At 40.9% G+C, this 60,948-nt stretch overlaps 1 protein-coding gene across 1 annotated transcript; it reads left to right on the top strand.

Moving 5' to 3' along the window:
* Positions 1-1,560: 1,560 nt before the first annotated feature.
* On the top strand, positions 1,561-30,101 carry SH2D6 (SH2 domain containing 6). Its single transcript, XM_063445559.1, has 8 exons — positions 1,561-1,685; positions 6,484-6,542; positions 19,175-19,205; positions 21,610-21,747; positions 22,123-22,151; positions 26,415-26,498; positions 26,807-26,962; positions 29,963-30,101. The coding sequence occupies exons 3-8, from the start codon at positions 19,193-19,195 to the stop codon at positions 30,077-30,079; spliced, it is 537 nt and encodes a 178-aa protein (XP_063301629.1). The 5' UTR covers positions 1,561-1,685; positions 6,484-6,542; positions 19,175-19,192; the 3' UTR covers positions 30,080-30,101.
* The last annotated feature ends 30,847 nt before the right edge of the window (positions 30,102-60,948 follow it).

Below are 60,948 nucleotides of genomic sequence, written 5' to 3'. Positions count from 1 at the left end.
ACCATTGTGTGCCCCTCTTTGTCACCTCTCGCCTGGTGGACTTTTTGAATTGATTAGGTCCCGTTTTTGTGGCTGGAATCCGCTTAATTTGTGCTGCAGAGCAGGAGCTGTACAGGTTAGCGTCCTCTCGTCTCATCGGTCAGGCCCTGCCCACCCTATTTTGCTATTTATGACTCACTCTAACCACCTATTTCCTCTGATCTTTTGCCAAGTGAATATCACAACATCCATGACTCATTTCGTCCTTAATCCCCTAAAGGAAACTGTCAGAAAAAATGTTTTAATATCTTAATATAACCTTTAAGTTATAATATACCATCTCATATATAATATTCATTCTTTAATGCAAGTATGCTCACATTTGTGAAGAAATCTCTTGTCTGTCTTTCCCATTCCCCTTTTTATTGACAGCACCTTAGGTCGGACTGTCAGTTATCCCAGCCAATGCTCACTATTTCTCAGTAGTTCATTGCTTATCAAGGTCCCCTGACAGAAAATGCTGCAGGCACAAAGAGCACACACTTTTGGAAAGCAACAGTTAAAATATAGTGAGCATTCGTTCTGATGACTTTATGACTCAAGGTGCACAAAGCTGGCTGTCAGAAAGCGGGAGTGGGAAAGGTAGGCAAGGGGTTTCTTCAGAAATCTCAATATACATAATTAAAAAAGTAAGCAATAGTAATTATAACCTAAATAATATATGAAATATTACATTTTTAAAACTTCATATATCCTTTAAAGGAACACTATAGTCACCTAAATTACTTTAGCTAAATAAAGCAGTTTTAGTAGATCATTCCCCTGCAATTTCACTGCTCAATTCACTGTCATTTAGGAATTAAATCACTTTGTTTCTGTTTATACAGCCCTAGCCACACCTACCCTGGCTATGATTGACAGAGCCTGCATGAAAAAAAACTGGTTTCACTTTCAAACAGATGTAATTTACCTTAAATAATTGTATCTCAATCTCTAAATTGAACTTTAATCACATACAGGAGGCTCTTGCAGGGTCTAGCAAGCTATTAACATAGCAGGGGATAAGAAAATCTTAATTTAACAGAACTTGCAATAAAGAAAGCCTAAATAGGGCTCTCTTTACAGGAAGTGTTTATGGAATGCTGTGCAAGTCACATGCAAGGAGGTGTGACTAGGGTTCATAAACAAAGGGATTTAACTCAAATGGCAGAGGATTGAGCAGTGAGGCTGCAGGGGCATGTTCTATACACCAAAACTGCTTCATTAAGCTAAAGTTGCTCAGGTGACTATAGTGTCCCTTTAAGAACTAATGAGAACCCATGTCATCACCATAGACTGTTCTTTGAATGCTCAATACCACCATTTTTTAATGCTCCGTTGACATTAGTAGGAACTGAACACGCAACATAGTCCTATCCACTGAGCATCTTGCCAGCTATTGTTATACAATTTGATGAAAACTAATACACTTTATTTTTGCTTTTTTTTCACAGAAAATGACATTGTAGCGGTAAGTTATAAACTAGGGAGAGTAAATTACTTTTCCCGTCTGCACTTACACCTACTTTATTCATCTGCCTGACGTTTCTTTTAGGCCGAAGAGGAAGAAGAGGAGGATGACTTGTATGAACCACCTCCTTGTGATCTGAAGAGCTGGTTTCCACCCCCTGTAAGGACAAAGCAAAACAGCACAAGTCTGTATTCAGGTATAAAGTGAAGAGAAACATTATTGTGGAATTGAAATACATAGAATATGGTGACAGGGGTATTTTCCTACCTATAACGGACAGCACGTAAGATTTTTTTAGAGAAAAGGCAGTGTTTACATTACTGCCTAGGGACACCTTCACTGGCCACTCCTTAGATGGCTACTAGAGGTGCTTTCTGGGTGCAGTACTAACATTCAGCGTCTATACGCTCTGCATGGAGACCCTGAACTTTCCCCATAGAGATGCATTGATTTAATGCATCTCTATGAGGAGATGCTGATTTTTTCACCGCAGTGTTTTGCTGCCGTGTGCATTAGACTCCCAATGGTTTCCAATTCTGATGATCACAGAGGCGGAGCGGGGGCAGAGCTAGTGCCAGCTGACCTGCGCAGCCCTGGAAAACAGGTAAGTTTTTACCTTATTTAATGCGATCAAGGGCATGTAAATTGTATTTTTAATACTATAGGGTCAGGAATACATATTTGTCTTCATGACCATATAGTTTTCCTTTAAGTTAACTAGCATGCCATGTGATAATTTAATTTGTTGGCACAACTCCAAAACAAATTGAAACATATCCAGACTGTGGAGTTCTTTATTAGTGCATCCTTCCTCTCAAATTAAATGGCAGCATAGTTATTTATAATGCAAACATTCTAACTTCATAGAGTCATATTGTCACTATTTAATGATTACACAAGGAGCCACTATGTCAAACCTTTTGTTTGCACTGTTTCTGGTCACAATAGATATGGAGATTGAAAGAATAGTGATTTTTTGGAGCGCTCTTTAACCCCTTAAGGACCAAACTTCTGGAATAAAAGGGAATCATGACATGTCACACATGTCATGTGTCCTTAAGGGGTTAAAGGGACTCTCCAGTGCCAGGAAAACAATCCGTTTTCCTGGCACTGCAGGTCCCCTCTCCCTCCCACCTCCCATCCCCGGTTGCTGAAGCGGTCAAAACCCGTTCAGTGACTTACCAGAGGCAGCGAAGATGTGCCTCGGCGCTGCTTCTTGGTCCGCCCACGCTCCTCCCCGTCACCACGTCAGCCGGCCAGTGAGACAGATCACACCCGCCGGTGGGAGAGACCTAATGCGCATGCACGGCAATGCGACCCTGGAGGTCACATAGCATGAGGACGTCCAGCGACGCTATAGCACAGAAAATCTATTCTATAATCCCGGAAGTGCCCTCTAGTGGCTGTCTTGTAGACAGCCAGTAGAGGAGTTAACCCTGCAAGGTAATTATTGCAGTTTATAAAAAGTTTAAAAAAAAGTTCAAATGATGCTTAATGATAAGTAGATGGCCTCAAGTTGACAATTTCTCAGCACATATGAGAAAAAAAATACATAAAAAAACACATAATAGTGTAGCTAGAACAATATACTCAAAATATAGGGCTAAGGAAATCCAATTACAAAGTGCGTAAGCTCAATTGGCCAAAAAGTGCAAAGTATTTATTACAACAACATGGAAATTTAAAACATAAAAATCATCACACACTAAAATAACTGACTCTTACAAGAAGAAATGGTGAGTTGTCACAGCATACGCCGCTACTCACTGCCCAGCTTTTCAAATGTTAGAGCAGGAGACACTGGCTTTGGTACGCTGTGCAAAAGCAGAAGTGTATCAGTACGGCTTCAAGTGCTGTGCAGTAGATAGCAGCTTGGTTTTCCGAGTCGCTGCAGTCTCCGCCCCCTTAATGACATTGATGCGTTTATGTGGTCTGCCCGGCCTCCTCAGGACGTGAGTAGATAGCAACATGGTTTTCCGAGCCGCTGTAGTCTCCGCCTCCTTAATGACGTTGACTCGTTTCTCCGGTCTTCCCGGCTTCCTCAGGAAATAGTGCTACACTATAAAATATATGTGTATCTAATGTCAGTTCTAAGGTAATTGAAATATACAAATTAAAATTAACATCTGGACACAGGTAATATTTTTAAGCTTAATTGAAAATAATTACACTGTGACCCTATTTGGATTGCCTTACTAAGAAGTTAAACACTCAACATAATCTCCATATCTTAGGCCATTTCATATTTTTGGACAAGCTTTTCAAATTATTTAATAGTTTGGGATCAACTTTAACAATTATTAAATGTTTTGAAAAATATTTTGATATTTTTTATGATATATCTTTGATATTTTAATATTTAAAAAAAATTAGTTTTAAAAATGTATCCACAAATAGTAAAGGGACACTATAGTATTAGGAATGCAAAACTGTATTCCTAATGCTATAGAATCCCTCTGCAGTTAAATATAGGTGTGCACCCCCTCTCCCCCCACCTCCAGTGGTGAATAAGTTAAAAAAGCCCTTTTTTTCACTTACCTGATTTCATTGCTTAGGTTCCTTGATGCTGGCTCCATCTTCTCCTCTTCCGACATCAGTGCAATAGGGGAAGTTAATGCGCATGTGTAATGAGCTCTGTGTGCACATTAGGCCTACCCATAGGAATACATTGAATCAATGCTTTCCTAAAGGGATTTAGAATACGCTGGACATCTTTATGTCAATCGTCAGGATGTCCAGCTTCATTTCATAGTTAAACTCCATGAAAGGCTCGGAAGTGCTTCTAGTGGCTGTCTGGTAGACAGCCAGTAGAGGCAATCTTAATCCTGCAATGTAAACATTACAGCTTTTCTGAATGAGAATGAAGTGGTCTGTGTTCTTAAATTGTCCCTTTTAGTCATTGAAAAGCTTATCTAAAATATTACATTGAGGTCCATATATGAAAGGAGAAATGTAATTTTTCTTATCACCACTAGAGGACTCCCATACATTGCATCTCAGGGTAATTTACAAACAGAAAAAAATATTTAAAAGTATAATTTAAAAAACCTATATGTCTTAAAGGTTGCACGAGCAAGTTTTTCCCTAATGCCTCTTTTTACAATAATCTCAGAAAAGGTTAGTCTGGTCCCTATATATTTTCCAAACTGTTATTCACCAAAATGACTGGGAGGATACATGGCACCTGTAACGGCACCCCCAGGCATAAAAGGGGCTAACAGCCATTTAGTAGATCTTCCCCTTCCAGAGACACAGGCACAGCTACTGCAGAACCCCAAACACCCGAACAGGATACCAAGTAGCACTCCAAACTCCCGAACTGGAACCTCACGAATAGCTGCTAGCAGCTGAACAGGAAAAGCACCCAAGCGACTTACACTCCTGGCAATCAGTCTCTAACAGCATACAGTAAATCGCCCCAAGAACGAGACAAAGCTTCGTGTTGAGGGTCAAGCAGTGAACAGACAGAGCTGTGGGTTTATTGTTCTTCTATACACAATAGTACCACCCACAGGGTTTTGGAAAACAACCAATAAACACGTACAATACACTCAGACACTCCCACACAAAATCCTCCCCTCTGCCTGTGATACAAATACCTTACACAGTGGGTAATGTAATTATCACAGACAGAGAAAAACAGTTTTTCCACATTATACATAACTTTAAAAGTATGCATCACATTCACATAAAACATTTTCGGAATCAGCATATTCCAAATACAAACATACGTCAAAATCATACAAATTGGTCCAGTGATTCAAAAGATAGATCGTAGTCCTTTGTGACCAAATGAAGCATGGCTTTTCTGCCCAAAACCACTTCCACAGAGTCTTCTATCCTGGAGATAATTGGGAAGTAATCCAATTATCTCCAAGGACAGAGGCAAAACTCCATTAAGCACATGGCAGTAAAAAGACAGTAAAATACAATAAAATACACAAGGTTACATTTATTACATAAAATACAAATATGCAACATATCCCCAGATAGCTTAGGTCTGAGCACACATTATTACTGAATGACGCTCAGACCACACACATACAGTTCAATTGCCATGGAGCCAAAGTCTTTCCCATAGTCTTTCATTATACGAATGGGCTCCATGGCATAGCTATCTGGGGTATCACCGCTCAAACAGGGCAAGCACCGAATGACTCGGCTTTCATGTCTTTGCAGGGGAAAATTAAGCGTTTCAACATGGGGCCATAGTCTAAAGGCAGCACGGGGGCAACCAGGCTCCTCCAATGCACAGTGGCGAGATTGGTCTCGTCACAGCACCCATGGTTAAACTGAGTGTTTTTGCCACGACTATGCAAATACGGTCACAGTAGAATTATTTTAACTCAAGATTGACCATATTACCTGTGCGAAACACTAATTCTTAATTATTAAAACAAAGAAAAAATGTAATTTGGATAGTGCAAATAGCTTAGAACTGGTGTTAAATGCAGATACATATGTTTCAGAGTATGGGAATATTTACCTATGGTTATATAGCTAATAAAGGTTTAAACATTTTTTTTTACTATTTCTTTGGGCAGCCACCATCTTGGTCCCTATGTTTTTTGGCCAGTTTCTAGTTATTAGTCTTTAAGTCAGTGCTAAATAGTATTTATTTAAATACAATCAAAACGAACGGGCACACTTTGTCCACTGGTACATGACAAGAGATGTAGATAAACAAGTTACACAATATTCACAGAATTAACTCTTTTAAGATTTGCATTAACGATTCTCAGAGTTCCTTCAAATCTCCCACTTAACTGTTTTAACCTGCAAGTGAAAATAAACATGAACAACTCTCACATTGATTTCTGAGTCAATGTGTGGCTAGGAAACAAAGGAGTGGTAGAGTTGCCTTTTAAAGATAATTGAGATGTAGCCCTATCTTGGTGCAAGTGGTTTGATGGTGCATTTCCATTAAAGTGTAATAGACAATATAAATATATAAGAATGTTACCATCTTTGCTATTATCTCTTTTTCTCTTTAGATCGTTCAGTAGAAGCACCCTCACCACAAACACGTCCCGCAAGGGAGGTAGGCAATCAGGTAAGAATTCTTATTGTTAGTTCACTCAGCATAGACATCAGTAAAATCTTTTTTGGGGGTAGGTGGAGAGGGATGGGAGGGAGGGATGGGGCAGGAAGCAGGGGGGAGAGATATATGTATGTGTGGGTAATATTACATTTTGTATGAAATGCCTTGTTTTACTCCACCTTATCTACCTGCATTTTCCATCAAAGCCAAGTTGACACAACTTTTATCTATGTCTCTGTGCCTTGTTTGCCACCTTCATTTTACACGGTTGTGCTGTTTAAACATAACCACTAGGTGCCAGTGTCATTAAAGACTCAAAGTGTAATTTACATATCAACATTTTTTGTTTTAAAATTGGGCATTACATGTTGTCCAATAGGAAATTTATAACATTACATGCCATGTAATAGAAGACTCAGAGCATTGTGATATTGGATGATTCAGACAGTTAGATCATGCACCGTAGACCTTTCTGCAAGTCAAAGACGCCCTTTCATTATCACCTAAATGACAAAAGGAGTGTGCATAAATTTAGGGTGCCTATTATAACTTTCTCATTACCCATCTAACGTCTTGTGTGACATGAGCACGATTAGGCCATGCAGTAAGTAGCTCACATTGCTGAGGTATAAGATCATTTAGATCAGGGGTTCTCAACCTTGTCCTCAAGGACCCCCTACCAGTCCAGGGTTTAGGGATTACCTGGGTGTGTCTAAGGTGTTTTTCTAAACACCTTAGACACACCCAGGTAATCCCCAAACCCTGGACTGGTAGGGGGGTCCTGAGGACTGGGTTGAGAACCCCTGATTTAGATGATTTAGCCATTTCAAATTTTACATGTCCTTCCAACACCACTGAATTGAAGATGACCAAGGAGCCTGCACCAGTTCAATAAACAAATTGATTTTAGCCCAAATCTCTCTGGCTTTTAATGCACAGCATGAACACAATATGTGATAAAACAACCTTTTTTGGGGCAGACAATTCCAAATATTTCTTGTTCTTATTTTGAAGAACCCTTTTTTTGCTGTAGGAAAATTGCCTCTCTTTAAGTCTGTATGGACCACCTTCTGTATATTGCATATTTCTGTTGATGAACAGGCTAGCTGTTTGTACTGGCCCTGAATATGTTTATATATAGTATTATCATATTCCTTCTGAGACATCTTTTTTTTTCTAAAGAAAGCAAATTCAGTTTTGCTAGCTTTTTTTCATAACTATACTTTTCCCTTACCTATATTCATTTTGTAGCCTGCCTGTGCACCATTTTCAGTTTTGATAATATCCTTCTTTAAAACTGGTGCCCAAAACTTCCTGCAACGTTCAGGCCTCACTTCACTCATACTGAATCTCCTTATTACTCCTCTCCCTGCAACTTTCAGGTACTGACTGAAGCTTTGAAGATACTCTACCTCATCTATTCTATCCTTTTCACCATATTATTATTTGTTACCATAACAATTACCATTTATATCTGTAGTTTGCCATTGTAATTTTCTGTGCATGCAGTGTTTCACCAATATTTCATGTACACATAGTTAAATAATATTTGTGGTAACAGAATTTGGTTTGTAAACTTTTCAATTGTATACAACAAATGTTTGCTCTACCCACCCCCCCTCTCTCTCCATCATTTGCCCCTCCTGGCTTTAAATATCTTCATATAACTGTATTGTATCTCCATCCTTGTTCACTAGGCATCACTTCACACACTCAAACATACAAAATCTCTCAAATTTCTCTAAGCACTTCACACCCAGGTTCCTACTATATTTATAGCATGCTCCTCCTGGTGTTTGGGATATTACTCAATTATTTCCTCATTCCCTTGCATTTTACCAGAAGCTGCAAATCTACTTAATCCCTGGCGGAAATATTCCGTCATAATTCCTTTTTATTTCTGAAGTTGTGTCCTTAAGGGGTAAAATTTAGTCTGACCATCACTTCCAAATCTCCACTTGTCTCAAATCCCCATTATATCCTTTAGATTGTAAGCTCACAGGCTATCTAACTAGGCACTTTGCATAAAAGAGCTTTAATGGCTAGATCTATCAAATACCTTAGCCAAACTTTTTCATATAATGCAATTAGGTTAGTCTGATATGATAAAACATTATAATAACCACTAAAGACACTGTTATTCAAAATTAATTTATGAATATTATCCATTGAGGAGTCTTCAAATTATTTTCCAACCACGGATAGTAAACTCATAGGTGTAACGGATTCATCCGCACATAGAAATGTTTATGATGGTATTTACCGTCCTGACAGGAATAGTTGTGCCCATCTGCAACCATGCGCCCGGATACCTGATAAACCCAGCATGTCTAGGGATGCAGGCCGCTGCAGATCTATGTCATTTATAGCCCCACGGCCGCCCACGTTGATGACAATGTCGGCGTGCGTGTGACGTCACGCGTGCGCACTTTTTGGGGTCAAAGATCGGTTACAACCAATTGGATAAACAGGGGGGTTATTTAAATACATTTTTACATTCCTTCATTGCCCTGTCGTGGTTTCTGCCTGATGGTAATCCGAGAGTGCGTTCCTGATCTTGATATTTTGGTATTTGACTTTGGCTTCGGTCTGACTTCCCTGATTTCTGGTATCCTTGACTTTTGGCTTTCCCTCGTCGTTGTGTCCCATTCTGTGTCCCTGACCTCAGCAAGTATCCTGACTATTCTTTAGTACATTAAGTCCGGCCATTCTAAGGCCCGGTAACACGTTACCTTTTAGTCCTAGGTGTGATACAATTCTGTGTGCTGGATCAATTAGTAATCCTGACAATAGGTCTATAATTTGTACTTGATATTGTGAACCTTTTTAAATATAAGCACTACATCTGCCCTTCTCTAGTCCTCTGGTACAATTCCTGAAAGGCAAGAATTACAGCTGTTTGACTATTTACACACTAAACTCCTTAAGTAAATATCAGGTGATTACCATCTGGTCCTGCAGCTTTGTTTATATTAACTTTATTTAACTTAGTGACTCTGTTTCAGTTTGCTTGCTTTGTGCTTAACCCCTTCCCAACATTAGGAGACACCTTTAAGCTCATCTTGTGAACTTTCCTCACAACATAACATATAAACATATAAATAAATAAAAAATGTGTATGTTTTTGTATATATTTATATATATATATTAAAAAAATAGCGTAAAGATAGCACTCCCAGGACTCGAAAAACTTAACTTTTAATGTCCACAGTTAAGAGATCGATGTTTCAGTTTGCAACCCAAACTTTCATCAGGATAACAATCTTATATACCCATATCACCAAAGTACACTTACCCAATAAAGGAGAGGGTGCTAACTGTAACCGCCATTCCCAGAGCCTACCCGGGTTACTGCTTGACCCCGATGACGTCATCATGACCAGCGTCATGACGTCACTATGGGTCATTTTCATGGTAACCGGACGCCATGTCCGTAATGTCTATACCAATTACAGGGAGCTCAGACTACAAGGCAACGAGCGATCCAACAAAGGGGCTTACTATTTGCCATCTAACAACAAATCACAGATATCTTAAATCCTGGTCAATAAAGCTCTCAGCTGCGCCAGAATCTAACAATGCCAAGGAATTAACCCTCTTATTGTCTCAAGTTAAGGCAATGTGAACTAGAAGTCGATGCTCCATATGAGCATTAATAGAGGACACAAAAGAATCACCCAAGACCTGTCCCCCTTGTGGACTTAGGTGTGAGAGTTTTCTGACTTATTAGGGCAGGGCTGCCCAACATGTAGATCCCCAGATGTTGTAGAACTACAACTCCCATGATGCTTTGTCTTCTAAATGCATTTTAAAGGCATACAAAGCACCATGGGAGTTGTACTTTTACAACATCTGGGGATCTACCTGTTGGGCAGCCCTGTATTAGGGCAATTAAGGCGAATATTACCCCTTTGTCCACAATAAAGACACAGGCCTTCCCTTCTTCTGTATTGTCTCCCTGCTTCACTTATTCTTGTCACCCCTACTTGCATAGGTTCTGGTAAAGCAAGTGCCATAGAGTTAGGATTATTAAATACAGGTGCCATACAAATAGAATTTCTTCTAGGTCTATCTCTAGTATTCTGTCTGTATCTCATTCGTTTGTCTATACGTGATATACCGTATTTATCGGCGTATAACACGCACTTTTTCTCCCTGAAAATAGGGGGAAAATGATGGGTGTGTGTTATACGCCGATATACCATATTTACTTACCTGTCTTGAAGCGTGGGCCGGTGTTCAGCGTGCACCACGGTACTGGAACTTCAATTTCAGGTTCCGGTTTCCGGCGGGACTGAAAGGAAGTGTGCACACTTCCTTTCAGTCCCGCCGGAAACCGGAACTTGAAATTGAAGTTCCTGTACCGCGGTGCTCGCTGTGAAGCCGGCCCACGCTTCAAGACAGGTAAGTAATTATGGGACAAGGGAAAGTGCACTATGGGACAAGGGGAGGGGGGACACTATGGGATAAGGGGGGGAACATTATGGGAGGGGGTGGAGAATACTATGGAAAGGGGGGGGACACTATGGGATGAGGGGGGACACTATGGGATGGGGGGACACTATGGGAGGGGGTGGAGAATACTATGCGGGGGAGGAGAATACTATGGGAGGGGGGAGAATACTATGGAAAGGGGGGAGAATACTATGGAAAGGGGGGTCACTATGGGATGAGGGGGGACACTATGGGATGAGGGGGGACACTATGGGATGAGGGGGACACTATGGGATGAGGGGGGGGACACTATGGGAGGGGGTGGAGAATACTATGGGGGGGAGAATACTATGGGGGGTAGAATACTATGGAAAGGGGGGGTAACACTATGGGATGAGGGGGGAACACTATGGGATGAGGGGGGAACACTATGGGAGGGGGTGGAGAATACTATGGGAGGGGGGGAGAATACTATGGAAAGGGGGGGACACTATGGGTTGAGGGGGGGAACACTATGGGATGAGGGGGGAACACTATGGGAGGGGGTGGAGAATACTATGGGAGGGGTGGAGAATACTATGGGATGAGGGGGGGGGAATACTATGGGAGGGGGGGAATTTCCTTCTTAAAATGAGGTGCGTGTTATACGCCGGTGCGTGTTATACGCCGATAAATACGGTATATGTTATCATTTCCTTAAGGTTCTCAAGAATATCTCTAGTAGCTATTTTGTCTAATATAGCATCAGAGAGACTATCAAGGAACACATCAACAAATTCCTGATTGTTCCATTTCTAATGCTAGAGACCAAAATTCTCGAGCATAATCTATCAAGGTTCTGGTTCCTTGCTTATGTCTGAGCAGAGACTCTATCGGTAGGATAGGAATGTGGCTGGAACTCAAAGTGAATGCTTATTTGGTTTAAAAAAAACATCAAGCTTCTGGTGCTCCACCATAGCGTAGAGGTGGTTTGACATGGGACGAGGCCCCTACAGTAGCTACCTCAAGTCCCCCATATTGAGAAGTCACGGAGGGAGTACTGCTTTCATCTACTACAGGGTTAGACCTGTTAATTAAGGTTCGTAAAGCAATAGCTATCTGATCCATACGATGATCCATTTCTTGGAAACAGTTGTCGTATGGGCCTACCTGAGTATTTACATCTGCCAGATCCATGAGGCCCTGTTGTAATGTCAGGAACATTTAGGGATCCTATGCGCAGAATACAAATACTAGTAATGTATACCGGACCTTAGGATAGCCGGACTAACACTATACACACAAAGAATAGTCAATAGCGAGCCGAGATCAGGGGTACCAGAAATCAGGATCAACGATAATGCAATAGCCGAGGTAAGGGACACAGAAGGGGGAACAGTCAAACAAAGCCAAAGTCAGAATACAATAATACCAATACGAGATACGCGCTCTTGGGTCTATCAAGCACCACAACAGGGCAATTAGTCTCTCCTTGGGTTCTTTTTAAATACCGTGTATTTAGCGTCATGATGTTGGCGCTCATTAGCCTCGTCAAAAAAAGGAGGCAGGGTTATCGCGTCTGGCGTGAGAATCACTGGAGACAATCTGAGAATTGGTAGGAGTGGCCCCAATACCCTGTAATGTGATGCCAGCCTGTGACATGCCCCTGACTGATACACAAGGTAACCTGACAATCACATAGACGAATGACGTTTGGGAGATATGAACTACCGACTGGGGGAGCATTCGCTCCCTAAAAGCAAGGTATACGCACAGGAACCCCCAAAAGCCGACTGGCCGCAACCCTCAATTCTTTGAACTATTTTGGGCCATTGCCTCATGGACAGTCGTTCAGAACTTTACCCGAATGGCGATTCCGTTCTACCGAATGAATCTGAGCGCTATTTGGACAACTTGGGCGCTCAGATGCGGGCTATTTGGAGATATAAGACTTGTGTGGTGCCTGTAAAATATTACTATGTTTTTGGGGTGTTTTATGAATGTTCATGTATTTTCCTGTAACTAAGAGATAATTGGGTTACTCAGTTTTTGACTGAATTATCTCTCAGACAATGGGACGCCTGGGAGGGGCTTGTGTACTTTTGAATGGAGACCCCATGCTGGGGTCTGTGCATAAAAGGCTGTTTTGGAGCTGAATAAATCAGTTGTATTCCCAGAACTGTGTGTCATCCAGTTACTGGGAAGGGATAGAGCTATTCACATTTCAGCGCCTTCATGTCGTCATGGATCCAGCTCTGCTACAATGTGGAGAAGAGCTTTAACATTGCTCTTAGTTGCCAAGCAGGGTATTAGCTTCCTAATCCATTGGGGTGTGATAAAGTCCACCCGTGCAGGGGATATCATCCAGAGTGTCTAGGGATGAATCCAAGGTGGCGGGCCTGCCACAAAAGTTGGTGAGTCCTCCCGAATTACATGTGAATGCATGTTAGTCCAGCCCACTGAGGGCAGACCCTACGAGGAGCAGTGTTTCAGTGCTCCCTGCAGTGTCCTAGTGCGCCGAATATAGCGCAATCACATTGAATGATGTACTTGCGCTATGCGTGTTGGGGACAGTTTCTGGTATCCCCAAAAGTAGGACACCAGGGAACTAAGTCGCAACGGTGGGCTAGGACTCAAAAATCTGGACTGTCCCACCAAAATCAGGACAGTTGAAATGCCTGTATAAGAGACCTGACCATTTCAGTTTTTTACAGTTAGAACAGCTAGATGGATTTGATGTCTCATTTTGAGGCATTATAGCAGTGTGACAGTAAATATTACCTCATAAATGCCGACCATTTGCAAAAGTAGAGAACATGGTATATTTTAGCCTTATTGTACAGCTGTTGTTGCACTACTTTTTATCAAATTTTACGGCACCATTTTAATTTCACATTTTTTAATAACCAGCACATTGAAATTTTGCAGTTTATTTTGTAAACTTGACATGTTACTGTTGTATAAATCACTAATTATGATTCCCTTCGCATATCCTTGTCAAGCTTTTCTGAAAATACAAGGCTGACATTAAATAATCTGCCGCCTTTTCAGTTTTCAAACAATTGCTCTATAAATGCGTACCTACAATTTGCCATTTTTTCACCATTTTTTTTCAAGTATGTTGTATAAATTTTTTTGTAAAACATTTTTTACGTACACATATTTTTGCTGTTTGTTTTTAAAATCTCATGTGTGTGACTATAATAATACATTCCCTACTCAGTATTCAGCAACATCTCCTTAGTACAACAATACATTTTATTTATACCTTTGTAAAGTATCAATTTACTAATCTCTGAGCCCTCTGCACTTTACAAGTGCAGCGTGAGATGGATTATTTTCCCTCTCACATGCTAAATCATTTTGTGACAAACTGTCATTTAAATCCCCCTGCAAACGCGATCCCTCTCTGCAGGTAGTAATAGAGCTGCATGGGCTTGCTGTGAGACACGGTCAGGTTCTCTTCAGAACCCGGACGTCTGCCAAATCCCCAGAGAAGTCAGAAATTATGTCACCAGGCCTGTGGCTGAACTCCATTTACAGTAGTGCTCACTTTAGGCTACAATTCATCAGTCAGTCTGTGGCCACTAAATATGGCTTCCGCTGACAGAGGGAAGCCCTTGGTATCATTTGGTTAAATTCCTGCACTCACCAAGTTCCAGCCACGTGGATTTAAAGCAGCTGATGTGCTTTATAGGTGAGAAGTATCTAATTAAAAAAGGCACTTTATTATTAAAGGCACTTTATTTCTATAAGAAATCTGAGCTTTATTTATTAAAAATTAGAACACTTCTTTGTCTTCAATCATTCAGCAAGGGAGGTTTACATTCTGCTTCTGTTTTCTCCCTCAAATTTTCTTCAGGGGAAAAAGGGGAGTGCTTGCAAAGACTGCAGTTCTGATGAAATGCAGCCTTTGCAAGCTCTTTTAAGATATACCCTCAATGAATACATGCATTAAAATGCATACATGTATGCATTGGGTGTATATCTACTAAATATGTATTCTCTCAAGCAGGGGAGGGCTGTCAGCCTTTGGCCTGGAGGGCAAATCCAGTCAAGTGGCCCATTGCACCAAGAGGAGAGTAAAAACACCTTTCCCATGTGATTGAAAGGGGGGGGGGGGGGGCGGGGGGAGCAGTCACCTAAACAGACACTCAATGAAAAGCACACACACACTTGCTGATTTGGCGCACACTAAAAAACACACTCACTGGCAGGCACACGCACACACTCACTGACAGGCACAGACACACACAGAAAGACACACTGTTACAGGCATACTGACTCAGACAGACATACTGACACACACGCATACTGGCTGACATACACACAAACTGGCACACACAGAGACATACTTGCACGCACACACAGACATACTGGCGCACACACACACACACACACACAGACAGACATATTGACACACACATACACCCAAGCTTTACACTTTTAAAATCAGTAGACAGTGGCTGAGTAAAGGGACAGGGCTGTAGTGGGGGGACAGGGGCTGTAGTAGAGGGTATAAACTGTAATTGGGGGGTTTAGGAAATGTAGGGGGGATAGGGGCTTAAGTAGGTTAATGGCTACAATTTGGGAAAGGGGTTGTGGTGTGGGTGATATGGGTTGCAATTGGGGGAAGAGGAGCTGTAGTGGGGATGTTATGGGGTTGTAGTGGGAGGCATGGGGCTGAGAAAGGGGGCAGGAGCTGAGAGGGGGAAAAAAACGAGCAGGGAAAGGGTGGGACAGAGCCTTACTAAGGGACCAGAGCCTGACTAAGGGACAGGGGATGGCTGAGGAGGGGGACAGGGATTGAGGAGGGGGGGCAGGGCTGAGGAGGGGACAGGGGCGAGGAGGGGGGGGCAGGGCTGAGGAGGTGACAGGGCTGAGGAGGGGAAAGGGGCTGAGGAGGGGGGGCAAGGCTGAGGAGGGGACAGGGGCTGAGGAGGGGGGACAGGGGCTGAGGAGGGGGGACAGGGGCTGAGGAGGGGGGACAGGGGGTGAGGAGGGGGGGCAGGGCTGAGGAGGGGGGAAGAGAGGGGATAGGGCTGAGGAGGGGGGAAGAGAGGGGGCAGGGCTGAGGAGGGGAATAAAAAAAAAACGAAAGTGTATTTCCCCCTCCCTGAGTCTTACCTGACGCCAGTGGCGTACACATGACCCATGGGGCCCCGGTGCGAAAATTGATCCGTGGCCCCCCCCCCCAACCCCCCGCGCTTACTCTGGCGGACCGGGGCCGGCGGGCACCTGGTCGCAGGGGTTGCAGGGCTGCGAACCCTGCGACCGCGGTATGTACGCCAGTGCATACAGATGCACACACTTAAAGGACCACTACAGACACCCAGATCACATCAGCTCAATGAAGTGGTCTGGGTGTCAGGTCCCTCTGGTTTTAACCCTGCAGCTGAAAACATAGCAGTTTCAGAGAAACTGCTATGTTTCACTGAGGGTTAATCCAGCCTCTAGTGGCTGTCTCACTGACAGCCGCTAGAGGCGCTTTCGCGATTCTAAGACACTGAACGTCCATAGAAAAGCATTGAGTAATGCTTTCCTATGGGCGGTTTGAATGCGTGCGCGGCTCTTGCCGCGCATGCGCATTCGGAGCTGAGAGGCGGAGGGTTCCCCTGCGCCAAGGGAGTCCGGCGCTGGAGAAAGGTAAGTGCTGAAGACACACACACACTCTCACGAACAGACGCATACACACTAGCTAACAGGCACACACATTTACTGACAGAGACACACTCAGCGACAGACATACATACACACTCACTTACAAAACATACACTCTCACTGACAAACACACACTCACTAACAGACATCAAACAGACTCACTAACACACACAAACACACTCAGTAACAGACACACACAGTAACACACTCACTGACACTCACTAGCAGACACAAACACTAACACACACACTCACACTAACACACACTAACACTCACACACACACACACACACTAACACTCACACTCACACACTAACACTCACACTAACACACACTAACACTAACACACACTAACACTCACACTAACACTCACACACTAACACACACACACACTAACGTTTTTTTGTATTTAATCCCCCCAGCCTCCTTACCTTTTGGAGTGCTGAGGGGATTCCCTGGGGTCCAGTGTTGCTGCTGGGCTCCTGGGGGTGCGGTCACCCGGCGGGCAGTCAGGCTGGCGGGCGCGCGAGGGAGCACTCTCCCCTGAGTGCTTCCTCTTCAGCTCCCTCGCGCGCCGCGTACGGATACCGGCGCCGGAAGATGACGTCATCTTCCGGCGCCGGCATCCCTACGCGGTGCGCGAGGGAGCTGAAGAGGAAGCACTCAGGGGAAAGTGCTCCCTCGCGCGCCCGCAGGACCGGCCAGCCGGGTGGCAGCAGGGCCAGCCTCGGGGGGGCCCGGAGGTGGCCGGCTCTAGGGCCCCCCAGGAGAAGAGGCTGGCCCAGTGGCTACATACCGGGTCGCAGGGGCGGCCGGGCCCCCTGGTGGGCCGGGCCCGGTCGCAGCCGCGACCCCTGCGACCCTGGTATGTACGCCACTGCCTGACGCCAGGGAGGGGTGGGCAGCAGCCAGCATACAGCAACAGTCAGTGAAGTCTGGAGCCTGCAGTCAGTGGAGTCGGACGGCCTCTCCTGATGATGTCAGGAGGAGGGGGCGTGGCTTCCTCTGCTCTTCTCCCAGACTCCCCAGCGGTCCTGGGAGAAGAGCAGTGAAAGTCACGCCCCCTCCTCCTGACATAATCAGGAGAGGCCGGCCGACTCCACTGACTGCAGACTGCAGGAAGAGTGAGGTAAGTTGAAAAATCTGAGTCCTCAGCCAGAGGCAGGGGATTCAGATTTTCCTTTTTTTGCTGGATGTGGGCAGCCCTGGCCCCTGGGTTTAGGGCGGCCTGGGGGGCAATTGCCTCCCTGCCCCCCTTCCCAGCCCGCCCCTGCTCTCAAGCAACAGAGGAACTGCCCTGTCAGAAAGACAGCCACTATAGGTGTGTTTAGCCCTGCAATATCAACATTTAAGTTTCTCAATAATCTAAGACAGGGAGGTGAGATGGCAGTGCGGAGTCCAGAGCTTTGAGGGAGAAAAGGTAAGTAAACTACCTTTTTTACTCCTTACAGGTGGGAGCCAGTGACCCAAACATCTACCAAAGCTCTAGACATTAGGAATACACATCTGTATTCTTAACGCTATAGTCTTCCTTTAAACAAATTAGTTTAATTGTGCATCATAGGATAAAACATTGTTAGCAAATATTGCCACTATTAAGCTAGAGCTCTGGAACTGTCCCTGGTCACTAAATGGTACACAGTTGAGACTAGTTGTATACTGGGTCTTCAGGAAGGAAAAGTTCTGCTTTTAGTAGTGGTCATGGTGGTAGGAATCTGTATGTGCAGCATTTCTTCATTTCTTGTGTGCTGGGGGCTAGTTACACCCCAGCACATGTGATTTTGACAGCCCACAACTCCGGTTCCGGACTGCCAAATGTCAATTCTGTCCAAAATATATGTCAGTCGTCAGCCCACACAGCATGCTGGCAACAGACATATTGACAATCCCCAAGTAGAGTCTACAAAGTATAGCCTGGATGTCCCCTCCCTTCTTTTCTGCAGCCCTCCCGTTTCCCAATCAACTCAATTATTATTTTTACATTTCCCACTCTCTCTCTCCCTCCTTAGTCCCTCTCTCCCCAGTCCCTCTCTCCCCTTCCTTTCCTTTGGTAAATGGTCCAATGAAAGGCTTCTCTATAAGAAGACTTTGACTGGACATGGCGCGGTTGCCGTAGCATCATGAGGGGCATGGAAAGCAGCGTCAGGAGCTTCACCCAGCGCTGAATTCCATGTAAGTAAAAAAAATGCTTTTATAGTTCTATAGTTATGGGGGGACCTAAAGAATAATGTCCAACAGGGCAAAGGGTTTGAATAACCCTCCATAAAAAGGCCCCATCTTTCAGATATACAGGACAGAGAATGAAAGACTGATAGTCAAATGATGAAGGAACCTTCTTATAGAGCTTTGTTCTTTTTTATGTCAAATCACCAGTTAGTGGGTAGAGCTAATTTAATCATATATGCTGCCATAGTTAGCCATGAGTAAGTGTTCCATATTATGTTAGCATTTGTAAACTTCTTTTCAGAGGCCCATGTATATTCAACATAGTTGGTTAAGCTAATGTTTTTATATAGATGTTTGATTTTATTTTTTATTTATATTCAGCTTTGACTCTCTGTCTCCCCTCAGGTTGCCCAGACTCACGGAATGCGATATGTTGGTATGTTCTGAAAGCTCTATTGTAATTTATAATCACCTTTTTTTTGTACATATTTAAGCAAGGCAAGGACATTTCACAGTACTTGCTCAGTTGTGAATTTAATTCAGTAATAATTTGTTTAAATATATAGAAACTTGGTTTCTAGCATGTATGCTTGAGGTAAAAAGGCAGCTGAAACACCCAAACCAGAGTCTCTCAATTCCGGTACAATAGAAAGTACATACAGTAAGTAGAGGGTGTAGGGCCTTGATAAATTTCTTGAGCTAGGTGTAGTCTCAGAGGTAGTGGAATATGTAAAAACAGAAGAATACAGCAGAATATAGTGTAGTATATCTTACATAAAGTAAGAACATAACAAATAGAATTGCACTTAGTTTGTAGAGCAAAGGTAGCTCTGTCTAAATGTACTGTGTCTTCTTTAAAGTGCTTTCATGCAGAGGAACTCCACCTAGACTCAGGATGGTGTTCACCCCACCTTGGGGTCTCACAGGTTTGTTGGTAGGTTGGTAATTAATATATAAAAACAAGAATAAAAAAAGTATATAGTGCTCACTGTTGTTGTACATAAAATAATAAAATTAGGAGAGGTATTTACAAATAGAGAGCAAAAATTATGTTTTGCTCAATCCACATCACGCATGTAGTATTTTCCTCAGTAAAGGAATATGTGGTCCCTAGCTCCACGGAAGGTCAGTGTAAGGTCTTCAGAGGTTAGCAAATAGCTGCTTTATGTAATACAAAGAAACAGACCTTGTGGGTCTGGTAGGAGTTGGTCGCCCTCTGGTGGGTATGTATATATTGGTTAATTTAAAACTTAGCTTTTAATAGCATAGAACATAAAATAGAACAAATATTGAAAAAAACCTTCAAAACAAAATAATAATAATAAACAAGGAGTAGGACGAGATAGACTGTATGCTCATAAAAGGGACATGTATATATCTAGAAGATGTCGTAAAATCAACACAAAAAAAATCTTCAAATAGAGATAAGTCCCATATAAGTGCTAAAATCGTTATAGATGGGCTAATAGTAGCTGCTGGATACGATATTGCCCTATAAGTACTTGAAACACCCTGCCTAGAAATCTCTATATACAGACTTGTGAGGTCTAATGGAGTAGCAAGGTGTTACAATATGTCACATTGAAGGTAGAGCTTGCTAGAGTTAGATTGAGTTATGTGGATAAAGAGGAGTAGATACACTGTTGCTGCAGCTTGTAGCTAGTAGCCTGTATAAAGTAAGCAGCTCAAGAATACCAGATAACTGCAGCTTGAATTAGTATAGGAGATGTATTAGAGGTTATTGTTAGGGATTAAGAGAGAAACACAAACTCTGAGTCTTCCCTAGAGTATTCCCTTACACTCAATGCTATATCCCCAGACAAATCCCCTTAGTCGAAATTATTGAAACTCTTAATAACTTCTAACTATCCAGCTTGTGGAAATAACGATCGCACTGAGGCTTCTATCCGTCCTGACTGCCTGCTGCCTTCGCCTAGGGTGTTTCAAGTACTTATAGGGCAATATCGTATCCAGCAGCTACTATTAGCACATCTATAACGATTTTAGCACTTATATGGGACTTATCTCTATTTGAAGATTTTTTTGTGTTGATTTTACGACATCTTCTAGATATATACATGTCCCTTTTATGAGCATACAGTCTATCTCGTCCTACTCCTTGTTTATTATTATTATCTTGTTTTGAAGGTTTTTTTCAATATTTGTTCTATTTTAAGTTCTATGCTATTAAAAGCTAAGTTTTAAATTAACCAATATATACGTACCCACCAGGGGGCGACCAACTCCTACCAGACCCACAAGGTCTGTTTCTTTATATTTCACTTGTGTGAGGGTTATCCCCTAATCTGGCCGCCCCAGACACACACTAAGCTGATTCCCTTCGGGGCATCTAGCTTATATCTTCTTTATTTAATACACTAGTACATAAAATAATAAAAGCAATACAAAGTAGTAAAAATAACACTTTACGTATTTCGCCAGAGCAAAGAGGCTTTTTCAGAAGTAACTTTTATTGATTTTATTATTTTATGTACTAGTGTAAGTGCAATTCTATTTGTTATGTTCTTACTTTACGTAAGATATACTACACTATATTTTGCTGTATTTTTTGGTTTTACATATCCCACTACTTCTGAGACTACAACTATCTCAGGAAATTCATCAAGGTGCTACACCCTCTACTTATTTTAAGCAATTATTTGTTTGATATGTGGTTACAATACATGAACTTTACCTAATGAGTTAAAGACCTAAGCTAAGCCTAAACTGAGACTTGCATATTGGCATATTCATTTAATCTCTCTGGTAGAATAAGTCATTTCTATATTTTTAATATCTCCCCTGGATGGAAAGGGTCACTCTTGCATCTTCTCTTATAGCCCAGAGGCCTGTCAAATTGTTAACATCAGGTAAAAATGCTCAACCCCACTCTGCTGCAGACCGTAGGATGTCTCTCCCTAGTTCTGCTCTTCGCACACTACCAGAACATGCCAGCGATCGACACAGAGGGTTAGATGGTAAACATAAACATCTTGTGTTTTGAATGCCTATTGCTCAATACTTGCTGGGTGACCTTCATTTCAGGAGGACAAGGTTTCATCATTCCATATCTGAAGGAATATAGAGAATAGCCAATGAATCCTCCCTCCGCTGTTAAATAGTACATATCTAGTGAATCTGAGAGTGAATTGCATATATTTTACTCCAGTGCTCCTCGATCCAAACTTTGGCAGTCCATGTTTTACCAGGAAATCTGGAACAAATCTAGGTTCTGTTAATATGTGAGCGTTAAAGAAACACAATGTTTAGCTAACTTCACACACGTTTGTACATTTTCACAGCTTGTTTAGACAAACTTATCTTGTTTTTTTCTCTCTCTCCTTATTTTTCAGACATGTATGTGACCTTTGGGAGTAGTCAGGTAATAATAATAATAATGTAATTTATTTGGGTTTTAATAATGTACAATAAAAATCCAATATCAGGGCATGATATTAAAGTTGGTTACATTTGTAAACATGTTACAGGTTCATTGTAAGAGAAACAATAAACTACTGAAATGGTTGTATGAAATTCTTTTTTTTTTTTTATGTCATGAAATGGATCAATTATACATGTTAATGCAATACAGTTTCAGCATATTTGATTTCCTATAGTCTTGAGAATCATGACAAGTGATTTCTTTGAGTTTACTGGAGAATCCAAATAGTCATTTGACTTCCACTGAAACACAACCTGCAAAAACAATTTGACAATCAATAAATTGATATATAGTGTCACATGATTTAAAAAAAATGTATAGTATAATTGTAGAAAGTAATCCAGGCACTCCAAATGTTCCAAAAGATAGGCAATTTTATTTGACCCAAGAACCAAAAAAAACAACGTTTCGACCCCTTAGGACCTTTGTCAAGCTAAGGGGTCGAAACTTTGTTTTTTGGTTCTTGGGTCCAATAAAATGGCCTATCTTTTGGAACATTTGGAGTGCCTGGATTACTTTCTACAATTATACAATACATTTGGTCTCTTTGATACTGGGACTGATCAAAGAGCACCCTAGGATTCCAGAGAGAAATGCTGAGTAAAGTTCCACTACCTGTATATTGATGTTAAAAAAAATAGACTGATCCTCAATTCCTGCTGACAATTAGGCTGTCTCATTCCGGCCACAAAAATGCATTGGGGTTTTAACATGATCATTTCTCTTATTTGAACATCTGCTATTGTTATATCCTCCTTGGACCCAGTGGTCTTTATATATCTTAAAATTTAACTATAGTCCAATATTTCATGTTTCTTTTTTCACTCTTCTTTATCTACATGTAGGTAAAGCAGAATGAAAGAAAGAAACATGAAATATATGTTTCAGATGTCTTTCTACTTAATTACAAAAAGTGCAGCTATCCTAACATTTTCAGATACTTACTACTGTTGTTTATGTCATTTGAGAAGTGCCTATGTAACCTTGCTTTGTTATTCGATGCACTACAAAAATAAAGAATACATTTAAAAAAATGTATAGCATATAGAAACAAATGGACCAAGACTTTGCACTGGAATACACGGTGGCAGGCTGGCAGCTTTGTAAATCTTTCCCCAACTTACAAATAACTAGCACACAAATAAATACATAATCAAAAAGAGATTTGGAATCTAGATTGTACATTATATTGGTCTATATTTTAGCACATCAAATTTTGTTAGGATATGCTATTGCATCTCATTAAAAGTATTAAATTATATTTTCACCAAATAACTCATTTTATAAACTAAGTATCTTTGTTGAATACAGTGCTTCCTATATTAATATTAGTAGTAATATTTACACAGTGTTTCCATATTCTGCAGCACTTTACATTAGAAGGGGTGAAAAGGGTCCTACTCAATGCACACGATCTAATTTATGAATAGTCTAATGGTGGCAATTATTGCTACATATATTGGAAATTGCTTTTTGAGTCTGTTTAAGAGAAATTAATTGCTGGGAAAATTAGCACTGAAATATTAGATAAAATATTCATTATAGAAAGACTGCAGAGAATTAAACATTTTATTTTATATTTTAGCTAACACTGAATTTACTGTGTTATAAATGCATGGAAATTTTTTTTGTGTTGGGCATTATTACAGCGGCTCTGTCACCAGATGGTAAATATAATATATAAGCTTTATGAAATACTCACATTGACTGTGTTTGAATTTACTAGATCCTCCATATACCAAAATCTGCAATCCACAAGAAGTCTGCAGTGGGTTTGGAATTCAGTCCACCTATTGAAGATTGCATGACTTGGTCTATGGAGGATCCCGGATTTTATGGGTTCTTCCATAGATATACTAAAAAACAATAAATATAAAGTTATGAAAAAAAAATTTTTTTTAATGCTAACCTGACAGAATTTTGTAAATGATATTTTTCTGGATGCTATACCTATACAGATATTACCACAATTGCTATTGTCTCAGATCCTGCTATTTTATGAGAATCTGTGAATGTGTCACTGCACAACAAAAACTAAAATGTAAAAAATAAAATTTGGAAAAAACACTCATATTTCAAGTTGTTGAATTTGCTACAGATTCTGCAGTGAGTTCACATCAAGTAAGTAAATTGCTTGATTCCCTTAAAGCATCTCTATCCCCCCTAAAACCAAATTTAGTTATTTCCATAACAATATCATAAGACAAAGGACAACTTTGTCATATTGCAAATATCTACCTGGACAAAACGTCACAAAAGGCAACGTCACTGCCATCAAGTTTCGTCACTTGCCACAGCTGTTGCTAGCAGTTGGCTTACAAACCAGCCAATTTCTGCCCTCTGACTAAAGTTGAATAAAGGCTTTTCCTACCACGCAAGCTCAGTCTGCATGACACATGGCTGAAATTCTGACGAACTAAAGCAGAGCATGAAGAAAATTGGGTTAATCAGAATTAGTTTTTAGAACTGATTCTCACAAACCGAATTTTCCATCCGTGCGCAAGTATAAATAACATTACAATCTACTTCGGTACAGGCACAGCAAGGACACTGTAACTCAGCTTCAGGATATTGTAAATATAGCCGTTTAGTGGAATATGGTGTTTGAAGTGTTCATTTAATTTTATTTTCTGACATTCACAATCATATATTTCCTAAAATGGATTTGTCACTTCCCAGGATTTGTTTAACAAATATGTATTTTGTTGTCCCAACAATTATTCCTACATTGTGAGATGTGGAAAGTGAAAAGTAAAATTAAATGTAGATATGTGCACATATTTATCCTGCATTTGGGCACTTTCATTGCTATAACCTCTATCCATTGCATCTGAAAGACAGCATAGCAAGCACACAGAGAAATTAAACAATATTTTCCAATTCACTTGCAATGTTTGCCCTGCCTTTGTCTTGTCTCAGCTAGATTATGATGGAAAAGAAAACTGACCATCTCATGTAAACATTTTAAACAAGTTATAGGTGATATTTCAGTGTATTTATTAATGGTGTAAATTCCAGAGAAGTTACAGTTCCATTTTAACTATAGAGGATAACTAAACATCACATAAAAAAATCTAAAAAGTCCCAGTCCCACTTTAATTTTCTATAGCACTGCTCATCTTACCCATACACAGTGCTTCATGGGCACAGTATGTGTTTTAGAGAATTATCGTTTCTGCTGTAGAAAGCTAACCGCTGAACTACCAGAAACTCAACTCACTGCTCATGTACAGCAGTACTTTTGGCACAAAAAGGGAAACATACAAAAAGGCCATATTACCCTACCATATGTTCACTTGAGCTCCAACTCTAATGAATGGTGTAGACTTTAGCACAATCTTGGTTAAAGGACCACTCTAGGCACCCAGACCACTTCAGCTTAATGAAGTGGTCTGGGTGCCAGGTCCCTCTAGGATTAACCCTTTTTTTTTATAAACATAGCAGTTTCATAGAAACTGCTATGTTTATACTGAGGGTTAATCCAGCCTCCAAATCCTCTAGTGGCTGTCTCATTGACAGCCGCTAGAGGCGCTCGCGTGCTTCTCACTGTGAAAATCACAGTGAGAGCACGCAAGCGTCCATAGGAAAGCATTGTAAATGCTTTCCTATGCGACCGGCTGAATGCGAGTGCGGCTCCTGCTTTCAGCCGATGACGTCGCAAGGAAGAAGGAGAGGAGGAGGAAAGCTCCCCGCCCGGCGCTGGAGAAAGAGGTAAGTTTAACCCCTTCCTCCCCCCAGAGCCTGGCGGGAGTGGGTCCCTGAGGGTGGGGGCACCCTCAGGGCACTCTAGTGCCAGGAAAACGAGTATGTTTTCCTGGCACTAGAGTGGTCCTTTAAGCGCTGAGATTCCCTCTTTGAAGATGGTGTTGCTTAACATTAAGAACAACTATACAATGGATACGTTTACTGCTCATGTCATAAATAATCTCCCATGACTTCCATGGGAGGTTCTTCAATGACACTAGTGTCTTTATCCCTTGGTGGATTTCCACTCTGACGCTCATATCCACTGCTATCTTCTTTCTCTCCCTCTCTATAGTTATGTGCTTTCTATTTCTGTTTACTGCTTTAGTTTTTTTACAGTTGAGGTTCATTACTGTATGTTCCTATTATGAAAAAATACTGGATTCCGATAAAATGTGTAACTGTGTAAACTTCTATTGCTTACAAATGTTTTCAATTATATATTCTGCTATTTCACAGGATCCAGGTGTCGTGGGGAAACCTTGGTATGTTGGAGGTCTGGAGCGCAATGAAGCAGAGAAAGCACTGCGCAGAATGAACAAGGTTAGGATTCAATCACAATATGTGTAATCGTGTTTCGGGTCTTGTCCTGCTGTCCCTACTTTGTACCTTGGTGTCCAGATTTGGGCACTGTACCCAAAAAGGGGCGGGTGGCAGAGGGACACTATAGTGTTCTTGATACAGCTTTGTATTCCTAACATTATAGTGTTCCATTAAAGGTTCATATGAGTTTGTCAGCAGCAATCCTGGGCTGTTACTTTCCAGTATATTATAGGATGGCAGTTATGGGGTTTTAGGCACCCTTTTAGTAAATATATGTAAGTGTAATTATGATTTTCATTCATGTTTAGAATGGCAGTTTTCTTGTGCGCCTGAGCTCTGTGCATAACCATCTGCAGCCATATACTCTTGTTGTGCTGTACAATGGGCACATTTACAACATTCCCATACGAGCGCTTGGTGCCCGCGGATACTCACTAGGCAAGGAGGGGAAACAACATGAGGAGGTGAGTGGTGTTTGCATGGAGAGAATTGGATAAAATTTCATTCCAAGAACTGTCGTCATAACTGTTTTATTATAATTTTTTTTTTAATTGCCAAAATATTCAATGGCACTGTTGCAAGCGCATTAAAATACTCTACTCACACAATCTTCCAATCTTGTAGTATACAAGTTATTTATGTATGGGACTATGAGGCCTTTATATGAGGGGATAGTGATATAAGCAATAAAATATGTGAAAACAGATTTAAACACTTTTATCACTTCCTACACTATTTCTTCAATCACTCTTATTTTATTATTGCGTTATACCTTGGGTGATAAATTTCTCCATGAAAAACATCCGTTTCACATGGAAAATACACATATCATTAAGTGCAAAATAAATGGAGTCTCCAAGGACGGACCTGCAATTAAATTAATATAGGATGTGATCAATATGATCCTCATATATGCGCAGAGATAATCTTGTTCTCCCCTACCCCCTACTCAGTATATAATGGGTGGGGGTTACAACTAAACAGTGAAGCAGCAATAGAAATTCTAAATTAAAGAGAGGACTAGCCTGTGGTCCCTTGTTTTCCTGTCACCTAAATCAGCGGGTGGGCAGCTGCCTACCAGTTTCTACTCTATCCCCTTAGCAGTGGGATGGGGTCTACAAATTTAGAGAAAAGTATGTTATTTATCATTGCTTAATCCCTCAGCAGCGCTTAGGTGGTGGTGGAGTTAACAGCTAAACTGGAGGACAGCTGCCCACAAGTTTATTCCCCAATCCACTTAGCGCTAGTATATACGTTCTATATAAAACAAATACGAGAAGGACAATTCATTTGTATTAGACCAGCAAATATTAATATTAACCTCCCACCTAGTGCACACTGGGAGGGAAATGACAAGACAGCAAGTGATGTCTTCCCCTTTTTTGTAGTTTACCACTAACTACATTGATTAATATAACCCCTTCCTCTGGTCCCTTGCTTTTTTATTCATAACTCCTTTCTCACATCTAAGCTGATGGGTTTAATAATGGGCAGATCATCCTATTTAAATCTGCCCCCATTTACCCTCACACATCTGCATGTTTTGTGAGGGTAGAGGAGGGACCCATATTGCTGGGTTGCTCTAAATGATGGCCTTGATTTAATATTTTTTTATAAAAAAATTTTAACAGGTTGTGATCATTTTTAAAGCTTATCTCAAAAGATTAAATCAAAGTCATTGCTGGCATCAGAGTAACACAATCAATTACATGCTAAAAATTAAATAAGTTGTAGAGACTAGTTATTTCATATTTTTGCAAAGGTAATAGCATAGTAAAACAGACAAAATGTTATCACTTGGGGGCAGGGTCTGACTGCAGAGCTGAGTGGAAGCAAACGCCAGCAGCTCCCACTGCATACAGCGAACAAAGCAGACTTTCACTGCCCAAACGGCAATAAATCGGTGTGTGAGGCCACCAAACAAAAGGTGACATCAAGCTGAGCGAGATGACACCACCCAAGCAACATTTGGTGCAATATTCACCCGACAAGAGTTTGAGGCCTACAAGCATGGAGAGACGGTCGCTTTCCCGCTGCCGCGACAGACCGCAGTATCAGCACATGGCCTCTGGACTAGTGGGGGTCATCCCGGTCTACCTCCACATAGAGAGCACTCACCACCAAATAGCTCCAGGGCGCAAATCTGAAAGAAGGGAGACGTGAGGCCTGACCAAGATGGCCAGCGGCTCCACTACACGCACAGGGCGACTGACATAGAATGGGGAGCATCCTTCCAGAAAAGATTTGACGACATCTGCAGGCAATTCTGGGAACGCTTGGAGAATAGGCAACAGCCACTAGCACCAGCACCGGCCAGTAACATGGTCAGAACACCCAAAGCACGACTGCCAGCCAGAGCTCAGCTGCCTGAAAGGCGCAAGACCGAAGTGCAGCTGGAGAGGCCCCATCTGGGCAAAACATTCACCGAAACCGCATACTATAATCCTGTTTGCCCACCTGGGGAAAGAGCCACACGGGGTGTGACCCCTACACACCACCCACGTCTGCGGAGGAGAGTAAAACACCTGCGAAAGCAACGGAATGCAGCCCTGTGTAAGGACTTGGCCCCAGGACTGGGGCGATTCTGTGAGATAGTGGTACTGGCTCCTAGAAGGTCCCAGGGCAGAAGGGGCGCTTCATCTGGACTGCGCTGTGTGACTGATGTGGACGCAAGGGGTACAGAGGAGCAGCTGGTGAGGCTCAACAACATCCATCCCAGGCATGTAGCCAAAGCCTCCAGACTGGGCATCGGCTGAACTTGTGGGGACTGATTTGATACCCTACCCCTGGTTTTCGCTAGTGAGAACTCTCTCTTTCAATAACTGATGTCTTACCTGCTTGCTAATTTAACGTATGTAGCCATATCAGTTTCCTTAATCCTATGATCAGTATGAACAGCCTGTTAAATATCATGATGTTGAACATGGGATGACTCCCATCATCCTGATCATCCTGGACAATCCTGCAGTCAGCTTGCATATCCCGCTTATCTCCCTGCTTATTGCAGTTACCCGCTGACAATGTACCTCATGTTTATATTACAAAAATGTGCATGCCCTAGCCATTACTCCAACTGTACTACTTCGTTATGCTTAGGATTGCTTTTGGGGTAACTCGAGCCTATATGTACTACCTTTATGCACTGCAAAAATACAAAATAAAAAAAATGTAAAATATTTTTTATCACTTATACTGTTTTATAGCATTTAGTGCAGTACTGCACACTTGAATACAAGTACAAGCCCTTAGTGGACAAGGCTATATATAGCTTTTTCTTCACCAGCAAACAGATGTTTCTCTTCTTCCTACTAAGTTTTAGCTCTTCTCTTGACTACTTTCCAATATATTAACTTTCATTGGTAATCTGATATTTTGTTTGAGTTTGTATTCTTATCTTTCATCTTCTCTTTCTTTTATTCCCAGCATTTCAATTTTTAAAATGTGTTTCTCTATTCATTATCCAGACATTCTTATCTGTTGTCCATCTGATTGAACATTACCAGAACGATTACTTGCACCTGATCAACCGACAAACTCATTGTCGTGAGTCTACCATCTTGATATACCCAGCTCTTCAATAAGAAACAAATTCCTCTCCATGAAGCAAAACCTCGTGCAACATAAACCAATATTTTTCTTATTATTATTTGTATATAATGTGTTTTGTGTTGGGCAAATACAACTTAGAAGTAGCAGTATTTACATTATTAACATATTCGCACAAAAATTGTGCTTGCTGTAGATTATGATAGCAGAACATGTCCTAACAGTAATTACAGTCCATGTGTTATTTACTATGCTGATGAAGTATATGTATCCAGATATAGAAGCATCATTCAGGAAGACTTTGGTGTGCTACATAATTTGACACACTAATTTCAGTAATCTCATCAGAAACACACAAAAGACATCCTGGAATTTAACTAGTTTGAATGCTTTATATCAGGGGTGACCTAAAGGTAGTTCCCCAGATGTTTTAAAACTACAGCTTCCATGATGTTTTGTCATTCTAGATGCTTTTTAAAAGCATGCAAAGCACCATGTAAGTTGCAGTTCTACACATTTTAGGGATAATCATTTTGGGCACCCTTGCTTTATATTGTGTATTGTATTGTATATTGTACAATATTTCTAGAAAAACGAAACACAGCCTTACTTGGTTAGCAATAGTTTTTTTCCCATTTCCTTATTCAAGTGTCAGTTCTGCATGTTTTCAGTAAACCATGTGGTGGCAGTCTTTTCCTTCTATCATATTCGCACAACGAGGTGACTAGCTATTCCTTTGTTAAAGACTAGGCCTTAAATGTACTGGCAGCCATATTTGTTTTCTCGGGATCAGTTTGAATATGCACACTCATTGTAATAAATCACACTCGGAAGGGAAGAGGTGATAGTGACTGTAGCAGAGTTTTTTTCTTTGAGTGTTAAGGAGTGAACGTTTCATGAAAGTGATTATAATAATACAACCTGGAAGAATTATTACATTAACAAAACAAATTAAATATCCAAAGTACGTATTGTTCAGCTGAACTGTCATCTTAATTTATATTATATAATATCTAGTTTCAATTGTAAATATAATTGATGCTTATTATTACTATATTATATTACACTACTAAAAACCTCCTGAAATAGACCATGGTAATATTCCCTTTGTCGGTACTGACTCCACTGACAAACAGGCTGGCATGTTTTTATATGCTTGGGTTCAGTCATCATAGGTAACGCATTAACAGTTTCATTTGTGTGTTGTTTTGCATTTGGTTAATTCAATTAACCTGGAATGTCATATGGAGCCAGGCAAAGGAATGCTCAGGTAGTGATTCCATGAGAATATCAGCACAGAATGCTTCGGCAGCAGTTTGATTATCTGAACCCCTAAATGACGTTTACTAATAATTAAAATGAACTGCACCTAGGAATTTTTGCCTCTATGGAAAATATTCGATAATCTAGAGCCACAGTTCCAGGTCCAATACTTCAGAATAGAGAGTAGGATTGCTGAGGATGAAGGAGAAATAAAGGTTTGGGTGTACACAAGTGAGATCAACTCTTGGAAAATAACATGACTCAAAATTGTGTGTTATTTTTTAATTATTTCTTTATTTAATTTGTTTACAACCAATGATGTCCAAACTATGTTGTGGTGCACTAGGATCAAAAGAACTCTGAGACTGCGGATTTAGCATGATCAGGAAGACTGGATTGTTATTTCTTCTCATTTGTAACTTGTGCCTGGGCCATGTCTGGGATAAACTGGGTTGTGATGTAATTTACTAAACCTTTAACCCCTTAAGGACACATGACGTGTGTGACACGTCATGATTCCCTTTTATTCCAGAAGTTTGGTCCTTAAGGGGTTAAAAACATACTTGAACTGGTCAAGTGAGAAAGGGCGCCCCCTAGTGCATAACTATATACATATGTACAATGAAGTTATAAAACATAACCTTTAATATTTGCTGTGATAAAAAACTCCGATAGGGAGTAAGAACAAGAAAACAAAAGTAAACTTAAAAAATGGGGGGGACAAATGTCCAAATGGGGATTGGTAAACTAAAGGTTACACCTAAAGGATATATAAAGCTGGATAGAGCTATAAATCCCCCCAACCAGTATAGTGCGTCTCATCTGGGCAATCCCAGCTGGAATTGCAAAAAATGAAATTCAATATCAAATTAGAGTAGCCATTCCTGTAACCGCTCCACATAAAACCTGTTAATATAGAGAGTGCTTGCTTATGGCAAGAATAGTATATGGTACACACTTGTAACAGGAGGTAACGATAGGAAGGCTTTCACAGAGCCAGTAGCTAGTAAAAACACAGATACATTGTTGCAAATTGCAAAGTATCCATAGTGGTGCTGTCACCAGGGGACGGACAAACAGAGTGAGGAAAAAACAGGTGAATATATACAGGGTCTAGTTGATAGCCAAAAAAGGCCGACTAACAAAGTAGATAGCACAATCTGACCAACGATAGGAACCCCCGTAGTCACCTCTGCCCCTACTAGCCCCCGATCCCCTATTGAACTGTACAGGATCCTATGATTGCTAAACTAGCTTGCTGAAGAAACGAGATTCTAAACTGGTCGGTGTCTGGACAAAGCTTGTCCCCCCTTACTGCTACCTAACACGTGTTTCGGCGCTACAAAACGCGCCTTCGTCTGAGGCTTAAACAGTGAGTCATGGCATCGCGGGCTCCTTAAGTAGCCCCTTCAGTTTGATTCATACTGGGAGTGTGTATATCGCGATCACGCCGGGATTGGCTGATCGCGGATGAGGCCCCGCCCCTACTGACAACTCCTCCTCCTACTGGTGTACGTCTGGTGGATCGGCTGCAGTGTGTCAATTAACCATGTGTGTGCCGGTATCGCACAGACATGGAAAAAGTAAATGAAGCATTTCACATTGTATCCACGCATAGAGACTCCAGCTACTTAGTGGTTGTAAAATAGCAAACTGCCCCCGAGAAATGACATAACAGTTTCGGTAGAGTCCCCCATTTAAAGGGGTTTTACTCAATCTGAGTCATGACACGGGCATGGATCTTTGCACATTTCAGCTATAGATTATATCAATGGAAATAACACCATAGTATCGATGTTATATTAGTCCCATATTGGAGGAACTGTAGATATAAGCCATTGGATGGATATAAATCCTTGTAATGTTGCTCCATCTGGGTAATAGGGGTACAAAATGACCAACGATGCTTAGACTGATATTAAGTGAACAAAATAAAGTATGTACAGACTAGGTAAATGATATATACATATGTACAAAAAATAAAGAATATATATGGTTTCCCTGTGTTATTTTTAATCGATGAAGGGGGTAAAGGTGAACCCTTCATTTAATCCATTAGGGGCCAATGATTTGAATCTAAAGATCCAATAACACTCTCTTTTTAGGAGAGTGTGATCCAGGTCCCCACCTCTGCGACCAATGGTCACTTTTTCAATCCCAGCGAACCTGACCCCACCTGGATCTCCACAGTGTCGGTCTCTTATATGTCTTGCTATAGGGGTGTCCCTTTGGTTTCTAGTTGAGTGTACATGCTCCATGATACGTCTTTTAAAGGGCCGAATCGTTTTGCCCACGTATCTGAGGCCACATGTACACACTAGAAGGTAGACCACCCCCTTGGTGCTGCAGTTGAAAAACTGTTTGACATCACAGACCACCCTGTCACTAGAGTCCGTGAGGTGCTTAGAATCCTTTAGTATGTACCTACATGCTACGCATCTGCCACATTTGTACGTGCCTTGTACAGATAGCCAATTCCGGCCAGGTTTTGTGGTGGAGAAGTGACTTGGTACTAGTGATTCTTTTAAATTTTTACCTCTACGGGCTGTGAGGGACACATATGGGGTTACAGTCCCTTTAAGGTGGGGGTCCTGAGAAAGGAGTGGCCAAAACCTACTCATTATCCTTTTTGCTTGGTCCCATCCTGAGTCATAGTTCACTATGCATCTAGTAGGGGCTTGTTCGTTGGGAATAGGTTTATCCCTGAGTAGTTCCGTTCTGTCGCTGTATAGCGCTCTTTGGTATGCTTGTTTTAGACAGCGATTAGGGTATCCTCTTTCTTTAAACCTCATTCTCAATGACTTGGCTTGGAAAATAAAGTCATCTTCACTTGAGCAGTTCCTCCTCAGGCGGAGGTACTGGCCAATGGGGATGCCCCTTTTTAAGGGAGTCGGGTGGTGAAACTCCACGTCCAGTGACGTCAGAAGAGGCAGAGCCATGACCCAGCGCCGAGGGACCAGGGCTGGGATCAGGTAAGTAAATAAAGGATTTTTATCCCTTTAATCACCATGGTGGGGGAAAGGTGCCACGGAGGAGGAAGGCAAAGGGAGCTATAGTGCCAGGAATACAGCTTTGTATTCCTGCCACTATAGTATCTATTTAACACAAGTTATAAGTGATTTGTTTTATCTTTATTCAATGTGTAAGTTCCAGATAAGTGCCAGTTCCTCTTTAATACTATCATTCACTTCTTGCAATATATATCCTACAACTTCAAACAATACTTTTAAAAATTGAAATACTACATATATGAGGTATTTAACAATCTGGATCATTAAGTTAATTATTTTTCAGTTATTTCTACAAGGTAAAAAAAAAGTGGAAACATTTTTGTTTTTTATTCTAAGCCTTTAAAATATGTTATTGTGCTATATATACTTTTAGCCCTATCTGTTCTTTAAAAAGTTATATATATATATATACATTATAGTGTAACAAACATGACAACCGGTTCAAGAAGGCCTTGTCATGAACACACAGAATTGTAAGCATTGGCAACAAATGGAATAAAACAATAGTCTGGATCCAAAGATGGGCATTTTCAGTGGGTATTCTTCAGGCCTGACAACTGCTCATATGGCACTAATGCAAAGATAATTATTCAGGGGTGTTGCTGAATTTATTGTAGAATAAACTTTATCACTATTGAAGAATATATCACTGACCTAATTTTACTTTAAAGGAACGAGTGACCAAGCTAATACCATGTACAAAGTCTAAATCGCTCTGAAAATGTACCACTGCTTTAGAGGAAAGAGAGAGCCCATTATTCCTAAAACTATCTAGGGTAATTAAAAGAACACTCTGGTCACCAATACAACCAATACAATTTGATCTCACTAATATACTGTATTTTTACATGCTATCATTTTATAGTTTTTGCTCACGAAAAAACCCAACCTTTTGCACTATTAGCTTGCCTTCCTAGTCACACCCCTTCATAAACAGCTCAGCCAATGACAGCACATATTTTAGAAAGCCAATAAAATACAGCATAGTAATGAGATCAGAACCTAGCAAATGCATTAAAGTTGTGTTCTTACTGGGGCTAAGTGGACTATCCCAAACAGTGAAAACCAGCCTCAGACCCAAACGCAATATTAGCGCCATATTAGACAGGCTCCAGCTATGGACTTTTAAGGGAGCACTGAAACAGTACCCTGCCCTTTGAGTTTTGTGGTTATTGCTCCTCGGTACTTCCAGCCATAATTACAGAACTAACTGTTGACCAGAGCACATCTACAGCAGAAATTTCACAAACTGGGACTAAAGTGTAATCTGGATGAACTTAATGGGAAATGTTGTATGTCATTGTGACATGTGCTGGCCATCATCCAATAAAGCTTGTTCAATTAAGCGCTACGGAATCTGTTGGTGCTATATAAATGGCAATAATAATAATAATTAATCTGATCTGTTGGCCAAGGTCAAAATGTTAAATAATGTGCTATGAAAATCTGAAACCGGTATTAAAGAGGTTTTATTCACTGCAGGATTTTGCGGTGACAAGTGAACTGTGGTTGATGGACAACTGAGTTGTAAAAGTGACAAAAGTTGAAAGACAGCTGATTTGAAGAATGTTTCTTTTTTATTTGATATCATTTTTTAGTTTTGCTTTTCATTTAATTGTTTAGTGCCTAAATCTGCACATATGTTAGGTTTAAATCAAGTTACTGATTATTAAAAAAGAAGACCATCATACCTTGACACTGTCTAAGTGAAAGTGCTCCATAGCGTTTAGCCAACACCCTCCAGACACTGTTTGAACGCCAATATGTAGGCCAGTTCAAATCTGCAATCCTAGCACAGGTCAAGTAAAGACTTTCCATGTTGCTATTTTTCAAAATAAGAAGTTTAATGAACTTGGATAAATCAAAAATCTGCACAAGTTTATAAATACTGTATACGTAAAATATTGACACAAGAACCATACCAAACACCACACCCTCTCATTACACAGGCCAGATGGAAAATGACAAGAAATCTTAAATAAGTAGAGCATAGCAGGGAGTACCAATGACGTAGGCAGCATTTGCCAATAGGTGCACAAATTATGCAGAGCAAATAAACCTAATGAATCTTCAGGTGTACTTTAATAGCCTTTGTTTCATATTCTTATTCAATACAACACTTTCTTTTTCGGTCATAATGGTGTCCAGCCTCTGGGAACTTAAATCTCTGTGATTTTTATGTTTCTGGAAATGCATATCCCAATGATTCCCAAATCTCAGTGAGTTCAAATCACACAGGGTTATTTTCTAAAGAGAAATGTCAGGAATTTAATGGTGTCGGGGGGCGAGGAGGGGGGGGGGGGTAGAAGCGGGAAAGGGTTGTATTCATCGGCTCCTCATTACCACTCTCCACCAGTGAAATTAATTTTGTATTCTAACTAAAGTGAATAATTCTGACAGTGATTTCCAGTATCAAACCTTTTAAATCTCAATGATCTTCATCCTTAGATTCTACTCCCAGTGATCAGTCATCTTCAGCCTCAGATATCTACAAATTTACAATCTATGGGATCTGCAATGTCAACTTTTCTCAATCTCAGGCATTTTCAATCGCTGCGATCTCCAGTAAAAGAAATGTGCAGAAACCATTAATCACAATCCATCCGTCCGTCCTACACATAAACAAATCAAGCTATGTCCTTCAATGAAGTAGGAATGCGTAAGAAAAAGACACATAAAGATAAACTGTAAAATTATAATTGACTCTCACCTCAATATCATCAGTGCCAGTGGTCTCCAGTCTCAGGATCTCCTGTGCATTGTACCATGAAGCCTTGCCACCACCTCTGTCACATATATATTAAAAAATGTTGGCTGATCATTATGTAGGATGTAGCAAACAAATATCTAGGTTGGCAAGGCTCGCTATACATTCACCCACTATTACATATACACAGATTGGTTCTGTACACAAAACTAGTTCTTACTTACACTGTGAATTCTTACAACCATAAGTCAAAGGCTTGTATTTCCCCTTAACAAACTATACATTTGCTTGCACATGTGTTCACACATATTACACAAACATTATTTTGCATGCATGTTACATGTATATTTGTATGATGTGTATGTACGTACATGAGTTATGAAGAGTAAAGGGGGATGCATAGACTTGGCTGCCCCAAGGACAGTAAAACTCCTAAATTCATCCTTGGAATCAAACCAAAAGCGAAACCGGTGGTGTTAGATTATGATATGGTGAAAGGAATGCATTTTTTATTACATCCAATTTAGCTTCCCATATAATGATAATTTACTATCCACCAGCACCTTTTGCAAATCCCATATGTCCTTGTCTACACATGTGCTTTTTTTCTGAACAGCAGTGATAGGGTTACGTGTTCAGCCCCTCTCTAATTCCTGCATTATCCCCTCTCTGTTCTCACGCTGAGCATGAAGCAGATTCTTCCGCTCTGACTGATTCAAGGATGATGAAACATGGTCTGATGCAACACCTTCCAGCTATTTCAAATGCAGCAGCCCTGAGTACCACTTTTCTTATACAAGCATACATACATAGAGAAATGCTTATACATACATATGGCATGTATACATAGAGAAATGCTTATACATACATATAGCGTATATACATAGAGAAATACATATACATACATATAGCGTATATACATAGTGAAATACATATACATACATATAGCGTATATACATAGTGAAATACATATGCATACATTTATTGCATATATACATAGAGAAATACGTATACATACATAAAGCATAAATACATAGAGAAATATGTATACATACATATAGCATATATACATAGTGAAATACATATACATACATTTATTGCATATATACATAGAGAAATACGTATACATACATATAGCATAAATACATAGAGAAATATGTATACATACATATAGCATATATACATAGTGAAATACATATACATACATTTATTGCATATATACATAGAGAAATACGTATACATACATATAGCATAAATACATAGAGAAATATGTATACATACATATAGCATATATACATAGTGAAATACATATACATACATTTATTGCATATATACATAGAGAAATACGTATACATACATATAGCATAAATACATAGAGAAATATGTATCATAGAGAATAAACAAAAAAAGAAAAAAATGCCATTCTACCTGTGTATGATTTACTGAGAAGATTATAGGCTTAAAAAGTAACCTTTAATAAATAAATCTAAAATAAGAATATAGAAAAGACAAATAATATGAACAGCAGGAGTGAGTGGAGACTATACAGCGAGTAAAACTCTGTGACAACTTATACAAGCTGTAAAAGTGTAAACATAACACTAATGCTGAAGCAATACTGTTTTGCTACAATATAACATCAGTGTATTCCCAAGTAATAGAAGTGATACTATATTATATATCACTAATAGCTGTAACAAGAGAACATAGCTGGAACATAGAGAAATGTGTATATATACATATAGCATATATACATAGAGATATTCTTATACATACATATAGTATATATACATAGTGAAATACATATACATACATTTATTGCATATATACATAGAGAAATACATATACATACATATAGCATATATATGCACATAGTAATGCATATTTAGTATGTATACATAGTGAAAAGCTTACTCATCTATTCTATCTATCTATGTCAATATATGAGTTTGCATACCACTTAGAAGAGCATTTGAGTATTTGTAAATGGGAGTTTGGACAAGTCTAGCCAATCTGTCATATACGGAACTCATATGTACATCCCTCTTCCACTCACACCATCTGTGTGTCAACACGGACATGTATGTGCATATCACTTTATATGTCTTCTCTCTTGGCCATGCCCTTTGTCTCATATTTTAAATGAAACTCTATAAAATATTCAAATATATTGGTTAAAAGGGTACTCCAAGTGTACTCCTTGCTAGCATGTTCCTCCCCCCCCCACCCGAATTTTTTTATATATATATATATATATATATATATACATACACACACACATTATATGGACAAAAGTATTGGGACACACCTCTTAATTATTGAATTCAAGTGTTCCAATCAGACCTATTGCCAGAGGTATGTAAAATCAAGCACCTAGCCATGCAGTCTGCATTTTCAAACATATGTGCCAAAAATGGGTACATGTGGTACTGTGATGGGATGCCACCTTTGCAATAAGTCAGTTTGTAAAATTACATCCTTGCTAGATATTCCACAGTCAATTGGTAGTGGTATGATTGGAAAATGGAAGCTTTAGGGCCAGCAGCAACTCAGCCATGAAGCGGAAGAACACGTAAAGTGACAGAGTAGGGTCACCAAGTGCTGAGGCACATGGTATATAAAAGTAATCAATGCTCTGCTGATTCCATAGCTGAAGAGTTTCAAACTTCCACTGACATTAACATCAGCACATAAACTAAGTGGTGGGAGCTCCATGGAATGGATTTATATGGCCGAGCAGCTGCATGGAAGCCTCACATCACCAAGTAGAATGCCAAGCGTCAAATCGAGTGGTGGAAAGCACGTCTCCACTGAACTCTGGAGCAATGTAAACATGTTCTGTAGAGTGACATATCATGTAGTCTGATAGTCAAGTTTGGATTTGACGGATGGCAGGAGATCGTTACCTGCTTAAATGCATTGTGCCCACTGTAAAGTTTGGCGGAGTTGAGATAATGGTATGGTCAGTTTTTAAATGGCTGGACTAGGCCTCTTACTTCCAGTGAAGAAAAATCTTAATGCTTCAGCTTACCAAGATATTTTAGACAATGCTATATTTCCAACTGTGTGAAGCATAGCATTAGCACTACTGTACCCCAGTGCACAAAGCACAGTGCTTAAAGACATGGTTGGATGATTGTGGTGTGGAAAAACGTGACTGTACCACACATATTGTTGAACTTGCCTTAGATCTTCACAGAGGACAAGTTCTCCTCACAGCCCAATCCTCCTCTTATGATGTAACTCACTTTCACTGCCTAAATTGAGGATGTGTCATTGTCAGGATAGCAGCTAAACAGAAGCACGTTTCCCCTAAATAAAGTAATAAAAACTAAATATCCTGTCATAGGGGATAACCAAGGAGAACAAAATTAAATCTAAAACAAAAAGAGAGAAAATTGACCTACAAAAGCAGGAACATTGGTTCTCTTAGGGTACCGGTGAGATCAGAAATGATGTGTCCATAATCTAGGTGTCTTGGGGGTGGCACAGTATTAGATCCCAGGGGATCACTTTATACCAGGGAATTGGCTGTGTGTTATTGGGCATGTATGTTTTTGCATGGCTCAGTGTGAGTTTGGCTGGTTTAAATATCTGCATGTTACCAGCTCTATGTAGTTATGTTACTGTGAGTGGATGTGTGTATTTTATTGTGGGGTTGTGTGTACTAGTTCTAAACCAAACACAGTCTCTTGTCATATGTTGTCATTTTCAGCAACATACTCAAAACTAAAATTCAGATAACTTAAGATAAATACCATGGGTTCTACATTAGGAAACTTGCATAGGAGCAAGTCTAGAGCCCACGGCCCAACCACATGATAATGAATACCCTCCAGATGAAACCTACCAGAACTCCACAAGGTTGGGCAGGAAAATGCCTGGTATGGATTTTTTCCAGGACTGGTTTTCATCCCCAGTCCGACTCTATCTTCATGATCCTTATTAATTGTGTGTAGATACCAATCCCTTGTTCAGAAACGTAAACCTGTCTACATAAGTTATTTATGTATAAAAATAAGTCTCAGCTTGAAGGGACACCATAGTCACAAAAACAACTTGAGTTTAACCCCTTCAGGACCGGCCTGTTTTTGCGATGTTTGTACGTTAAGGACCAGAGCAGTTTTAACACTTTTGTGGTGTTTGTGTTTAGCTGTCATTTTCCGCTCTCTCATTTACAGTTCCCATACAAGTTATATATTGTTTTTTTCACGACAAGAAGGGCTTTCTTTACATACCAGTATTTATATTATGTCATATATTGTATTTAAAAAAAATAATAAAATATGGTGAAAAAAAAACAAAAAAAACATGTTTTTGGACTTTTACTTGAAAAATCTTTTACTTATCTACAAAAGCTAATGAAAAAAACTGCTAAATAGATTCAAAATTTTGTCCCGAGTTTAAAAACACCCAGTGTTTACATGCTTTATTGCTTTTTTTTGCAAGTTATAGGCCTATAAATACAAGTAGGAAATTGCTGTTTCAATATATATATATTTTAAATGTATCAATAGTGACATTGTTACACCGTTATCTGTCATAAATCCCCGAAAGACACCTAACATGTACATATTTTTTAAAGTAGACAACCCAGGGTATTTAAAATGGGGTATGTCCAGTCTTTTTTAGTAGCCACCTAGTCACAAACACTGGCCAAAGTTAGCATTTATATTTGTTTGTGTGTTAAAAATGCAAAAAACGCTAACTTTGGCCGGTGTTTGTGACTAAGTGGCTACTAAAAAAGGCTGAACATACCCCATTTGCAATACCTTGGGTTGTCTTCTTTTGCAAATGGTATGCCATCATGGGGCTAATTCTCATTCCTTGGCTACCATACGCTCTCAAAGGCAACCTAACCAATCTGACAAATTTCAATAAAAAAAAAAAAAGTAAAATCAAGCCTTATATTTGACCCTGTAACTTTCACAAACACTATAAAACCTCTACATGTGGGGTACTGTTATACTCAGGAGACTTCGCTGAACACAAATATTAGTGTATCAGAACAGTAAAATATATCACAGCAATAATATCCTCAGTGAAAGAGCTGTTTGTGTGTGAAAAATGCAAAAAACTTCACTTTCACTGACAATATCATCGCTGTGATATGTTTTACTGTTTTGAAACACTAATATTTGTATTCAGCGAAGTCTCCCGAGTAAAACAGTACCCCCATGTACAGGATTTAGGGTGTCATAGAAAGTTACAGGGTTAAGCACAGTGCTAGCAAATTAAATTATCTGGACTTTTGGCCTGGGTTGGCAGGCAGGTCCCTCAAATTGCAATCATTAAAATTACTTAATTAGGTAAAAATATTACATAAATATGCACGTAGAATTTTAATATATATACATATTTATATATTTGACGTCTACGTGTATATTTATGAAATTATTAATGTAATTTTGTATGTGGACATATGTATATTTCGTATTATTTTTATTTATTTATTTATACATAGATATATATATAATTACATTCTAAGTGTATTTTGATATAAATATATATATATCAATATCAAAATACTGTTAGAATAAAATTGAATATATATATAATTTTTTTTTAATTATTAAAAATAATTTTTATTTATTTGTTATTTATTTTTATTAACATATTATTTGTATTTTATAATAATATATATATACCATACATATAGTTATTATATATATTGTATATATTCGTGTGTAATTTAAATATAAGTGTATTTTTATATTAATATACGTATATATAAATATAAAAATACACTTAGTGTGACATTATATATATTATATATATACATATATTATATATAGGTATATATAGATATAATACATGTATATATATCATATATATATACACATATTTTTTTTTTTTACACTGATTTCTTTTTTTTTACACTTTATTTTATGATTTTTTACTTGCAGGGAGACTGCCTGTCAGCACAGACAGTCCCCCTGCAGGCAGATACAAAGACCCCTATTGCGGTCATGTGATCGAGTGATCACATGGCCGTGGGGTCCTGATCTGCCGAGGGGGGACTGCCCGGGCAGACAGGCAGTCCCCCTGGACCGGGAGGAGAGCTGATCGCCGCCGTGGGACCGACGGCGATCAGGTAAGTTGCCAAAAACCGTTATGACGGTTCAGGACCGTCAGCGGTCCAAACGCACGTTTTACCGCTGACGGTCCTGAACCGTCAGCGGTCCTTAAGGGGTTAATGAAGCAATTTTTGTGTATAGATCATGCCCCTGCAGTCTCACTGCTCTGTTCTCTGTCATTTAAGAGTTAAATCAATTTTGTTAATGCAGCCCTAGCTATACCTCCCTGCATGTGACTTACACAGTCCTCCTAAACACTTCCTGTAAAGCGTAATCTAATATTTATACTTCCTTTATTGAAAATTCTGTTTCATTTAAAATGATGTATCTCCGGCTCTGTTAATAGCGTGCTAGACCCTACAAAAGCCTCTTGTAAGTAATTACTGTTCAAATTACAGAGCAGGAGATAAAACATGTTAAAGTAAGTTACATCTGAATGAAATTGAAACCACATTGTTTTCATACAGGTGTGTCATTCACAGCCAGGGAAGGTTTGGCTACGGTTGCATAAACTGAAACAAAAGTGATTTAACTCCTAAATGGCAGAGAATTGAGCAGAAAGTTCAGAGGCTTGATCTATACACCAAAACTGCGTAATTAAGCTAAAGTTGCTTTGGTGACTATAATGTCCCTTTAAGGGGATGCATCCATCACCTGGCAATCCTTAAGATAATACTACAAATAGAGTGCATTAACATCATTCTATATACATCATTTTCTAGAACTAAACTCGATGTGAGGGCAATCTTTATATATATATATATATAATGTAAAGTGTTTTCCAACTAGCTGACAGTCGATAATGAGAATAAACCAACTATTACAGTATATCCTAATACATTATTAATTAGACTAATGTGCTTTCTACAGTAAATGTAAACCTGGGCTTAATCCCCTTTCCTTGTAAGCAATTGCTTTTATCGTTTCTCTCAAAAGCTTTTCAATGGAATAAAAACCAATAAACACCATTGAACATGTTGCTACATATACAGACAGAAAACAAGAAATCTGTATCAATATGTGTTGTGAAGGAGTCACGGAAATGAACTGGAATGTTAGCATCCTCCAATGGCTGCACTGCTTCTATCAGCAGCTTACACAGTCAGGCTTTGTCTTCATGTCTAGAAATTGCTGAATCACCGTGAACCTGACTGTGTGATGTCATTCTGGGAGGGTGAAAGTACCTCGAGATTTGTGGCACACACTGCGAAATAAGCCAAAGATGCCCACTACCAGATCTACTGGACAATGCAAATTAACCCTTTCTTTGATATGGATCTGTCAGCAGAATCTAATTAAACTTTCACTTTAAGGCCATCCACGTAATCACGTGTTAATCGTTAGAAGCCTGCAGAGAATTCAAGGACATTATTTGTACAATATCATAAGAGTAAAGTGTCGCAATTTTTTTTTCATCTCATAACTGTAGGGTACATCATTGGGCATTTTTCAGATCTGCAGAGTGGAATACTATTTATGTTAGAGCAAATTGCAAGACTTTGTCCAAATATATAGGCTGTGTCAAAGCCCATTGTAGAATATTATTTAGATGCATAGGGCACACTGGTACACGTTTCAGGGAAACTTGCAGTGTATTTCCCCGATCTGTAGGACACACTGGTTCACAGTGATTACAGTATCCCTGTATATCAGAGCAAATACAATGTGAATGCTGAGTCATTGTGATTGTCCAAGTCCTTGATTTTTTCTATCATTATTGTAATAAAGTTTTTCTTATCTATGATAATCCTGCATGCTCTATTGTCTACGCTAAGGTTGTAAAATTTACTCTGAATAAAAATCTATACATTTAAAAAAATAAAAATAAAGAGAAGAAATGCACCCTTGCCTGTATAAACAAATTAATTCTAAATGTCTGTGTTCTAATTCTAAATGTTTGTGTCCTTAAGTCCTAAGTCCTTAAAGGAACACTATAGTCACCTAAATTACTTTAGCTAAATAAAGCAGTTTTAGAGTATAGATCATTCCCCTGCAATTTCACTGCTCAATTCACTGTCATTTAGGAGTTAAATCACTTTGTTTCTGTTTATGCAGCCCTAGCCACACCTCCCCTGGCTATGATTGACAGAGCCTGCATGAAAAAAAATCTGGTTTCACTTTCAAACAGATGTAATTTACCTTAAATAATTCTATCTCAATCTCTAAATTAAACTTTAATCACATACAGGAGGCTCTTGCAAGGTCTAGCAAGCGATTAACATATCAGGGGATAAGAAAATCTTAATTAAACAGAACTTGCAATAAAGAAAGCCTAAATAGGGCTCTATTTACAGGAAGTGTTTATGGAAGGCTGTGCAAGTCACATGCAGGGAGGTGTGACTAGGGTTCATAAACAAAGGGATTTAACTCCTAAATGGCAGAGGATTGAGCAGTGAGGCTGCAGGGGCATGTTCTATACACCAAAACTGCTTCATTAAGCTAAAGTTGTTCAGGTGACTATAGTGTCCCTTTAAACAATGAAATGTGCAATATGTACTGGGAGATCCACGTAAATCAGAATGAAGTGCAGATTTGGAATCATATTTAAACAAGATCCTCAAGGATAGTTTATCTAAAAACAGACACTTCACAGACTTTAGACAAAGTAGAACCTTTATACTTGGGAACTGGCAATATCAATAATAACACAATAAAGGAGTGCCTTAAATTAAATAAATAAATATCCACTATTTATGCATTTAATCCAATAATGCTCTTAGCTCACTATGTACAGCAGTCAGTGTCTGAATACCCCAACTGCTTCTGCTACACCGTTCATTGTACTCTCCGAATAATAAATGAGTTAAAGCCACCCTTGTAGAGGCTCATGCTAAACTGGCATGGCGGAACACATGGATTGGTAGTTGGTGCCCTTGTTTGAAGGTAGTATTAGCTGTTGGAACATTTATTTATTTATAAAATATTTTACCAGGAAGGATACATTGAGGTGTCTCATTTTCAAGTATGTCCTGGGTCCACAAAACATTGCATTGTTACAATAAAGTACAATATACAAACAATACATTATAAATACACACATACACACATATACATTTAACACATAATAGGTAATAAATATACCGTATTTCAAAATCATCATTAAGACCATAGGGTTGAATGTTGTTTAAGTTAAAAATCCATCTCATCTCTGTTTGTCCGATTAGTTTAATGGGATCTCCACCTCTCCAATTTCCAATTACCTTTTGGATTCCCATAAATTCCATCAAAAGTGGATTACTGTTATGGTGACTCTTAACCCCTTAAGGACACATGACATGTGTGACATGTCATGATTCCCTTTTATTCCAGAAGTTTGGTCCTTAAGGGGTTAAAGTGCAAGGACACGCTGTGTTTTAGAAACCCACTTTTAATGTTTCTAATGTGCTCCTGGATTCTAGTATTTAGAGTTCTAGTGTTCCTCCCTATGTATGCTAGCCCGCAAGGGCACGTAATCATGTAGATTACTTTAGTTGAGTGACAAGTGATGACCTGTTTAATTTTGAAAATCTTACTCTTCTCCTGTGGATGGCAGAACTCCCTTACTAATTTGTTTTACCATTTTTAGAACCTTTGCATGCTCCACACATGCCGCATCCATAAAAAACGGTTTTCCCTTTAAAAAATTGGTTTGTCAATTTTCTTGAGGGTATATGGTTTGTGACTTAAGTGCTTTTAAGGTTTGGTACACCTCTGTACACTATGTCAGGTGTGTCTGGGAGTATCGCGTTTAATACAGAGTCATTCTTTAATATTGGCCAGTATTTTTAGATAATTTTCCTAAAAACGTCCACTATTATGATTAAAATCACAAATACATTTTAAATTCTGTGGTTCTGTATTATCCTTGGTGTCTTTATATTCTATTAATTTCATCCTGTCCTCATCCTCTACTTTAGAAAGGACTTTCTTTAAAAGTCCATCTTTGTATCCATTTTCTTTAAAATCATTAATTATTTTCTCTGACTGTTCCTGAAATTTATGTTGATCCATGCAATTCCTTTTAATCCTAAGCAGTTGCGCCTTAGGGGCATTTAACAGCCAGTGGGAGAAATGGCAGCTATTCTCCCCTATGTAAATGTTAACGTTAACCTTCTTAAAATGGGTACAAGTCTTTAACACATTTTGCTCCACATAAATATTAAAAATTTCACAGCACTCTTGCTAAAATTACTTGTAAGTTTAATACCCCGTTCATTTGCATTGAGATGACTTAAAAACAGTGTCAATGATGCCTCATCTCCATCCCAGATAAAGAATATATCATCGATGTAGCGGCGATAGGTCACGAGGTTCGTGTCCCATCTATGATCATTATAGATAAACGCTTCTTCCCAATGTGACATAAATAGATTTGCATAGCTGAGCACAAACCTTGTGCCCATCGCTGTACCACAGACTTGTAAAAATTTCCTCCCTATACCAAAAATAATCAGTTAAAATCCAATTTATCCCTTCTATAATAAAATCTATTTGTTTTTGTGGGAATTTTTTGGAGAGTTCTAGAAAGTGCTTTGTTGCATTGCATCTTCTTGTGTGGGAAATTATTGTGTACAGAGAATTGACGTCTGCAGTTACAAGGTAGTAATTTTCTTTCCATTCTACATCTTTAATTATTTGTAATATATTAATAGTATCCTTGTGGTAGCTGGGGCATGTGCAAACAATAGGCTATAAACATCTATCGATATATTTAGATAGTTTGCTGGAGACCGACCCGATCCCGAAAAAACTATTGGTCTTCCAGGAGGTCTATCCTTGTCTTTATGTACTTTTGGCAAGTAATAAAATATGGGAATTTTAGGATGTTGTACCTTTAGGAACTTGTATTCCTTTTGATTCAAAATATCTAAAGTCTTGCCTTCATCAATTAGATTATTATAACTTAATTTAATCTCTTTAGTGGGGTCAAACTTCAAAATATGATATGTTTGTTCATCACTTAACAATCTCTGTGCCGCTTTATTATAGTCGTCAATATCTAAAATTGCGATCCCCGCTCCTTGTCGGCTGGTTTAATTACCAAAGACTCATCCTCTCGTAATTCCCTCAGGGCCTGTCTTTCATAGATATTAAAATTATAGTTGCATGACTTAGGTTTCTTTATTTTGGGGGTGAGGGAGACAATAATTAACAGAAAATATCTCACGTGCCTGCAGAATTAGCAATATGCAAATCTACACAAATATGCAAATGAACCAGTCTTGCTATTCAGGTAGTGCATATTGCTGTTGCTACCAACAGAGGGCACTAGACAAGCTCCATAGCCAAATCCACCTAGTTGGTAGCAAACCTCAGCAGTACAGGAGAGCAGGCAATACATTTCACAGTACACACACACACTATAAACAATTACATTACACACATAATGGGTACAGGGTGACTAAAACATAAGATAAATATAGCAACCTACATAAGTAGTCTGTCTGAAGGTAGAATAGGGGCTTTAAAGCCAAATACATCAAAGAGTCATAGCCACATGGTAGGAGATTGGCCAACAGGCTTCTCCATAACCCAGGGAACTTAATAGCAAATTTGCATCACGGGAAATGACGTCGGCTGAACCCTGTGTGACCTGGACGGGACGTTACAAGCTAGTGGGGCGAATACTAGCCTCTCAAATTCCCGGAAGTGACGTCACGCACACGATTGTACGTGCATGCGTGATGACGTCAAGATTGGGGATAAAGCAGTTCAGCTGGAAATCTACACCCTCCCTTGCAGGAACGCCCGTGATTGGTTGGAACACGATCCCTTGCCACCAATCCGGACGAGAGGCAGGGATTATAATCGGAACGGAGCAGGATGAAAGTCACCAAGAGAAAGCCGAAAGGAATCAGCGAAATGCGTTTTGGACAATCACCAGTATATTGTATGTATTATATTGATTTTTTTTTTTATATGTTTATGTAATAAATTTGTTTTTATTGGATTACATACATCTGGTACACCTTTCATCCTGCTGAAAGAGGGAAGGAGTCATCCCTAAAAGGACTCATATGCCCATATACTCAGAGCCAGGTCATAGGCTCTCACCCAGGTGAGGAGCAATCTTCACCTTTACCTGTAAATTGTATATTGTTATCATAAGGATTTCAACACCAGGGCGAGTTTTCCCTGTTTGTTCCTTTTGTTTTTGAGGAATATACTGCACTTGGATTCAAGACTACACAAGCAACTTTTACACCCCTAAGGAATTTTGGGGAGTAAGTGACTATTATTTAGCGCTACACACTTTCACTATTGCATACTGTTTGTGTAAATAGTGTGTTTCTGTCAGGATCGGGTCAGGGATCCAACACGCAAAGCTCAAACAGGTACAGGGTACGTATACCGGACCTTAGAATGGCCGGACTAACGTACAGAGAGTATAGAGAATGGTCAGAGACAAGCCGAGGTCGAGGGAACGAGAGGACAGGTAAGCGAGTAACAAGCCGGGTCAAGGATAACAGAGGTAAACAGAGTAAGACAAACAAGCCGGGTCGTAACCAAAAGGATAACTGAAAACACCAGAGCACTGTGTGACTAGACAGGCTAGAACCACGACAGGGCAATGAGCAACAGGGCGAAGTATGTTTAAATACCCTGGCTAGAGAGGATAGACACGCCTCCGACGAGTCCTGATTGGTCTCCAACGGATTGAGTGACAGGTCGTTCCGGATTGGCGTCATGACGTCGGTCTCCGGGCACCATGCTACATAAGGAAGTAACTCCCTCGCGGCCGGCGTCTATGTGAACGGGTCGACCGCGAGGAACAGGAGAAACATGGCGTCCGGACGGATAAACGTCTAAGTCTCTACCTCTCTCGGAGGTAGAGACCTCAGGTACCCTGACAGTACCCCCCCTCTCAGATACGCCCACCGGGCGGAAGGAACCGGGACAAGATGGGAAGCGGGAGTGATACGCCCTGCGGAGACGAGGAGCATGAACATCCTCTTGAGGTACCCAACTCCTCTCTTCAGGACCATAACCCTTACAATCGACCAGATATTGAACCTTCCCCCATGAGATTCGAGAATCAATAATAGAGTTAACCTCATACTCCTCCTGACCCTCCAGCTGAACAGAGCGAGGAGGGGCTGTTGTGGAGGAAAATCTGTTGCATATAAGTGGTTTCAGCAATGAAACATGAAACGAGTTAGGGATGCGTAAGGTAGCAGGAAGAGCTAGACGGTACGCAACTGGATTGATTCGAGTCAGTACCCTGTAAGGACCAATATAACGGGGAGCGAACTTCATGGAGGGCACTTTTAAACGGATGTTCCTTGTGCTCAGCCATACCCTATCACCTGGAACAAAGACCGGAGCCGCCCTTCTACGTTTATCAGCGTGTTTCTTAACCAGCATAGAGTTGTGCATAAGGATTTGTCGAGTTTGGTCCCACAACTTCCTCAAATTGGCCACATGAACATCAACCGACGGCACCCCCTGGGAAGGAGAAGCCGAAGGAAGAATAGACGGATGAAAGCCATAATTCATGAAGAAGGGGCTTGAATGAGTAGAATCGCAGACGAGATTGTTGTGTGCAAACTCCGCCCAAGGAATCAAACCGACCCAATCGTCCTGGTGTTCGGAAACAAAACATCGTAAATATTGTTCAATTTTCTGGTTGGTACGTTCAGCAGCTCCGTTAGACTGAGGATGATAGGCAGAAGAAAAGTTTAATTTAATACCAAGTTGAGAGCAGAAGGACCTCCAAAAGCGGGAAACAAATTGGGAGCCTCTGTCAGATACAATTTGGGAGGGTATCCCATGTAGACGAAAAATCTCCCTAGCGAATATCTCTGCCAATTCGGGAGAAGACGGTAGTTTAGGCAGAGGAATGAAGTGAGCCATCTTAGTGAATCTGTCAACCACGGTGAGAATAACAGTCTGTTTTTTAGAGATAGGTAGATCGACAATAAAGTCCATGGCCAAACAGGACCATGGTTTCTCTGGAACCTCTAAGGGATGCAGGAATCCACAAGGGAGTGTATGGGGTTGTTTGGTTTTAGTACAAACCTCACAAGCAGCAATGAAATCTTTAGTATCTTTACGTAAAGCAGGCCACCAGAAGTCTTTGGAGATCAAAGCAAATGTTTTGCGAATACCAGGATGTCCCGCCATCTTGCTGTTATGGAGACACTGCAACAGTTCCAGTTGAAGAGCAGGAGGAACGAAATGTCGACCCGCAGGAGTCTGTTTAGGTGCTAGATGTTGCAGCTTAATGATCTTGGCCAGTAACGGGGAGTGAATCCTGAGATTCGTATTAGCAACAATATTGCATTTTGGAACTATAGAAGAAAGAACCGGTTCCGGTATAGTAGAAGGTTCATATTGGCGAGATAAAGCATCGGCTTTAGAGTTCTTAGAACCAGGTCTGTAAGTCAGCACATAATTAAAGTGAGTCAGGAATAAGGACCAACGCGCTTGCCTAGAAGACAGACGCTTGGCCTCCCCAATATAGGACAAGTTTTTGTGGTCCGTCAAAATAGTAATAGGGTGTAAGGTCCCCTCCAATAAATGTCTCCACTCCTTTAAGGCTTTAATGACCGCTAACAGTTCCCTGTCTCCGATGTCATATCTGCTCTCAGGCCCAGAAAGTTTCCTGGAAAAAAAACCACACGGGTGTAGTGGTTTATCCACCCCTAACCTTTGTGACAGAACCGCACCTACTCCTGTCTCAGAGGCATCGACCTCGAGTAGAAACGGCAAAGTCGAATCAGGATGGACTAAAATTGGAGCAGAGGCAAAAAGTTCTTAGAGATTCTTGAAAGCAACGAGAGCTTCAGTAGACCACGTCTTAGTATCCGCCCCCTGTTTGGTCATATTGGTAATGGGCGCAATAATAGACGAGTAACCCTTAATGAAGCGCCTATAATAATTGGAGAACCCAATAAACCTCTGAATAGCCTTGAGTCCCTTAGGCAATGGCCAATCTAGAATAGACTGGAGTTTGTCAGGATCCATCTTAAAGCCTTCCCCAGAAATCACGTATCCCAGAAAGTCTATCTGGGTCTGGTCAAAACTGCATTTCTCCAACTTACAGTATAAACCGTGTTGCAGAAGTTTGTGTAACACCTTTCTGACTTGTCTATGGTGAGTCTCAATCTCTCTAGAGTGTATGAGTATGTCATCCAGGTAGACAATAACACAATCATGTTGGAATTCCCTAAGAACTTCGTTAATCAAATCTTGAAAAACTGCAGGTGCGTTGCAAAGACCAAAGGGCATGACCGTGTACTCATAATGACCATAGCGGGTATTAAACGCTGTCTTTCACTCGTGGCCTTGCTGGATTCTCACCAAGTTATATGCCCCTCTGAGATCCAACTTGGTGAAAATTTTAGAATCCTTTAACCGGTCAAAGAGCTCGGTAATCAGGGGAATAGGATAGGCATTTCTGATGGTTATTTTATTCAAACCTCGGTAATTGATGCAAGGTCTGAGTGAACCATCCTTCTTTTTAACAAAAAAAAATCCAGCCCCGGCAGGAGAGGAAGATCTCCTAATGAATCCCTTGTCTAAATTCTCCTGAATATACTCCTCTAAAACAGCATTCTCTTTAGTGGATAGAGGGTATACATGACCCCTGGGCGGCATGGTACCAGGTAATAGATTAATTTTACAATCAAATGTCCTGTGTGGGGGTAGCGTATCAGCGTTCTTTTTGTCGAACACTGCTTTTAAATCCAGGTATAGAGGGGGTATCTGTATCCCCTTAGACTGGGTAGAACTGTCTGGTGTGTTAATTACAGCCAATGGGGATACCCTGCGTAAACACCTCTCCTGACATGAGAGTATTTCCCCTAACTCCCAATCGATAATAGGATTATGTCTCCTTAAACATGGGTACCCCAGAACTATGGGAACAGAGGGAGACGAAATGAGCATAAGTGATAAGTTCTCCTCGTGTAAGATACCAACAGTCAAGTTAATAGGTATAGTCTCACGCGAGATAACAGGCTCGAGTAGCGGTCTACCATCTATGGCCTCAACGGCCAAAGGTATCTCTCTTAACTGGGATGGGATAGTGTGTTTAGTAGCAAAGGCTTGGTCGATAAAATTCTCAGCAGCACCGGAATCTATCAAGGCCATGGTCTTTAGCACTCCCTTCTCCCACGTTAAAGAAACTGGTAACAGCAGCCTGTGATTTTTATAATCATGAGTAGAGGACAAAATAGAAACACCCAAGGCCTGTCCTCTAGAGAAACTTAGGTGCGGGCGTTTCCCGAGCGAATAGGACAATTCAGGCGCAAGTGACCTCTGACTCCACAATACATACATAATCCCTCCCTTCTCCTGTACTGTCTCTCCTCCTCTGAAAGGCGAGTATTGCCTATCTGCATAGGTTCAGGAAACAGTGAGGTATTGGAATCAGGACTTTGAAATGCGGGTGCTAACTTAAAGGTAGGTCTAAGATTCCTCTCTCGAGTGTTCTGTCTCTCTCTTAAACGCTCATCAATGCGAGAAATGAACGAAATTAAGTCCTCTAAATTCTCAGGCAGCTCCCTAGTAGCAACTTCGTCAAGGATAACATCTGATAACCCGTTCAAAAATACATCTATATAAGCCTGCTCATTCCACTTGATTTCTGCCGCCAGAGACCTGAACTCTAGTGCATAATCCACAAGTGTTCGGTTCTCCTGTCTCAGGCGCAACAGTAATCTGGCTGCATTGACCTTCCTACCAGGCGGGTCAAAAGTTCTTCTAAAGGCAGCTACAAAGGCATTATAATTATATACCAACGGGTTATCGTTCTCCCATAATGGGTTGGCCCATCTCAGAGCTTTCTCAATGAGTAAGGTGATAATAAATCCAACCTTTGCCCTATCGGTAGGATAGGAGCGAGGTTGTAATTCAAAATGAATACTGATCTGGTTTAAAAAACCACGACACTTCTCCGGTGAACCACCATAACGTACTGGTGGGGTAATACGGGAAGAGGCACCTACAGTGGCTACCTCTAGGCCTGAATTTACAGAGGAAATTGGAGTAGTACGCGTCTCCTCTGGTGGGTTATTAGCACGAGATAATAACGCCTGTAGTGCTAAGGCCATTTGGTCCATTCTGTGTTCCATGGCATCAAACCTGGAATCAGAGGGACAAACCTGACTGTTTGTACCTGCAGGATCCATTGGCCCTGTCGTAATGTCAGGATCGGGTCAGGGATCCAACACGCAAAGCACAAACAGGTACAGGGTACGTATACCGGACCTTAGAATGGCCGGACTAACGTACAGAGAGTATAGAGAATGGTCAGAGACAAGCCGAGGTCGAGGGAACGAGAGGACAGGTAAGCGAGTAACAAGCCGGGTCAAGGATAACAGAGGTAAACAGAGTAAGACAAACAAGCCGGGTCGTAACCAAAAGGATAACTGAAAACACCAGAGCACTGTGTGACTAGACAGGCTAGAACCACGACAGGGCAATGAGCAACAGGGCGAAGTATGTTTAAATACCCTGGCTAGAGAGGATAGACATGCCTCCGACGAGTCCTGATTGGTCTCCAACGGATTGAGTGACAGGTCGTTCCGGATTGGCGTCATGACGTCGGTCTCCGGGCACCATGCTACATAAGGAAGTAACTCCCTCGCGGCCGGCGTCTATGTGAACGGGTCGACCGCGAGGAACAGGAGAAACATGGCGTCCGGACGGATAAACGTCTAAGTCTCTACCTCTCTCGGAGGTAGAGACCTCAGGTACCCTGACAGTTTCTTTGACTGAACCACAGTAGGATTGGAGAGTTCCTATTTCTGTGGGAGAGCTGCTGTATTAAGAGCACTTGTTGAAATCTGTTTTAAGCGCCTGTTAGCACAGTACTTTGTAAATTTGTCAGTTTAATCGGAATTTCTTTTATGACATGTAGCTTCTGATGGGCTGTTTGATTTCATGTTTTTACTATTATATTTTATTATTATAGTTGTTCAGTTCCTTTTTGGAATGGGTGGTTTTGCAGGCAGCAGTTGGTTCATCTCTTTATCTAGGTGATTTTTGTTTGTGGGTTTGTCGGATTCTCAGTTTTGTACAGATTTGTTTTTCCACTTTCATAGGGTAATGGCGGATTTTGGTGTTGCAGGCGCTAAGGAGAAAACGGAGGGCTCTAGTACGATTATTTCTTCCTGGGGATTAAGATACAGTTGACAGGTGATTCACGGGCCTGAGGACAAGCTTTATGTTGTCATCTCTTGTGGATCAGGTTCAAGAGGCTCCCTATTGGGCCATTTGAATTCTGCATTCCCCACTGGGCTATTTTAATTTTGCCTGGAAGTCATGCCTATGGGGGCGTGCTTTCAGTCACCGACTTTCCTTGGCTACGGTTGGTATTCATCTACCTTTTAACTTTACTTGCCTTTTGGGAGTTTGAAGTTTTGTTCCTCATGGGTTACAATGGTCAGACATTTTGGCGCAGTTACATAGTGTCTCACTTGGCCTTTGAGCGGTTCACAGAGGCTGGTTTGGTTGGTTATGGTGCCTTTTTCCGAAAGCCCGATGTGCGAGCCACTGGTGTGGTCAGATTCCTTTGTGGTGCTATTCCCAATTGTAGTGTTGGTCAAGCTCTGTGTCTCAGATTTGGCAAAGCAGCAGGTTCTTTTCCATACAGATAATCTGAATGCGGTTCATGTCATAAACCAGTTATCTTTGAGTACTCTCCCGGTATTGGCCTTATTGCGATGATTGATTCTGCATTGCTTGAAATTTAATATTTGGTTCCAGTGCATGTGCCAGGTGTGTCTAATGTAATTGCCGACTCTCTTTCTCGCTTCAAGTAGGATCAATTTCGGGAGGTGATTCCAGAGGCAGAGGCTTGTGGAGTGCCCCGAATGCTTCTGGAACCACATTTTCAGAACTTGACTGACTTGATTGGGAGGTCCCTGGCTTCTACATCTTGATTGGGAGGTCCCTGGCAGCATACCTGACAGTGTGGGGTCAATAGATTTGTGTGGTAGGAGAATTTGGTTGGTCTTCTTCAGAAAGTACGTTGTCATCCACTTTAGCTTTTCTTTTTGACTTGCAACATTGTGGGACATCCGTGTCAGTGGAACAGGGTATGTCAGCTCTTTCAATTGTATGCACTTCATGGGATGGGAAGATGTGACTAAAGCATTTGTGGTTTAATGGGTATTGCACTGCTGGAGATGTAAACTGATGGTGGTCGTTAGGCATCGTGTATTTGTGCACTTGCTGGTAGACACAGATGGGATCCTGCCTACCATTTACGTTTCCCCATTTGAGACAATCCTGTTTCGAGTGGCCTTTTCAGTGTGTTTTTAGGCAGCTCTATGGGTTGGCAGATTGGTGGCTCCAAGTTCTAGAGCTCAGTAACCCCTTTTTAGGAAGGATATTCTTAAGTGTGAAAATGAAGTGGAATTTTTGATTTGGTGATCTAATACTCATCAAATGCGTAGAGGTAGAATGATTAGGATTGGAGCCACCAATATTTGGAGATTCGTCCCAGTGCTGCAGGCTACTTTTTGTTGCATGCATATGGGACGGTTCTTATCTGTTCACTAGAGTGTTTATGTTGGTGTTGCGCTTGTTAGGAGTGGATGATAGTGGTAACTCAACTCATTAACCTGTCAGACTCTTCCATTCGGCTGCTGTGTCGGTGGGAATCGAGCAGGTTTTGATTGTATGTTCGTCCGCACCTTTTACAGGTGCCTGGGTATGGTTTATTTCTTTATTTCTAGTTATTCTCCATATGTTTGAATTTTATGGCAAGACAGGAGGCTTCATATTTGCTTATCTTTCTTTACTGAAACTCCCAGCAGCAAAGAAACAGTTAACAGCAGTGTAAAAAAGTTTAACCAATCAGAGTGCATCACAGCAATATAAACTGTCATCAGGCTCCTCTCAATTCCTCTTTCTTTGCTGCTTAGCCTCCCAGGTGAGTCTATTCTAATTATACTCCTATTTATGCTCAATTTTTATATATATTTATATGAGTATATTGCTTTAATATTATATATATTTATTCATTTACTTATTCTAGTACTTTCTCAGCCTTTCTGTGCTTTTACACACTGCTTAGGTGACATGGGCTGACTCCCCAGTCAACCTATAAACACAATTGCCTCTCTTATTTTTTCTACCATACTTGTATTCTTATACTCTCTGTTTAACTGACACACTTTCCCCGCAGCGCCCGGCATTTTGCCGGTCCACTCCGCTCAGTTTTTTCCCTCACACACTTCGTGTGTTGCCTTGCGTCTCCATAGAGACGTTTCCCGCCCTTTTCTTTCCGCGGCCATTTCTATTTACCTTTTCCCGGGCTTCCTCTCAGCGCCATCTTGCGGAAATTTTATGCGCGGCGGTTCACTCGCATTTCAGCTCCCTCTGCAGAACAACGACCCAGCTGTTCGGTAAGTACTTTTTATCCCTTAAAGCCCCAGACCTTTTTATTTTAAATCATTAAGGATACATACTCAAAATTTCCCCTTTTCTTGACAGGTTTTTTCAACTTAAAAAAATCCTTGCTTGATACTGAGGGTGACCCCCTCAAGCCTTTATTCAGAGGGTGACCCCCTCTAGCCTTTCTTCAAGGGTGACCCCCTTTTTTTCTGCCTCTATACAGGGTAATCCCTATTTGATGACACAGGCACATACCTGTTATTTGATTTTGGACATTTCATTGTCCTTCCTCTCTGGGTGAACCCCATTGATGTATTGTGGATGAACCCCACTGTTACAAAAATTACTTTTCTGTATAAGTCCACCGCCTCATTGTGATTAGTTTGTCTGCATACCAAAATTAAAAATAATTAAAAATAATAAAAAAAAAAAATAAAAAAAAAAAAAATTTAAACTATATATATATATTGTATATTATATTATTCTCTTTGTGGTGACCCCACTGTTATTGACATTATGTCTGATGTGCCAGAACCAGCAGTTTCTGCCGAACTTAAGGCTTGGCTATTCAATGCCATCACTGAATCCATTCCTAAAGCTTTAGCGGCTTTCAGCGAGCAGACAATACCAGCCCCTACGGCGGCCATTACCCAACTCTCAGATTCCGAAGATTCTCACACTTCGGAACATGAAGGAGCCCCTCGCAAACGCCCTTGGAAGGGCGATAGCGCCACCGCCGGTAAAGGCAAAGCGCCCGCTAAACACCCTAAAGTGCCCTATTCAAAACCCAAACATGATAAATTTGACGCATTTGAGGGTTCTACCTCTGATTTTAACCTCCAAGTATTAGACGAATACTACGCAGAACACTCTGATACTGAGGCTCCGCCTCATAAGACATTCCGAGACCTTTACCCATCCGATTCTGCAACTAATGAACCCCTCATACCTCTAGAGGAACTCCAATCGGAGTCTGACCCCATAGATACCTTATTTGACACCTCTGGACGCCCTCTATTTGACCCCAGGTGCATTAAGCACCCTAGATCGGCCGAATGGACACCCCCAGACCACATTGCCAAATACTGTAGAATGTGGCTCCGTCGGCCTTTAGAAAAAGAGGTGAGAGCCAAATTAAGGGCTGAATGCCCACGCCCCACCATCCCAGACAAGGTGGCCAATACACCAGAATTCGACCCCTTCCTTGTGACCTTTCTAACCAAGTCAGGGAAAGACCCCCGTAAGGGTCTAGAACAGGGTCTTAAAACTGCTCAAGACAAGTTGATGGATGTGGCGGGCCCGCTCACACAAATCTTCATTATTGCAGACGAGGCTTTATCAGGTGGCACATTTGACGCACATATGGTGCGAGAGTGGGCACAAAGGGCCTTATGCCTTTTAGGCAATGCCAATGTGGCAATATCAACAGAGCGGCGGAAAGCCGTCCTTTATAAAATTGATGCTAAACTTGCCGAACTAGGCACCAAAGAACTTGGTCCAGAAGCTCAAGGCATGTTATTTGGAGACAAGTTCATAAAAGAACTAAGTAAACACGTCTCTGTTTTTACAACACTGACAAAGGCACAATCCTCTATTCGCAAGGTATTTCGCTCTCAGCGTTTTCTGGAAGAGCTGGTCGCTATAGAGGCCGAGCGACTGGCAGAGCCGCCTTCACAGGCTACAGGCCTCGACCTTCAGACACCTGGAATTCGGGCAATACCCGATTCCAACACAGACAATTTTTTCCCTCTCGTGGAACAATCCGAGGACGTGGATCCGCTTCCCTACGCGGTCGCTCTGCTACAGGTAATGGACCTTCCTTATTCTCTTATTCCTATTGCAGGCCGGTTAACCCTTTTTTCCCAACAGTGGTCTCAACTAACTCAGGATCCTTGGATCCTTCAAACGGTGTCCGGGTTCCACCTGGATTTTTCAGTCGAACCAATTCAAAATTCCCTTCCTACCCCAATAAAAATGTCTTTGCTAGACGAGTCGACTCTACGGAGCGAACTCAACGATCTATGCACCAAAGGTGCGATCGAACGAGTTGTGGGCCCACAGGTCTTCGTAAGCAACATGTTTCTGGTAAAGAAAAAATCAGGGGGTCTACGACCAGTCATCAACCTGAAAGATCTGAACAATTTCATCGTATACCGTCACTTCAAAATGGAAGGGATCCATTTATTGAGAGACCTACTCTCCGAGGGAGATTGGTTCTCTCGCTTCGACCTAAAGGATGCATACCTCACGGTGCCGGTAACACCAGCACACCGCTGCCTCCTTCAGTTTCGTTGGGAACAGACACTATGGCAGTTCACCTGCCTCCCCTTCGGCCTATCTTCCGCACCCTGGTGCTTTACCAAACTAATGAAACCAGTGATGGCCTTACTGCGGTCCCAAGGAATCCGCTCCATAATCTATCTGGACGATATCCTTCTCATGGCACAGGACCAGGAAACCCTCCTCCATCATACAAACATGACCTCCGCCCTATTGCAGAATCTTGGCTTCGTGATCAATCACCAGAAATCATCTCTAACACCGTCCCAGACGATACAATTCCTGGGATTCCAGATAGACTCCGTTCAAGCAGTCCTTCAACTTCCGGCACCCAGAATAAAATCCATAAAAAGAGACATTCGGAAGTTACTGATATCACCACACCTTCGCCTACGGGATCTAGCCCGCACCATCGGCTTGCTCTCCGCCTCAATACAGGCTATATTCCCTGCCCCACTGCACTACCGGGCACTGCAACGATTAAAGACCCAATACCTACACCAGTCGACATCTTACGACCAACAGATCACACTCACGGACGAGGCCCGGCTCGAGCTCCATTGGTGGCTACAACATATGGATGCCTGGAATGGAAGAGCCATTTTCGGATCCCAACCAGACTTCATCCTGGAATCAGATGCAAGTTTGCTCGGATGGGGCGCAACCTGCTCGGAAACCTCTACAGGAGGACTCTGGTCCCACTCAGAACGCGCACTTCACATCAACTGCCTCGAACTGATTGCAGGCTCATTTGCAATCCGCAGCTTCGCCAAAGATGCCTACAACTGTTCAGTTGTGCTGAAAATGGACAACGTGTCCGCAGTCCGCTACGTGAATCATCTAGGAGGTTCCAAATCAAAGATGCTCTCAGACCTGACCAAGGAATTATATCAGTTCTGCCTAGACAGGAATATCTCCCTGCGAGCGGAATATCTGCCGGGAACAGACAACCTCGTCGCAGACTGGTTCTCCCGCCACTGGAGGGACTCCAGCGATTGGCAACTGAATCCACAAATATTTCAGCATCTCCAGATTTGCCGGGGACCATTCAACCTGGACCTCTTTGCATCTCGCCTCAACAGGCAGACGGACGCTTTTTACAGCTGGTTACCGGACCCAGCGTGCCTTGCAGTCGATGCCTTCCTACAGAAGTGGCCGATGTCAGGGGCATATGCGTTCCCTCCATTCTCCATGATTCCACGCACGCTACAACTTCTCAGAACTGAAGGTGTCAAGAT

Source organism: Pelobates fuscus, chromosome 3, assembly GCF_036172605.1.
Source record: "Pelobates fuscus isolate aPelFus1 chromosome 3, aPelFus1.pri, whole genome shotgun sequence".
Classification (NCBI taxonomy): domain Eukaryota; kingdom Metazoa; phylum Chordata; class Amphibia; order Anura; family Pelobatidae; genus Pelobates; species Pelobates fuscus.
Note: the sequence above shows the minus strand (reverse complement) of the source record. Positions and strands in the feature narration are given on the sequence as shown.

Excerpts from the sequence above, each read along its gene's own strand:
- SH2D6 (XM_063445559.1), top strand. Across the intron at positions 22,152-26,414 it reads TGACCTTTGGGAGTAGTCAG|GATCCAGGTGTCGTGGGGAA; the intron begins GTAATAATAATA and ends GCTATTTCACAG. Across the intron at positions 26,499-26,806 it reads CACTGCGCAGAATGAACAAG|AATGGCAGTTTTCTTGTGCG; the intron begins GTTAGGATTCAA and ends ATTCATGTTTAG.